The 72,089-nt window shown below is 51.0% G+C and overlaps 1 protein-coding gene and 1 long non-coding RNA gene across 5 annotated transcripts; one reads left to right on the top strand and one right to left on the bottom strand.

Moving 5' to 3' along the window:
• Positions 1-10,431: 10,431 nt before the first annotated feature.
• LOC133353956 (uncharacterized) lies at positions 10,432-21,301 on the bottom strand. The gene is made up of 3 exons (XR_009756505.1): positions 21,213-21,301; positions 13,682-13,820; positions 10,432-10,489 (listed from the first exon to the last, which is right to left on the bottom strand). It is a non-coding gene; the product is annotated as an uncharacterized LOC133353956 (long non-coding RNA).
• Positions 21,302-22,267: 966 nt separating this feature from the next.
• Positions 22,268-62,435, top strand: LOC133353951 (short stature homeobox protein 2-like). Of its 4 annotated transcripts, none has more exons than XM_061570484.1 (5): positions 22,268-23,071; positions 53,609-53,808; positions 55,675-55,732; positions 59,891-59,979; positions 61,024-62,435. In XM_061570484.1, the coding sequence occupies exons 1-5, from the start codon at positions 22,747-22,749 to the stop codon at positions 61,267-61,269; spliced, it is 918 nt and encodes a 305-aa protein (XP_061426468.1). In that variant the 5' UTR covers positions 22,268-22,746; the 3' UTR covers positions 61,270-62,435. The 4 variants fall into 4 exon arrangements, with proteins under 4 accessions (XP_061426468.1, XP_061426465.1, XP_061426464.1 ...); XM_061570481.1 differs by having other exon boundaries at positions 59,870-59,979; XM_061570480.1 differs by having other exon boundaries at positions 59,870-59,979; positions 61,018-62,435.
• Positions 62,436-72,089: the final 9,654 nt, after the last annotated feature.

Here is a 72,089-nt window from a genome sequence, read left to right as displayed (position 1 = left end):
AGTGTTTGGAGTGTGTGGGCAGGGGTAAGGGGAGCGAGTGGTTAGGAGTGTTTGGAGAGTGTGGGGCAGGGGTAAGGGGAGCGAGTGTTTAGGAGTGTTTGGAGAGTGTGGGCAGGGGTAAGGGAGCGAGTGGTTAGGAGTGTTTGGAGAGTGTGGGCAGGGGTAAGGGAGCGAGTGGTTAGGAGTGTTTGGAGAGTGTGGGGCAGGGGTCAGGGGAGCGAGTGGTTAGGAGTGTTTGGAGAGTGTGGGGCAGGGGTCAGGGGAGCGAGTGGTTAGGAGTGTTTGGAGAGTGTGGGCAGGGGTCAGGGGAGCGAGTGGTTAGGAGTGTTTGGAGAGTGTGGGCAGGGGTAAGGGAGCGAGTGGTTAGGAGTGTTTGGAGAGTGTTGGGCAACGGTAAGGGGAGCGAGTGGTTAGGAGTGTTTGGAGAGTGTGGGGCAACGGTAAGGGGCGCGAGTGGTTAGGAGTGTTTGGAGAGTGTGGGGCAACGGTAAGGGGAGCGAGTGGTTAGGAGTGTTTGGATCGTGTGGGCAGGGGTAAGGGGAGCGAGTGGTTAGGAGTGTTTGGATCGTGTGGGCAGGGGTAAGGGGAGCGAGTGGTTAGGAGTGTTTGGAGATTGTGGGCAGGGGGAAGGGAGCGAGTGGTTAGGAGTGTTTGGAGATTGTGGGCAGGGGGAAGGGAGCGAGTGGTTAGGAGTGTTTGGAGATTGTGGGCAGGGGGAAGGGAGCGAGTGGTTAGGAGTGTTTGGAGATTGTGGGCAGGGGGAAGGGAGCGAGTGGTTAGGAGTGTTTGGAGATTGTGGGCAGGGGGAAGGGAGCGAGTGGTTAGGAGTGTTTGGAGAGTGTGGGGCAGGGGTAAGGGGAGCGAGTGGTTAGGAGTGTTTGGAGAGTGTGGGGCAGGGGTCAAGGGAGCGAGTGATTAGGAGTGTTTTGATAGTGTGGGGCAGAGGTAAGGAGAGCGAGTGGTTAGGAGTGTTTGGATCGTGTGGGCAGGGGTAAGGGGAGCGAGTGGTTAGGAGTGTTTGGAGATTGTGGGCAGGGGTAAGGAAGCGAGTGGTTAGGAGTATTTGGCTTGTCTTCTTCTTCCGTATGGATTCATAACAGCAGATTAAAGATGCAATTTTAGATTTTGTGATCCACTCAAACGGTCTGTTCAGCCGCAGAGCGGATTTCGTCCGTTCCTCCTTTAAACGAGCGCAGACGGCAGCTGTTCACCAAGCGGTCGGGTCGTTTAGAATTGGTTTGCCGCACTCGATGGCCGCCGATTCTTTGACGCGCCGTTCGTGGATCATCAGGTGGCCGCATCGGCCGTGCCCGGTCCCGATTTGGTTGACGGTCGACCATTGGCGACGTGGAATTTTCAATCCAGGAGTGTCGCTGTACGAGATGATTATTGTTTAACGTCGACCGCGGTCCAGATTTGCTTCCATCTCTCGCCTTCATTTTAGTTTTATTTGCGGCGTGGAGTGAGGCCGCTGCTGCTGTGATCCAGGAAGGGGCTCTGGCCATCTCTTGGGTCGCCGCGTCTTTGATGTTCCCGTAAGAAGGTGTTCGCTTTCCGCAGTCCAGCCGAGGGTGTAGGACCTCCGATAGAGCCCGCGCGGGATCGCACAAAATGGACACCCGCATGCCCCTGGCCGCTTTCTTCACGAGCGCGATGAACAGCTCGAACTTTTCAGGGGTTCGTGGAGCAGTGCTGGATGTTTTTTTTCCACTGCCGCTGTATAAACCGAGGCGAGCAGGCGGCGATGGGTTTATGTCCCCCCTCATGTGTCGGAAGGTGCGGGGGGTGAGCGAGAATGTTTTTGTACTCCCGGAAGGTCGCTGTTTCACGACGGAGCGATGTGTGGTGAGCCAAGGCTGTAATTATAATATATATTGGGGGGGGGGGGGTGACACATCCCCCCTCAATATTTAAATATGCTCAAAATGTCCCCCCCCCAATATATTGCTATAAAAAAATTTCTATGCTATGTAAATAAAAACAACACTTTGCTAAGCCTTGGCCACAATATCTGGACATGTCTTCATATAAATCAATGTGTAGAGTTCTGTTTATATGATTGTGGTTATGGTTGTACTGTATTAATCCCTAATCTCTGCCATTACATACAATGATGCAAGAAATGATAAAAAAAGTAAAAACAGAGCAATGTAATACAATAAACTATTAGACATTATTGTAAAAAAATCAATGAAAAGTCCATCCCACGTGTTAGTGAACTTTCATCTATTTTAGGCAGGAAATTCGTTTTCAAATTTAGATATTTTTCTGGGTTGGGACCCCCAGACACCCTGGAAGATTCCCCCCCCCCCAATGTTGACTCCATGGCTACGGCCTTGGGTTGAGCACTCGGGCAAGCCACTGGGTCGGCGTCGACTTTGAGCGTGCCTGAGATGGCCGCACATTGCGATGTTTTGTGCCGACAACGCGAGAGTGATCGCCGAGTCCCCGACGAGGTGCGAGCGTGGCAATCCGTAGCGGTCGCCCATCACAGCACCAACTGGTTCCCGGATGTTGTTCGTGCGGGTGTCCATTTTGTTTGCTCCACTGCTCAACGTGTTGGGCTGAACGTGAGACTTCGATAGAGCCACCACTGCAATGCATTTCGGGAGTGTGTCGTGGGTGACGGTTTAACCACGGAACTCTATCTTCAAGGCGCTTTTTGTCTCCACGTTGTTGAGATGAAATGCTGAGGACACTCTCCCTCGCTTGCATTTGGCTTAAGTCGACGGGAGTTGAAATAATCTTCAAACTTTTTTAGGTCGGTGCTCCAAGATTTCTTGAGCTGCGCTGAGTGTCATCGCAAGGCTGCGTAAATTAACTTTCGGCTTAATGTGGCCCGCATGTCGCTGGTGTGTAGATTAAACCCGGGCTGGGGGCTAATACCGACCCCCGCAGTAGGCGATTTTGTCGGATTCGCGAGCGGCTCATCTGGTTTCCGAGATGGACGCGAATTTGTCGGTGACTGAGCGTGCTGGCGGCGAGGCAAACCGTTGTTGCGAGTTTAAAGAGGCGTCCTATCGCATGCAGAGGACTCGTCGACGAAAGCAGCCGCTGTTTTGTGTTTCCGCTGAAAGCCGTCTTCGATGTGTGATGTCAAGGGGAGGACCTGGTCACAGACGCTTCGTTGTGGCTGGAAAGCTGCCTGCCCAGGTGGCTTCCAAGAGAGGAGAGAGTCGAGCAAGCAGTCCTCGCTCCAGTAGCCTGTCGGCTGTACAAAGAACAGAGATTGGCCTGTAGCTGTGTGGTTCGTCAGCAGGTTTTGTTCGCTTGAGGAGAGCAATGACTTTTGCTTTTCTCCAAAGTCTTGGTAGCTTGCTGGTGGCGATGATTTTTTTTCTATAAAAAGTTTCGCCAGCCAGATTCTTCTTTTGCTGCCAAGGTGTTTTATGAATTCCTGGCAAATCCCATCTATTCTTGCGGCTTTCCCTGCCTTTGTTACCGCCAGTGCGGCATCTATACATTCTGGAAGTACAGCTGCAGACAGAGGAGAGTTTTTGACGCTGGTGGAGAGTGTATCTGTTGCGGATCGTTTGACGGTGCGTTCTTGTTGTTGACCTGCGATTGTTTTTCTTGCATTGCCGAGAAGCTGAGCCGCTAAACCATTAGCAGTCGCCTTAGGAGTCCGGTGTTCAGAAGGTGTCACTCCACCGAGCTTCCACGGTAACCCCCATGCCCTGCGGCTGGAGTACGTGAAGTCAAAAGACTCCGCCAATGCTGCCCACTTTGCCAGTCTGTCAGAATCTAGTGACCGCAGAAGGGGCTCTGACGATCTCTTGGGTCGCCGCTCCTTTGATGTCCCCGTAGAAGGTTTTCACTTTCCGCAGTCCAGCCGGGGGGTGTAGGACCTCCGATAACCCCCGTGGGATCGCATGCCCCCGGCCGCTTTCTTCACGAGCGCGATGAACTGCTCGAACTTTTCCGGGGTTGGTGGAGATGTGCTGGGTGTTCTTTTCCTCCGCCGTTGCATAAACCGAGGCCAATTTGCCCATCCGAAGTTCCAGCGGGGCCTCGGTGTGCCAGTGATGACCACGTGGATGACCACGTGGATGACCACGGGGCTTGTGCTGGCTGTGCGGGAAGCGAGGAAGCACTTTTCGCATGGCGGGCAAAGGCTGAGACATTTCTTATCTGTAGTTACAAGGCACAGCTCGGGATGTATTCCCTATTACACCTTGCAGAGTGGAACGCGCCGTTGTTGAGTGGCGTAAAAAACGAGAAAGTGCTCTTGTTTGGATGCTCGATCAAGAATTTGTTCGCCTGCCGGGTCGTTAACTGGGTAACCCGGTTAGTGACCTGGCCTGTTGAAGTCTCCGATGTAGATCGCAAGATGTGGCACCGCTGGCAATGCTGGGTGGTGCCAGGTGTGTTATTGGCAGTTTGTAGACATTGTCCCAATTGTGAAGTCGTTGTCTTGTCTGAATGACTTCCATTGCGTCTTTGATGTGATGAGCGACGTGAGTGGCCAGAACGTGTTGAGCGTTGCCCTCGGAAGCAGCGAGGATGGGCCCTGAAATGTTCAATCATAGAGAGCTGCATTCCTCCACGCGTCTCTTGAATAGTAAGGGTTGTCGATGTTTTCTCGCTGAAGGATGTTTGCGAGGACATCTGTCACCGCTCGGGATAGGCCCTGGCATCGACGAGCCGAGGGGCCGATGGAACAGCTCGTCTGGCCCTCGGGAGGACCTTCATTGATGGCTTGTTCTTTCTGCTGTGACCCAGAAGGTCGACTGGAGACAAACAGTGAGCGATGTGATTCATTAGGAACTTCACTGTAGACTTCGTTCACGTAACAGAGTGGGCCCCGAGAAGGCTGACATCACCCGCCCCGGTTGGCTAGTGTGGGTAGGGTTAGAGGGAGTGTTGTTAGGAGTGTTTGGCTAGTGTGGGTGGGGCTAGAGGGAGTGTGGTAGGAGTGTTTGGCAAGTGTGGGTGGGGCTAGAGGGAGTGTGGTTAGGAGTGTTTGGCGAGTGTGGGCGGGGCTAGAGGGAGTGTGGTTAGGAGTGTTTGGCTAGTGTGGGTGGGGCTAGAGGGAGTGTGGTTAGGAGTGTTTGGCTAGTGTGGGTGGGGCTAGAGGGAGTGTGTTAGGAGTGTTTGGCTAGTGTGGGTGGGGTTAGAGGGAGTGTGGTTAGGAGTGTTTGGCTAGTGTGGGTGGGGTTAGAAGGAGTGTGGTTAGGAGTGTTTGGCTAGTGTGGGTGGGGCTAGAGGGAGTGTGGTTAGGAGTGTTTGGCTAGTGTGGGTGGGGCTCGAGGGAGTGTGGTTAGGAGTGTTTGGCTAGTGTGGGTGGGGTTAGAGCGAGTGTGGTTAGGAGTGTTTGGCTTGTGTGAGTGGGGCTATAGGGAGTGTGTTAGGAGTGTTTGGCGAGTGTGGGTAGAGTTAGAGGGAGTGTGGTTAGGAGTGTTTGGCTAGTGTGGGTGGGGCTAGAGGGAGTGTGGTTAGGAGTGTTTGGCTAGTGTGGGTGGGGCTAGAGGGAGTGTTGTTAGGAGTGTTTGGCAAGTGTGGGTGGGGCTAGAGGGAGTGTGGTTAGGAGTGTTTGGCTAGTGTGAGTGGGGCTAGAGGGAGTGTGGTTAGGAGTGTTTGGCTAGTGTGAGTGGGGCTAGAGGGAGTGTGTTAGGAGTGTTTGGCTAGTGTGAGTGGGGCTAGAGGGAGTGTGTTAGGAGTGTTTGGCAAGTGTGGGTGGGGCTAGAGGGAGTGTGGTTAGGAGTGTTTGGCTAGTGTGGGTGGGGCTAGAGGGAGTGTGGTTAGGAGTGTTTGGCTAGTGTGGGTGGGGCTAGAGGGAGTGTGTTAGGAGTGTTTGGCTAGTGTGGGTGGGGTTAGAGGGAGTGTGGTTAGGAGTGTTTGGCTAGTGTGGGTGGGGTTAGAAGGAGTGTGGTTAGGAGTGTTTGGCTAGTGTGGGTGGGGCTAGAGGGAGTGTGGTTAGGAGTGTTTGGCTAGTGTGGGTGGGGCTAGAGGGAGTGTGGTTAGGAGTGTTTGGCTAGTGTGGGTGGGGCTAGAGGGAGTGTGTTAGGAGTGTTTGGCTAGTGTGGGTGGGGTTAGAGGGAGTGTGGTTAGGAGTGTTTGGCTAGTGTGGGTGGGGTTAGAAGGAGTGTGGTTAGGAGTGTTTGGCTAGTGTGGGTGGGGCTAGAGGGAGTGTGGTTAGGAGTGTTTGGCTAGTGTGGGTGGGGCTAGAGGGAGTGTGGTTAGGAGTGTTTGGCTAGTGTGGGTGGGGCTAGAGGGAGTGTGGTTAGGAGTGTTTGGCTAGTGTGGGTGGGGTTAGAGGGAGTTTGGTTAGGAGTGTTTGGCTAGTGTGGGTGGGGCTAGAGGGAGTGTGGTTAGGAGTGTTTGACTAGTGTGGGTGGGGCTAGAGGGAGTGTGTTAGGAGTGTTTGGCTAGTGTGGGTGGGGCTAGAGGGAGTGTGGTTAGGAGTGTTTGGCTAGTGTGGGTGGGGCTAGAGGGAGTGTGTTAGGAGTGTTTGGCTAGTGTGGGTGGGGCTAGAGGGAGTGTGGTTAGGAGTGTTTGGCTAGTGTGGGTGGGGCTAGAGGGAGTGTGGTTAGGAGTGTTTGGCTAGTGTGGGTGGGGCTAGAGGGAGTGTGTTAGGAGTGTTTGGCTAGTGTGGGTGGGGTTAGAGGGAGTGTGGTTAGGAGTGTTTGGCTAGTGTGGGTGGGGTTAGAAGGAGTGTGGTTAGGAGTGTTTGGCTAGTGTGGGTGGGGCTAGAGGGAGTGTGGTTAGGAGTGTTTGGCTAGTGTGGGTGGGGCTAGAGGGAGTGTGGTTAGGAGTGTTTGGCTAGTGTGGGTGGGGCTAGAGGGAGTGTGTTAGGAGTGTTTGGCTAGTGTGGGTGGGGTTAGAGGGAGTGTGGTTAGGAGTGTTTGGCTAGTGTGGGTGGTGTTAGAAGGAGTGTGGTTAGGAGTGTTTGGCTAGTGTGGGTGGGGCTAGAGGGAGTGTGGTTAGGAGTGTTTGGCTAGTGTGGGTGGGGCTAGAGGGAGTGTGGTTAGGAGTGTTTGGCTAGTGTGGGTGGGGCTAGAGGGAGTGTGGTTAGGAGTGTTTGGCTAGTGTGGGTGGGGTTAGAGGGAGTGTGGTTAGGAGTGTTTGGCTAGTGTGGGTGGGGCTAGAGGGAGTGTGGTTAGGAGTGTTTGACTAGTGTGGGTGGGGCTAGAGGGAGTGTGGTTAGGAGTGTTTGGCTAGTGTGAGTGGGGCTAGAGGGAGTGTGGTTAGGAGTGTTTGGCAAGTGTGGGTAGATAATGTTTCTTATTATTGTAAGAACTTGGAAATAGAGACGACGACGATGATGATGTGAGAGGCAATTCCTAAGTGAAGCTGAATGAGAAGCGTTGTGACCTGCAGTTTGGTGAGTAGGAGAATGTGTGGGTGAGTGAGTGGTTGAGTGGGTGTGTCTATGAGTGTGTGAGTGAGTAGGTGTATGGGTGTGTGGATGAGTGTGTGGGCGAGTGTGTGAGTGTGTGAGTGAGTGGTGTATGAGTGTGTGGATGAGTGTGTGGATGAGTGTGTGGATGAGTGTGTGAGTGTGTGAGTGAGTGGTGTATGAGTGTGTGGATGAGTGTGTGGATGAGTGTGTGGGTGAGTGTGTTGGTGAGTGTTCGGGTAAGTGTGTGAGTGAGTGGGTGTATTAGTGTGTGTGTGAGTGAGCAGGTGTATGAGTGTGTAAGTGAGTGGGTGTATTAGTGTGTGTGTGTGTGAGTGAATAGGTGTATGAGTGTGTGGGTGAGTGAGTGGGTGTATGAGTGAGTGTTTGAGTGAGTAGGTGTATGAGTGTGTGGGTGAGTGTGTGGGTGAGTGTGTGAGTGAGTGTGTGAGTGAGTGGTGTATGAGTGTGTGGGTGAGTGTGTGGGTGAGTGTGTGGGTGAGTGAGTCGGTGAGTGTGTGAGTGAATAGGTGTATGAGTGCGTGTGTGTGTATCAGTTGTGAGTGTATTGACGAGTGTGTAATTGTATTCGTGGATGAGTGTGTGGGTGAGGGGGTGGGTGGATGAGTGTGTGGGTGAGTGTGTGGGTGAGTGTGTGAGTGAGTAGGTGTATGAGTGTGTGTGTATATACGTGGTGAGTGGGTTAACAAGTGTGTGATTGTTTTCGTGGGATGAGTGTCTGTTTGGGCCCTGGGCCTCTCTTAGTTTGACTCAGCCTCAAATGAGTGCCTGGCGCGGCGTGTAAACATCGTCACTAGGGAGACAAAGGCGGCCGGGCGTGGTACTGACCACGCACCCCCTTGTGTGCCGTGCCGGCCTTCATAGGTGCTCGCTTACAGACCCTGCCCCAACAGTCTGTTAAGGCTACACGGTGGATCGTTGTAGTAGGGTGGGTGAGTGGGTGCGTGGATAGGTGTGTGTACGAGTGGGTGGATGAGATAGTGGGTGAGTGTGAGTAAGTGGGTGGATTAGTGCGTGTGCGTGTGTCCGTATGCACGAGCGGTGGCGCAGTGGTTAGCGCGCAACTGCGCTACGAACCCGTGCAAACGAATCAAAATTAATGCAACTAAAACAATCCTCGTCATCAATCACAGGAGCGTTTATTTGCGTCGCGTTAAACCCAACGGTGATGCATCACGCATCAGTTTTACGCGCAGTCGGCTTTCGCGACCAATATCATCCATAATGAGAGGTTTTTTTCCCGAGCGTGAAATCGCGTAAATATAAATGTGTCGTTAAACCCTCCACCACCCGACACGGTACTCGAATTGTAAATGTTGTGGGGGGTTTACTCTCTAGCGCACCGGTGTGCTGAACTAGTAACGAATTGGCCACGTTTTGTTTACGCGACAAACCTTACCAATTAGCGAGTTTATCGACACGTTTATACTCTTTGGTTCTTTCGGTAAAGTTATTTCGGCCAAGCCACGTAGGCATAAAATAAAATAAAGAACCAAAAAGTATGGATTCCCGCAATCACGAAAGCCTCAAATCAAGATCGACACGTTCATATTTACGCGACCAAACCTACCTCTATTATGGACATCCCACCTCGCGTTTAAGAGACGCGTTTCGCGAACCGCAAAAGTCGACGTCAAACAAGCAAATGTTGTTGAGTGACGGTGCGTGCCTTCTTACAGGGGGTCGAGAGGAGGGGGGGGACGGGGAGCGGTGGCGCTTTGGTTAGCGCACCCCAACGTTCTGAAGCCAGCTATCCGAACTCGATTCATGGCCACGGTGAATGACCGCGAATGCCGAGTGTGATGTCTGAAACAGGTCTTGGGGCTACACGTTCAACAATCCGCACTGAACGGCGTGTGGTTAAACACCAACCACTCCTCTCTCTCCACCACTCTCCCCCGCCTCCCCACGAGCGGACTAACTCATCCCGCAGTGGAATGACAAAGGGCTGCATGTTATTTTTAACACGAATATACCGTATACGATTATACCGTGTAAGTTGTACAGGGCATTATTCGAACGTGTATTCAATGCGCACGATATATAATGATAACATTCAAAGTTGCAATCCACGTGTCACAAATATATATATTGTCATCCACGATTTAGCACAACGCATATACGAGTAGGTACATGGATTACACACGCGTCAATCAGTGGCTTCCACGGCGACTGTCCACTTCAAACTACTGTCACTATTATACGGCTGAAAATGACCGGAGTCTCCAGATAAATGAGAACGCTTCAGAAATTAGGACGAATATCGTATCTCTGTAGCTGTGAACCCCTTATCAGTGCCCTATATTATTACAGACAAATTCAAACCTTATTGGTCACTCCGTGCTCAACGTTCATCTACAAAGTCCCGTCACAAAGGAGAGAAACACAAACATATCGACAAAACTTTCTATGGTTTTTTTGTGCGCCCGTATTGAAACGTCCGTACCGCCGTGTGGACCTCAGAACTCAATTTTCCTGTACAAGAGCACGGGGTAAACCGGCTCAAACCCGGAGAATTACGGTAACCGGTTACGGTAACCGGTTACGGTAACCGGTTACGGTAACCGGTTACGGTAACCGGTTACGGTAACCGGTTACGGTAACCGGTTATGCGCGTGAGCGATTTGGCGCGAGACGGAAAGTAGCGATGATTCGTGGTGGTGACGTCGCGGCGTATCGTGGAAGCCCAAGGCGACGTTTCGGGCACTACCACTCTTCTTCAAATCTATGAGCATCGATAATCTACAAAGGGTGATTGCCCGAAACGTCGCGTGTAATATATATATATATATAGTATGATGCCATTTAAATTCCACGTGCAACACGCATGCATCCACGGAGATGCATACAGCTAGCTGTAGTATTTACACAAAGACAAAGGTCCCCCGTGTAGCCTTTCACTGATAAATTGGGGTAAGTGCTGATCGCGAGCGCCTACTGAGGGCGGCACGAGAGCGTGGTTTGGTCAACACTGCGCAAACTCCGCCACCTTTGTCTCCCCAGTGCTAGCATTTAACACAGCGCATCGCTTGAGGCTGGATCGACCTGAACATCGTTTCGATAAATATCACTCCTGGCCACAGATCGAGTTCGTAAGGCAGCGCGCTCACCACTTGGCCCCACGCACGGCTAGCGACACGCAGGGACAGAAACACACAAAAACACGAAGATCAACACCCACGTGGCGCAGGAACGCAAACACGCATACAAACACAAAGACACAGAATCCCCCCCGTATAGCTTCAACAGACTGTTGGAGCAGGTGCCGTCAGCGAGCACTTATGAAGGCCGGAACGGTACACGAGGGGGTGGGTGGCCAGCACCACGCCCGACCGCCTTTGTCTCCCGAGTGGCGACGTTTACACACCGCGCCAGGTACTCATTTGAGGCTGAGTCGACCTAGGGGAGGCACAGAGCCGGTTAAGATAATCGCTATCACTGGTGTTGGCCGTGAGCGGGAATCAAACCCGGGTCACCGGCTTCGTAGCGCAGCGCGCTCACCACTACACTACCGCTCCCCACACACACGCGCACACACGACACGCACACACGCACACCACACGCACACACACACACCACACACACACACGCGACACACACACAAGCGACACGCACACACACATCCCACACGCACACACGCAACACACACACGCACACACACACACGCGACACACACATACGCGACACGCACACACACACACCACACGCACACACACGCATGCGACACGCACACACGCGACACACGCACACACACACACACGCGACACACACACGCACACACACACGCACACACACGACGCGCACACACACACACGACAAGCACACACGGACGCCACACGCACACACACACACGACACGCACACACACCACATTCCATCGCGCGAGACAGAGAAGCGTGGTCCGTGCGTGATGACGTCTGTAAGGGACGCGGAAAATCGATAGAATAACAACATCAGCCCAGAGCGCATTGCACTCTGTCAACGCGTGCTGGCTGGCGCTGGGGGGGGCGGGTGTGGGGGGGGGGTGGCAGTGGGGTGTAGACTTGTCATGAATTATCAGTCTTATGCTGCACATCAAAGGATCATTGATTCGCGGGCATTAAATATTAAACGCGGGAGAAAGACCGTCAACATATGAAATAGCCCAACACCATCGTTATTTTATTAATGTTTGTTTGATATGGGGGGGGGGTGGTGTGCGTGCTTGCACGTGTGCGCGTGTGCGCGTGTGCGCGTGGGGGAACGGGAGCGTAGTGGTTAGCGCGCCGCGCAACGAACCACAACGATCCGAGTTCGAATCTGTGACGAACTTCTGAAGCGGTCTGGGCGTTCCCTGGGTGCGATGTGTAAATATCGCCACGAGGGAGACAAAGGCGGCCGGGCGTGGTGCTGGACACCCGTGTGTACCGTGCCGGCCTTCATAGGTGCTCGCTTACAGCACTTGCCCCGAGAGTCTATGAAGGCTATACGGGGAGGGGGGGGGGTCTTTGTCTTTGTGTCTATGTGTGCGTGAGCGTCGAACGCACACGGAATTGTCTCGACTTTGCACTCCCATCGTTGTTGTTTTTTAAATTGTCATCGTTGTTGTAACTTTGTTGACCCGCCCACACTGGGCAGCTGTGAAAAAAAGAGCTTCATAGCTCATCGGATTCTTCCCCAAAGTCTCAATAAAGATTCTGCTCCTGATACCCCTGCACGCTCAAATAAATATTTACAACGAAGACATAATACGGTCCTCGCCTCCCCGTGAAGCCTTCAACAAACTTACTCTTAGTTCTTTCGGTAAAGTCACGTAGGTAAAAAATGAAATAAAAATTAATAAAAATAAAACAATAAAATCACGACGTTTCGGAGGCAACACAAGCCTCAGTCATCAGGTGGGACCGTCACAGCTAGATTAGCTGCACGGTCCCACCTGATGACGGAGACTTGTGTTGCCTCCGAAACGTCGTGATTTTATTGTTTTATTTTTATTAATTTCATTTTTTTACCTACGTGACTTTACCGAAAGAACTAAGAGTATGAATCCTTGCAGTCACGAAAGCTTCAAATATAGAATTCAACAAACTTGTGGGGCAAGTGGTCTTAGCGGGCGCCTATTAAGACAAGCGAGGAGATGGGTGGCCAGCACCACACGAGGATAGATATTTTTTTTTAAGTCGGAGTCTACCTAGGGGAGGCCCACGGCCGCTTCCGATATTCGCCACTCTTATTGGTCGCGCGCGGGAATCTGCGAATCGAACTCGGGTCGTCGGGGATCGTAGCGGCCGGTGCGCTAACCACTCTGCCACCGCTCCCCGTTCACCATTAACGTACCCATGCACAGATATGCACACGTGAATATACACACATACATACATACCACAAATAAACATTCCCCGTGTAGCTTACACAGACTGTTATCGAGCAGCTATGAAGGCGGGAACGGAGTAAGAGAACCCACGCTCGACCGCCTTTGTCTCCCCAGCGCTACCTGTTCATGGAACGTCTTAGCACACGCGTGCAGGCACACACACACCGACACATACTACACATAAAGACAGGCAGACGCACATATATACACGATACACGCGTGTGCGCACACGCTGATAATGACAAAGATCCCCCATATAGCCTTCAGCATATTGCTAGGGCAAGTGCTGTTCGCGATCACCGATCTTGGAATGCAACGGCACACGAGGGGGTGGGTGGCCGAAGCTTAAACACCGCTCGAAATACTTAGTTGAGGCTGAGCCTACCTAGGGGAGGCCCAGGTCCGGTCTCAGATATTCTTCAACAAATGTTGGACGTGAGCGGTAACCGAACTTGGGTTGCCGCTAGTTCATAGCGCCGTGCGCTGACCGCTAGAACACTCTACCGCTCCCCACGCGTACAAAGCCAAAGATCCCCCGAATAGCCTTTAACAGACTGTTGAGGAAAGTGCTGTTAGCGAGCACCTATGAAGGCCGGAGTAGCACCACGAGGGGGTGTGTGGCTAGCACTACGCCCCGCCGCCTTTGTCTCCCTAGTGGGAGTGTTTACACATCGCACCAAGTATTCATTTAAGGCTGAGTAGACCTAGGGGACGCCCAGGACCGGTTTAAAAATCGTCACTGGTGTTGGCCGTGAGCGGAAATCGAACCCGGGACGCCGGGTTCGTAGCGCAGCGCGCTAACCACTACACCACCGCTCCCCGCATGTACACACTCACACACGCGCAAGCAGACGCACATATATACAACGACGTATTCACGTACATTTGCAAGCATACAAAACAATACAAAGACAAAGATTCCCCGTGTAGACTTGAGAGGCTGTTGGGACAAGTGCTGTGTGCGAGCACCTATTAAGGCCGGGACGCGGTGCACGAGGCTGAGTCGACCTAGGGGAGGCCCACGACCGGCTCACATTTAACGCGCCACTGATGTTAGCCGGGAATGGAACTCGGGGTGGCCTCGGTTCGTCGTGCAGCTCGCGAACCACTGCACAACCGCACACACACAAAGGCAAAGGCGACGGTGTAGGCGTCACAGTGTGTCGGGGCAAGTGTTGTTACTGAACACGTTTGTCAGTCGGGCATGGCGCATGAAGGGTTGTTGCGGCTAGAGCCACCACGCCCTGCCGCCTTTGTCTTCCCACCCCCCCCCCCCCCCGTGCCGATGTTGACACAGCGCTCCGTGCGTGATCGGGAAGAGCGCAGCGCGCTAACCGCTACAACACGAACGCTCCCCCACACACACACCGACTCACACACAAAGACAAAGATCCCCCGTATAGCCTTAACGGACTGTAGGAGCAAGTGCTGTTAGCGAGCACCTATAAAGGCCGGCACGGCACACGAGGGGGTGGGTGATGAACACCACACCCGGCCGCCTTTGTCTCTCCAGTGGCGATGTTTGCACACCGCACTAGGTACCCATTTCAGGCTCAGTCGACCTAGGGGAGGCCCATGACCGGTTCAGATAATAGTCACTGGTGTTGGTGGCCGTGAGCGGGAATCGAACCCGGGTCGCCACGTTCGTAGCGCAGCGTAGCGCTAACCTCCTACACCACCGCTCCCCACACAAACACACACACCGACTCCCACACACACAACAACAACCGCCATTCGCTTGTGCCAGGCTACGTGCACGTTGAGGCCACGTGAAGTGTCGAACGCCCGCTGGCAGGAGGTCACGGGGGGGCAGACCCAGCAGGTGCCACGGGTCGACTGACTGAGATGAATACACACACAAAGACTCTCACACGATCGCAGAGTACACATTTGCCAAATGTAAAAGTGACCCCGCTAATTTACTATTGTTGGACCATGAACAGAGCGGCAATCATCGCCCCCTCGTGGTGGAATAAAGTCCCCGGGTCGCCCTCGCAAATGAGACTAACTAACGAACTTAAAAATAACTTTTACAAGGTTAGGCCCACTGAGCTATACAGCTCATTTTCAGGAACGACCTGGTCACACATGATAGCCCATTGAAGTGTTCTTGTGTGGAAATTTATAACAACTAAATGCTCTAAACGCGTGTGATGTCGATTCTAAATGCGGATGGGAAAAACCGGAGGACCCCGCAGAAAACTCCAAATATACAGCAGCAGGCGTCAGGGTCGGGATCGAACCCACGATCTCCTGTACACCAGGCAAGGTAGTTAACATCTCACAGCCACCGTGATGATGATGAGAGAGAGAGACACGCAAACTCCAAATATACAGCAGCAGGCGTCAGGGTCGGGATCACCCCACGACCTCCTGCACACCAGGCGAGGTAGTTAACATCTCGCTATCCTGTTCTACTTGACGTCTCACCGGGGGGCGGGCGGGGGGGTTAAACAAAATCAACTGAGAAAACTTTTCAATTTGAGTGGTGAAATTGAGCGACGTTCTTGGACCGCACGACGTCAGAAACGAGGTTCCGCTTCACTGAATAGCCACGAGCAGTCCCGAGGTCCACGTTGCTCCGAGTCTCGCACTGCTCCTAAACACCATCTCCGTCGTCGTCGTCGCCGTCAGTGAACCGAGTAAATTGCCCTCCCGTGGAGTGTGACGTTAAAGCCGACGGAAAGCTGAGATGTGATTTCAAATCGCGGCGTTATTCACTCGCCTCGCCTACCACACCGTCGAAATGAACACGCACACAAATATGAAGGCATATATATACATACTCTGTGTGTATATATGTATATACATACTCTGTATATTCAATTGCAGTTACTGAGCACAGGTCCAAATATCCAAAATGTCAAACGGCCAACGACAGATAGCACTCTTAACATTGTAAAACGAACTGTCCACAGTGAGCGAGCGAGTTAGGTAGGGTGGGTGAGCAGGTGGGTGGGTGGGTGAGCGGGTGGGCGGGTGAGTGGGTGGATGGGTGAGCGGGTGGGTGGGTGAGTGGGTGGGTGAGTGAGCGGGTGGGGTGGGTGAGTGGGTGGGTGAGCAGATGGGTGGGTGAGCGAGTAGGTGAGCAGATGGGTGAGTTAGTGAGCGAGTGGGTGGGTGAGCGGGTGGGTGGGTGAGTGGTGGGGGAGTTAGTGAGCGGGTGAGCAGGTGGGTGATCGGGTGGGTGGGTGAGTTAGTGAGCGGGTGGGTGGGTGAGTGGGTGCGTGGGTGAGCAGGTGGGTGGGTGAGCAGGTGGGTGGGTGAGCGAGTGGGTGAGCGAGTGGGTGAGTTAGTGAGCGAGTGGGTGGGTGAGCGGGTGGGTGAGCGGGTGGGTGAGCGGGTGGGTGGGTGAGCAGGTGGGTGAGCGAGTGGGTGAGTTGGGTGGGTGTTGTGACCTGCAATGTGGCGTTGGTTGAACACGGCGCGGCTGACGCAGCGTGCTCGACCGAGTCCTCAACATTGGGTGGAGGAATCAGCGAGCGAAAGGTCGTGGGGTCAGTGGCCAGGGTGGTCGTGACAGAAGAGTGATAAGGAGACGATTGGCTGCGAGTGAGAGAGTTACTGGGGTGACTCGGCGAGCGTTAGGTCATAATAATTATAATATAATAATTATTATTATTCAAGGTGAAGTGTTCACGTTTATTTCGTGTAACCAGGCTAACAAAAATACAACCTTGCTTAGCTTCCCAGAAGAGACAGGCTGGGGCGCGTTCTCCGTGACTTGGTGATTGTGCCGATGATCGAATTTAAATGAAACCAAAGAACACGGAACCAAGGGAGCGACAGAGATCATGGTCAACGTTTCAGGCAATGGGCCCTTTTTCATAACACAGACAATGAAGAAGACTTGTGGTCCGGTTTGCCTGTCCGAATGAGATGGCGGCGGTGCTCATCTCTCGTTAGCAGCCAGTGGTGGACATTCCACGTTCCTATGGCCGGGGCATGTCTTATCCACAGTAGAACCACTGTTGACCTCCTTAAAAGCGGTGCTTATTTTCCGGAGCCAGGAGGGACGATGGGCTGAGTCGATCCCGCGAAATCAGCGAACTCGCGACCTTGCGAACTTGCGACGCTCTCCCTTACCGAGCCACCCGGCACCGTCGATTGGCGTGAGCGTCGAGCACGTGCCTGTTGCGGCCAGCTCTGCCCAGCGCCGCCCACGGAGCGACACGCGCAATCTCCGTCCAAATCAAGGCCCCGCAGCTCCAAGTGCAACTTGGAGCGGTTGGTTGAGCAACGCAACCGCTCAGCGCGACTCAACTTCAACCGGCGAGCAACGTGGTCGCGCAACTTATTGCCGACAACAGCGCGACGGCCTTAAAGAAACATGAGAATAAGAAGAATAATTAGACGTTAAGACGACGTTTCTGGCAATGGCCCTTATCCAGAGCACATCCGTAGAGAGGCCAGCGGAGAGACCGAGCAAGTTGCCCCCCCCCCCCCTAATGAGATCATTACCGCCGGGCATATGCAGCAGATGAGACACGCGCATAAGGTGGGGGGGGGGGGGGGGTACAGGGCATGCGTCTGCCTCGCGTGGACCAGCAGGCTTCTACTGCCGCTCGCACTCTGCGCTCGACGGAAACGGATGCGCACACGAGAACAAAGGCACTGGCGCTCGCCAGTGCTGGAAATTCCCCGTTCCTATGACGGGGATTGGAGAGCGGGCGTCTGTCGAAATAGAACGGCGCACGTTTGACACTCCGCGCGCAATTTTTTTTTTAAGAAATTGGTAGCTTATTTTATCGACCCGAATCAACCTCGCGAAGATGGGTGTCAATTAAGTTGTAGTGATCCCCGGTACAGCCTTTAACGTACTGTTTGGTCAAGCGAGCACCTACGAATGGCGGCACGGCACGCGAGGGGGTGGGTGGCCAGCTCCACGCCCGGCCGCCTTTGTCTCCCTGGTGGCGATATTTACACACCTCACCAGGCACTCATTTCAGGCTGAGTCAACCTAAGGGGAGGCCCATTACCGGTTGTTAAGATAACCGCCGTGAGTGGGAATCGAACCCGGGTTGCCGGGTTCGTAGCGCGGCGCGCTAACCGCTGCACCACCCCTCTCCACGGTCACACACAAGATAATGATCCCCCGTATGGCCTTAACAGACTGTTGGGGCAAGTGCCATTAGCGAGTAGCACCTAGGAATCGGTCACAAAGATCCCCAGTATAGCCTTAACAGACTGTAGGGGCAAGTGCTGTTAGCGAGCACCTATGAAGGCCCGAACGGTACACGAGGGGGTGGGATGGTGGCCAGCACCACACCCGACCGCCTTTGTCTCCCTAGCGGCGATGTTTACACACCGCACCGCACGAGGTACTCATTTAAGGCTGAGTCGACCTAGGGGAGGCCCAGGACCGGTTCAGATAATCGTCACTGGTGTTTGCCGTGAGCGGGAATCGAACCTGGGTCGCCAGGTTCGTAATGCAGCGCGCTAACCACTACACTACCGCTCCCCTAGGAATCGGTCACACACACACAGAGACACACACGCACGCACATCCAACACCTGCCGATTCGTAAGCGTTCCAAACTTGCCAATACATTACAGGGAGTTAAATGCGTCTTAGAATCCGCACATTGCGTTCATGATGACAATAACGCGCAGCACTTTTTAAACCACCACTGGGTAAAGTTCTCCCCACGCTGTGTCTATCATGGTGGCTGCTGGACCATACTTCACCACGCTGGTCAATGCGGTTGGGAGCCGTGACCGGGAATTCAACTTCAGTGGCCGGGTTGATAGGGCACTGCGCTAACCAGAGCACCACCGCTCATTCCCTATCCGCACGTAGACAAAAGATAAAGATCCCCCGTATAGCCTTGAACAGACTGTTTAAGCTTTTGTAGACACACTCGCAAAACACACACACACGTATATATATTCATTTACAAGTGCACATTGTAATTGTACACAAAAATACCCCAAGTATTTACATATATACACACGTATGTATATGTGCATATACACATGCATGTATACATGCATACACAGATATACAAAGACCACAATTATTCAAGTGTATGCATCCAAGTGCACACAGAGAAACACGCAACGGTATATAGAGTGTGCCTGTGAACATATAAATACATAAACACAGGCGCACACGCATACACAGATTCGCACGCGTGGCACATGGGTGTAGCGTGGTAGCCGTGTCAATGACACGTGTCATTTAGTGTGGCGTGTACACACGCGAAAATATCGACACACGGACGCAGCGTACAAACACTCGCTCGCACACACACACACACACGCGGGCACGCAATTCACATTGTATATACTCAACATACACTGGGCCACGCGTACACGCGTACACGATACACGCGCGTGTTAAAAACAAAAAGGTAACACACACGTACGACAACAACAACAACAACAACAACAAAAAGCACGCGTGGGCACAGACGCGTGGAGATACGCACAATTACAAAGATCCCCCGTGTAGCCTTAACAGACTATTGGGGCAAGTGCCGTTAGCGAGAGCGTTGAGAAGGCTGGAACGTCCATAAGATAGGTGTTTTGGGTTATATCGCGTTAATTTACGGGAATTTACGCGTAAATTTACGGGGAAAGATCGCGCAAATTTACGGGAATTTACGCGAAATATCCCCGTAAATTTACGCGATCTAACCAAAAAAAACCCCTCTCTCATGGATGATATTGGTCGCGAAAGCCGACTGCGTGTTAAAAAGGCCGGAACGGTCCACGAGGGGGTTTAGATGGCCAGCACCACGCCCGACCGCTTTTGTCTCCCCAATGGCGATGTCTACCCGCAGCACCAGCTACTCACTTGAGGCTGTCTAAATAAAGTGTGGGGGGTGGGGGGGAGCCCAGGGCGTTGTGCGTGAGCGAGAATCGAACTCAGTTGTCCGGATTCGTAGCCGCGCCACCGCTCCCCACGAACACAGAGAATTAAAAAAATCCCGCGTCCAGCCTCCGACAGACGGTTTTGGACAAGTGCCATTCGCGAGCACCTATGACGGCCGCTAAGGCACACGAGGGGGTGGTGGGTGGCCAACACCACACACACAAAGACAAATATGCATACACCAACACTCAACAACAACAACAATAAAAACATCTGCCACCCGCCAAACAAAGCCACGCAAAGACAAATACACACACACCAACACTCAGACACAAAAGACAAAGATCACCCGTATAGCCTTAACAGACTGTAGGAGCAAGTGCTGTGTGGGTGGACAGCACCAGTGACGATGTTTACGCACAGCACCAGGTACTCATTTGAGGCTGAGTCGACCTAGGAGAGGCTCAGGATCGGCTCAGATGATCGTCACCGATGTTGGCCGTGAGCGGGAATCGAACTTGGGTCGCCGGTTTCACAGCGCAGGGTGCTAACCGCTACACTACCTCTCCCCACACACACACTCTCATACACAAAGATAAAGATCCCCCGTATAGCCTTAACAGACTGTAGGGGCAAGTGCTGTTAGCAGACACCTATGAAGGCCGGAACGGTACACGAGGGGGTGGGTGGCCAGCAACCACGCCCGACCGCCTTTGTCTCCCCAGTGGCGATGTTTACACACTGCACCAGGTACTCATTTCAGGCTGAGTCGACCTAGGGGAGGCCCAGGACCGGTTCAGATAATCGTCACTGGGTCTTGGCCGTGAGCGGGAATCGAACCCGGGTCGCCAGGTTCATAGCGCAGCGCGCTAACCGCTACACTACCGCTCCCCACACTCTCATACACACACACACACTCTCAGACACAAAAACAAAGACACGCACACTCACACACTCTCTCAGACACACACACTCTCATACACACACTCAGACACAAAAAACAAAGACACGCACACTGAGACATACACACACACACTCTCCGACACACACACTCCGACACACACTCTCAGACACACACTCAGACACAAAAAACAAAGATACGCACACTGAGACACACACACACACACACTCCGACACACACACTCTGCGACACACACACACTCTCTCCGACACATACACACACACTGAGACACACACACACACACTCTCTCCGACACACACACACACACTCTGCGACACACACGCACTCCGACACACACACTCTCCGACACACACACACACTCTCTCCGACACACACACACACACTGAGACACACACACACTCAGACACACACACTCTGCGACACACACACACTCTCTCCGACACACACACACACACTGAGACACACACACACTCCGACACACACACTCTGCGACACACACACACTCTCTCCGACACACACACACACACTCTGCGACACACACGCACTCCGACACACACACTCTCCGACACACACACACTCTCTCCGACACACACACACACACTCTGCGACACACACGCACTCCGACACACACACTCTCCGACACACACACACTCTCTCCGACACACACACTGAGACACACACACTCAGACACACACGCACGCGCCCACGTGCGCGCCGCTTCGCAAACAGAGCAGCAGCAGGGACTTGTCCCGGAATCGAACCCGGCCGGCAGGAGTTCCGTGTGCTGCGCGCCCGACGTGAGGCCCTTGTCCATCTCGAGAATCATCGCTACTGCTGCTGCTGCTGCTCCTCCTCCTCCGCGTGGCGCTCCGTAGCTCGTTCCCTCGACAGGGATACAATGTAATTGAATTAATTAGAAGCTCTTGTCAAATGGGGCGATGGATTGCCGGAGCGGCCAATGGGTAGCCGCCTTGTGCGAGAGAGTGTGTGTGTGCTGTCCTCCCCCCCCCCATCCTCCTTCCTCCGCTCTCTCTCCCACGACGACGTCCCCCCATCATCACCACCACCATCAACCCACCTCCTCCCACACAAGGCAGCCACTAGCCCATCCCACACACCCCCAGACCCCATCCACAGGCAACCCGGCACCATTCTCACTCTTGCCTCTCCCTCCATCATCATCATCATCATATCCCTCCCTCCGTCTCTCCCTCATTCCCTCCCTCCCTCCTTCCCTCTCTCCATCTCTCTCTCTCACGCAGCCTCCTCCCCATAACAGCATCAGTCGTCCCTCCCATCTTCACCAACCCACTCCCTTCCCCCCCTCCCCACTAAACTCCTCTCCCATCCCACCCCCTCCGTTCCTCCCTCCTGCCCGTCCCCACCCAACCCACCCACCCACACACACCCCGCCAAGCCACCCCTTCGCGCCGATGACACGGCGATAAGGGTGTAATGCACAACGCGGCCAGCGATTAGCTGCTCGGTAATTGCGGTACGGGCGCGCACGGACAGACACGCGCACGCGCGCGCACGCACGCGGACACGGACACGTAGAGTCGGCAAACCCACACGGGGCGCCGTGAGTCTCTTCGTCTCGGCGCCCTATATAAGCAGCCGCGACTTGCGGGGAACGGGCTCATTTTTTGGAGCAGCATTTTCTGTTGCCGCCGCCGCTGTTGCCGCTGTTGCCGCTGCTGCTACTCCCCCCCCCACTTAGCACCTCTCCTCCTCCTTCTCCCCCCCCCACCTCTTCCCCCACCCCCCCCCCCCCGCGAAATTTTGTAACAGATTTTCCCTATTGCCTGAAACCACCACCTCCCCCTCCTCCCTTCTGAAAGATCACCGACAAAAAGCCAGACTCTCTCTCTGCCGTCCATCCCTCCCCTGCCGCCGCCGCCGTCGCCGCGTTAATTTCCGGGAGAAGGCTGCGGAGCAAACTCCACGTTGCTGTGCCGAGGGCGCGAAGAAATTTCAACTCGCGCCGCGCGTAGCGCAGTTTTTTGTTTGTTTGTACTTATTAGAAAAAAAAATAAAGAGCCGCCAAGTTCATTGCGGCTTATTTTTGTAAAATTATTTTACGAGCATTATTTTTATTAAAAAAAAAAGAAAACATGTCTCACTTTATTTTGTAGTTTTGTAGCAAAAAAAAAAGAAATCTTACGGACAATATTTGCTCTCATCGGTGTGATTCACACAATCATCATCATCAGCAGCAGCAGCAGCTGCATCTTCCTCCGTCATCGCTCTGCCCCGTCCGAGCTCGCCGCTTCCCTGCCGTCGAAATTCCCGAGCATGGAGGAGCTCACCGCCTTCGTCTCAAAGTCATTCGAGGGCAAAGTGAAGGACCGCAAGGACGGAATTACTTACCGCGAAGTCCTCGAGAGCGGCTCGCTTCGCGCTCGGAGCGGCATGGCCACGGACGAAATTGTAGCGACCGCTGCCGCCGCCGCTGCTGCCGCTGCTGCGGCGAGGGAAGATGCGATGGCGGGGTCCCTGTCGGCAGGCTTGGCTCCGCGGCTGCCAATGCTGCCCCGCCCGCCCAGCAGCAAGGAGTTAGGGCTGGACGGAGACAGCGAGAGGGAGGACAGCGACTTCGGTGTCTCCAAGGGCCGAGACGGTAAGAGAGGCGAGTCGGGCGAGGCGTGCGTGGAGTTGAACCCGCGCGCGTTGCGACTCCGAGGCGATGCCGACGGGAATGTCGCTCCACTCGCGAAGTTTCCGTCCGGTTCGAGGGTTTCTGCGTGGTTCCGCGACTTCTCTCGTGGTCCCTGCTTCGCCCGTGCTGTGCACATCGACTCCGCCGTCCGTTGTCTCACTCGTGTCCGTCGCGTGCATCGCACTCGCACGGCGATGTCGAATGAGGATGGGAGAGGGGGTGGTGGTGGTGGTGAGTGAGTGTATTCGTGGGTGAGTGTGAGCGAGGGGAAATCTAGCGGTGCTCCGGGGTGGTGAGCGAGATACTTTAGTTGTAGTTTCAAGAGAGAGAGTGTGTGTGTGTTTGTGTGTGTGTGTATTTGTGTGTGTGTGTGTCTTTGTGTGGGAGTGGTGGTGAGGTCGGTGGTGCAGTGGTTAGCGCGCTGCGCTGCGAACCCGGCTAACTAAGTTCGATTCCGTGCCGTAGTTGCAGCATCATCAGTGGCGAACCTATATTGCGCGTCCTGTAGGTTAGCTCAGCCTCAAAACGAGTTACCCGATGCAGTGAGTATAAAGGATCAGTGCTGGAGAGACAAAGGCGGCCGGGAGTAGTAATGCCCACATCACTCCGTTCGTGCCGGTCCTTGACAGCTGTTCTCTGAAACGAATTTCCCCAACAATCCGTACGGTTGAACACGACCTATTTGATTGTGTGTGTACGTGCATGAATACATGCTGCATCTTTAATAGATCAACACAGCGTATACGCCGCGTGTAGATTGATTATTGATAGCATATACTCGGCGCCGTGGTTTAACATCAATATTAACGCATTGGCACATTCACAGACCAACTCGGTACGATTACGCAGAGCAAACACCACATTACCGAGTCTAAGTTCAAGCTCGCGACGTCCTCGTCCTCCCCTGCCCCGTGACTGCCGCAAATAAAACATCTCACTCGGCATTCAACATCGTCGTTAATTGTAAGCCGCGGTCCATCCACTGCTGGATGATACGCCTCGCCCAGGCACGGCCCAACACGTGAACACGAGCTGATGTACATCGCTCCGTGCAACCTCCACATCCCCCCCCCACCCCCCAATATCTCTCTCGCTCTCTGTGTGACCCCCAAGATGGTCCAGACTCCAACTGAGACTTGCCCTCTGTTTGAACAACAACAACAATAATGATACGAAAACATATTAACACGTGATGTCGATATGTACCCGTACCTCCGATTTGCACGGTTGGCTACGTACGGTGCGAAAGAAGTTCAACACGCGTACATACATACTAGATACACAAGGGACTTGGAACGTGTGCGTCTGTGTCTCCTCGCTCGTATGTCACGATCTGTTGTGCACATAAAGTGAATGTAGCGTCAGTCTGCATGACTGCGTATTTGGCGGTCTGTATATATAAATTAACGTCTATTTCTGTCTGTCTGTACGACTGTCTGTATGACTGTCTGTCTGTCTCTATGGCTGTGTGTTTGTCTGTCTCTACTGCTGTGTGTATGTACGACTGTCTGTACGACTGTCTGTATGACTGTCTGCATGACTGTCTGTATGACTGTCTGTCTGTCTCTATGGCTGTGTGTTTGTCTGTCTCTACTGCTGTGTGTATGTACGACTGTCTGTACGACTGTCTGTATGACTGTCTGCATGACTGTCTGTCTGTCTCTATGGCTGTGTGTCTATCTCTACTGATGTGTGTCTGTGCGACTGTCTGTATGACTGTCTGTATGACTGTCTGTCTGTCTCTATGGCTGTGTGTCTGTCTCTACTGATGTGTGTCTGTGCGACTGTCTGTATGACTGTCTGTATGACTGACCGTCTGTCTCTATTGCTGTCAATATTCCTGCACGTATGCCTTATCTGCCTGCATGGCTGTCAGCCTATATAACCGCCTGATTGTCTGTCTGCTTCTCTGTCACAGACGATGCCGGCTTAACATGCGTCTGGCGATCTTAATATTATAAACACAAGCGCACGCGCGTGTGTGTCTTTGTGCATGTACGTGCCGCTGTGTGTGTGTATCGATTCCCGCTCACGGCCACCAACGACTATCATCTGAAACGTTCCTGAGCTTCCCCTAGATCGACTCAGCCTCAAATGAGTACCTGGTGCGCTGTGTAAGCATCGCCACTGGGGAGACAAAGATGACCGGGCGTGGTGCTGTCCACCGACACAGCAGTTGCTCCTACAGTCTGTTAAGGCTATACGGGTGATCTTTGTCTTTTGTGTCTGAGTGTTGGTGTGTGTGTATTTGTCTTTGCAATGAGTACCTGGTGCGCTGTGTAAACATCGCCACTGGGGAGGCAAAGGCGGTCGGGCGTCGTGTTGGCCACCCCATCCCCTCGTGTGCCATTCGGGCCTTCGTAGGTGCTCGCTAAAAGCACTTGCCCCACCAGCCTGAATAGGCTGTACGGGCGATCTTTGTCTTTGCATGCATGTATGTCTGTAATTGTGTGCATATATAGGCGTGTAAGTGTGTGTATATATATATTTTTGCGCTGTGTTTTTGTGTGTGTGTGTATTTATTTGCGCTACGTGAATATATATGTCTGTGTATCTATATGTATAGAGGTGCGTGTGTGCGTACGTATTATGTACGTGTCTCTAAATATACATGTGTGTATAAGAAAGTATGTGTGTGTATTAGTTGGGGCGGTGGTGTCTTGGTTAGTGCGCTCCACTTCTATTCGGATGGTGACCCAAGTTCGATTCCGCCGCTCACGACCAAACATCAGTGACGAATATCTGAACTGGCCCTGATCTTTCTCAGATGAGCACGCTCGGCTACGTACGGCGCGAAAGAAGTTCAACATGCATGAAAAAAAATGAGCACCCGATGCGGTGTGTAAACATCAGCACTGGTGAGACAAAGGCGGCCGGGAGCGTGGTGTTGGCCACCCACCACCTCGTGTGCCGTGCCGGTCTTCATAGGTGCTCGCTAACAGCACTTGCCCCAACAGTCTGCTCTTTGAATTTGTTTGGTAATGCACCGATAATTATCTGCGTATTCACGTGTGTGCATATGTGATATATGTACATACGGATATGATCGCATTATGTGTGCATAGACTGGTGGGAGTGGTGGCGCAATGGTTAGCACACTGCGCTACGAACACGACCCTCAAAGTTCGATTCCTGGCTCCCGTTAATATCATCGGCAATCAATATCTTAACCAGTCGTTAGCCTCACCTAGGTAGACTCAGCCTTTAAAACAATGTGTGCCTCGTGCGGTATGTAAACCAAGCACAGGAGAGACAAAGGCGGCCGGGTGTGGTTCTGGCTACACCACTACCACCACCTCGCGCGGGATTTAAACCAAAACAGGTGTTAGCTAACAGCACTTGTCCCCGCGGTTCATATGCCTATACGGGGCACCTTTGTCTGTGTGTGTGTGTGTACGTAGTGGGGAACGGTAGCGTAGCGGTGAGCGCACTGCGCTACGAACCTGCCGACACGAGTTCGATTCCCGCTCACGGCCTGAACCGTTCCTGGGGTCTTCCCTATGTGGACTGGTGCGGTGTGCAAATATCAGCATTGGGGAGACAAAGGCGGCCTGGGCGTTGTGCTGCTACTCGATCACAACACCTTGCCCCAACATTCGGTGTAAGGCTACGCGGGTGATCTTTGTCTTTGTATCGACTGCGGTGGCCTGTGACGGGCATCTTTGAAGGCTCTGTAAGTGCCCGGGTCGAAGGGAAACAGAATATCGGCCGATCTTATCGTGACGAACACCGAGGTCGTCCTGTACGTACAAAGATCCCCCGTGTAGCCTTAACTGACCGTTGGGGCAAGGTGCTATTATCAAAGATGGTGTGGTTATCACCACGCCTGGCCGCCTTTGTCTCCCCACCCCCCCCCCTCTCCAAAGTGTTGATGTTTTACGCACGACACGAGGTACTCGTTTCAGGCTGAGTCGACCTAGGGAAGGCCCAGGACCGGTTCAGATATCCGTGAGCGGGAATGGTACTCGGATCGTCGGGTTCTTAGCGTAGTGCGCTAACCACTACACTACCGCTCCCCGCGCGCATGCACAGAACACCTTAAACTCAACCACCGACTCTCAACATTGCAATGATTTTATTAGAATCGTTATAGCATTTGAGATGTAGGGACCTGGGCGTCTGTACACACGCGCACACACAATACACACACCACGCACACACGCACACACACACACAATACACACAATACACACACCACGCACACACACACAATACACACACCACGCACACACGCACACACACAATACACACAATACACACACCACGCACACACACACAATACACACACCACGCACACACACACACAATACACACAATACACACACCACGCACACACACACAATACACACACCACGCACACACGCACACACACACACAATACACACAATACACACACCACGCACACACACACAATACACACACACAATACACACACAATACACACAACACACACCACACACACACAACACACAGCGGTGTTGCCTGGAGCGCTAAGCAAAGGAATAGAGACATTTGATTACACGGCCACAATGCTGATGATTGGCAACAAAAGGCAAACCCGACTGGAGATGTTCTGCTTATGAACAAATGTTCCTAGCGAACGTCATTGGAACTTTTTTTTAGGGGGGGGTGGGCTAACGATCGTAAACACATTTAAATGTTACGCTATATTACAGTATGTGTGCACTCTATATATGTTTACTTTTGCTGATTAAATATATATACACGTCCAGAGGTCAGTCTGTGTGTGCGTGTGTATATGCGTGTGTGTGTGCGTATGTGTGTGTGTGCGTGTGTGCGCGGAGTGGTGGCGCAGTGGTTAGCGCGCTGCGCTAACGATCCCGGCTACCCGAGTTAGATTCCCGGCCACGGCTAAAATCAGTGGCGAGCGAAATCACGAACCTGGAAAAATCCCTGCTCGCCTTCGAGACGGCGTGGAGAAGCCAGCAGTGGATTTCCGAAGGACTGTCAATATATTTACATTGGAATCGTACGTTAGTCGACGGGTTTTGGCCGACGTACATATGCGAATGTACAATCTTGGCGGTGTATGTCCACACAACGTACTGACTTACAGCGATTAACACAACCAACGCACTACATGTGCACGAATACATGGAAACAATACTGCATATTTAGCGACATTTCACGTACATCACTGCAGCATGATGTGTAGCTTTGCAAAGTTTTTTTTTTAATTATATATATATAAACGCGCTACGCTGATATGTAGTGTGCAGAGTGTGTATATATATCGTACGCACTGTGGGGGAGCGGTGGTGGAGTGGTTAGCTCTACGCTGCGCTACGACACCCGGCCACCCGAGTTCGATTCCCGCTCACGGCCAACACCGGGTGACGATTATCTGAACCAGTCCCGGACCTCCCCTAGGTCGACTCAGTCTCAAATGAGTAACTAGTGCGGTGTGTAAACATCGCCACTGGGGAGACAAAGGCGACCGGGCGTTGTGGTAGCCACCCACCCCCTCGTGTGCTGTGCCGGCCTTCAATAGATGCTCGCTAACAGCACTTGCCCCAACAGTCTATTAAGGCTATACTGGGGGCTCTTTGTCCTTGTCTTTATAGTACGTACACCGTGTGAATATCACCACAAAGACACACCGAATAGCAGTACACATGTCTAGACTGTAATGGCCCGTGTTGTCCAGGCTAACGCGACGCACGCGACGTTTTTCCATCCCAGCGGCTCCCGTTGCAGGGAGCCACTCGATTTAAGGCTGAGTCGATCTAAGGGGGCCACGGTGGGAATGAACAAACAACAAAAAATCCGCTTCGAAAATATTTCCTCGCCGCTGATGTTGTCAACCGCGACCCGCGAATCGAACTCGGGTGGGCCGGGTTCGGAGCGCGACAACGCGGAGACGCCAACCAAAGCTCCCCCGTGTAGCCTCTCACGGACAATTGGGGCAAGAGGTGTTCGCAAGCACCTATTAAGGCCGAACGGGGTACCTACCGCTGCGTTGTACAGAGTCGTCTGGCCATGACATTCGTTCGTCCGTTCATTCAACCGCACAAAGCGAATGGTAATGCTGCGCTAATCTCATCATCTTCATCATCGTAATTATCAATCGTCATTATCATCGGGCACCGCGTTTGGTCTATCCACTGCTGCATGAACGTCTCCCCACGCCGTCGCCCCCCCCTCCCCCGCGGGCAACGTGGGACCGAGCTCATTGCTCGACGGCTTTAATTTAGCAGCGGCGAATCGAGGCACAGAAGACGCGAGCTCGCACGGGCGTACATGTGCTGACACGCGTCCATACGAGACTCCCGATGTCACCCAACCCCCACCGCTCCAACCCCAACTTCGTGTATAACCCCCCGCGTGACGTACAGTGCCAGAGATTACTGCAATAGCCTCCCGTTCCATATCGCCACTGATTATGGATAGTGCTCAGTTCAATCATACATCCACTGCTGGATGGAGGCCTCACCAAGCTGTGTGGGTAGGGCGGGGGTGAGCGGGCTGGGGTGACCATACTTCACCACTCTGGCCGCTGGCACGTCGTGCAGAACCCCATTCATCCCGCAGTAGATGAACACAATGTTGTGTCTGTACGCACAATGTTATTATAATTCTGCTGGATGGTGGCGGCGGTCGTGATGGCTCTGCTCGCTAACAGCTCTTGCCCCAAGCGGCTGTTGAGGCTATACGGGGGGGGGGTGGGCGGGGGTGGTCTTTGTCTTTGTATTGGTTAATGCTCAGACACAAAGACCTTGATATGAATATCCACCGTCTCCACTTTACACATCTTATTTCACCCATATTGCAGTCGTGGTGTTCGTGAGCTGGAATCGAGATGTTAACTGCCTCGTCTGGTATGTAGGAGGGGTCGTAGGTTCGATCCCGACCCTGGCGCCTGCTGTTGTAGATTTGGTGTTTGCGGTGTCTCTCTCTTTCTCTCCCCGTGGTCGCGTGGATTTTTCTCCGGGTCCTCCCGGTTTTCCCCTCCATATTCCGAATCAACGTCGCCCGTTTAGAGCGTTTGACCGCCCTTATAAGCGTCCACACAATGACAAGCCACTTTGCTGAGCTATCATTTGTGGGCAGGTCGCTTCTAAATAAAGAGTTACACAGTTCAGTGGGCCTTACCTGGTGAAATCAAAATAACAGTCGAGTTTGTTTTACGGCATCATCTTCTTAAATCCGATCTCAATAGGGCGCGGCAGCTTCACTGCTGCTGCTGCTGATTTCATTTTGCTCCAACGAGCAGTGCCCATCTCCTCTTCAAAGCCATGTTGTCAGTGGTGGAAATTCCACATTCCTATGACGTGGAGCGAGTTTCTCCGAAACAAAGGACAATCCACGCGTTGACCTCCGCACACAAAGCGGCACTCGTTTAAATCGACCGGTTGCCACTAGGATTTGAACGCGACTGTGTGTGAACCACAGTCGCGTTTGACCCAGAGCACGGGTCGGCAATCAAAACAACAACAACAAGAATCGACGATTTTGTTGTTGTTATTGTTGTTTCGAATTCGGTAAACAAAAAAAACTGCTCCAAATTTCAAAAAGCCGCAATGCGCCTCGTGGTGAACACTTGGGCCCTTAAATCGACAGCGTCAGGAAGCAGCCCTCGAAGTTCCGCACGCGGCTCCATTGAGCCCGCGGGCTCAGCGAGAGGAGCCCTCCGCTGCTACCTCGAGCCACGAGCCTCGAGGGTCGTGGGCACAGGCGATGTGGGGGGGGGGGGGGGGTTGGGCGTGCGTGGGTTGTGACGCCGCTCAAGAGACGAATGCGTCCGTGTGCTTGCTGGACTGTGCGCGTGCGTGAGTGTCCACGTGCGTGTCTTGTGTACATTTAAAGACAAAGCTCCCCCGTGTAGCCTTAATAGACGGTTGAGGCGAGTGCTGTTTGCGAGCACCTATGAAGGCCGGCACGGCACACGAGGGGGTGGGTGGCCGACACCACGCCCAGCCGCCTTTGTCTCCCCACTGGCGATGTTTACACATCGCACCGGGTACTCATTTGAGGCTGAGTCGACCTAGGGGAGGCCCAGGACCGGTCCAGATAATCGTCACTGGGTGTTGACCGTGAGCGGGAATCGAACTCGGGACGACGGGTTCGTAGCGCAGCGTAGCGCTAACCGCTGCACCACCGCTCCCCACAATATCACACACACACGCACGCGAGCCGTAGGGTAGTGGTTAGCGCCCTATGCTGCGCTACGAACCCGGCCTAACCGAGTTCGATTCCCGAACACGGCCACCAACACCAGCCGGCCCTGGGCTCAACATCTTTCGTGGGCTATACGGGGGATCTTTGCTCTGTATGTGCATCGCCTGCGCAAATGTCGATTGTTATTGAATGGAACGCGTCGTGATATTCGCCCGTGTTAGCGAGTGTCGGTGTTAGTGCAAGTTACGCTAGTTAGACTAGTTAGACTAGTGAGACATGATCCTGTCTGTACACGGTCGCGACAGTGGGCAGGGTTGATGTGTGTATGTGTTTTCATGTGTGTGTGTGTGTGTGTTCACGTCTTTGTGTCTATGTTAAGGCGTGTGTGTGTGTGTTCACGTCTGTGTGTACGTGTGTTCGTGTGTGTGTTCACGTCTTTGTGTCTATGTTCAGGTGTGTGTGTGTGTTCACGTCTGTGTGTATGTGTGTATGTATGTGTGTTCATGTGTGTGTGTGTGTTCACGTTTTTGTGTCTATGTTAAGGCGTGTGTGTGTGTTCACGTCTGTGTGTGTGTTTAATTCCGGCTCACGACCAATATCAGTTGTGGATATTTATCGTGTGGTGTGTAAAACATCACTACTGTGGAGACAAAGGCGGCCGGGCGTGGTGTTTTCCACACCACTCGCTGGTGTCCCGTATTCGCTAAGAGCACTTGCCCCAGCAGTCCGTCAAAGGCTATCCGGGGGATCTGTGTGTCAACATCTGTACAGGAAACGATTACAGCATTCACATCAAACGTGTTTGTAAAAAAAAAACCTAACGGATAATATAATTCCAGTAGCCACAATAATAATGTTACCGAAAAAAAAACGAAGTAATTAATCTAACTCCGTTCTGTATATGTCTACGTATAGGTTCCCATTAATAAATGTGAATTCTACAAAACGTAGGTCTGTGCATTTGCGTTTGCACACGGGCTCCGGTAACCAGTTTCGACTTTCTGTGTCTCATCAGCAGCGAAGCTTGCAGACTCGCTCACCAACAATAACGCCTCCTCACCAGTTGCTGGTGAGGAGGCGTTGTTAGTGGTGAGCGATGTCCGTCCACAGCTCTCTCCCTTCCTCGCGGTGCGATGACTAACGCGTATCGCGTGACATTTTTTAAACTCACACGCTCAAGATGAATTGTTTGAATATTATTAGTTTAACACGTAGCAGGCTTTCGCGACCAATATTATTTATAATCAACGTTTTTGGGTTTAGATCGCGTTATTTATAAATGTGTCGTAACCCTCCACCACCCGACACGGCCAATCAGTAAAAAAGTGTCACGTTGACAAAAGACAATTAGTTCACTGCTTTAGCCCACCGGTGTGTTGAAGCGTGAAACCACAACAATTTACAATTTGAGTACGACGTTTCGCTGGTAATTGCTATTATTCTTCTAATCATCATCATCGTTAGCGTTTATTATTCGCAACGCAGATTCGCAGTGTTCACAAAAGCTTACCTTAATGCCTTTAATCCAGTTTTTTTGCGGAAAGTGAGGATTACAACAAATGGCATCTTATTTGATGTTTTTTTTTCTCCCACACGGCTCCTCGTATGTTATGTTAATGGCAAATAAAAATCAACGCATTCTTCAATCACACTGTGCGGTCTTAAATTATAAATTAATCACATGCGACGTTTCGGGCAATTCCCCTTTTTAACAGCACATACACCGCTTACGTATTATGTAGAAGGCTTAGGGCTGTGGCTAAACAAATCGTGTATGTACTATTTAAGAAGGGATATCGCTCGGAACGTCGCGTATTATACATTTGTTTATTTTTTTTCATTTGAAGGCCACGCGCGGTGTTCTTTGCGAATGTATTGAGGATCTGTTGTTGTTGTTGGCTTTGTTTGTGCATCATCGATTAGGCAGCAGCAGCAGCCACGCCAATAAGTTCGTAAAAATTGCCGATAATTTTTCATCACGAAAGCACACAGGCGTCGCTCTTGGCTGCGATTGTCTCAGCTGTTTGCGATTGTACTCGCTATTATGATTGTGGCAGCTGTTGTTATTGTATCCGCTGTTGTGATTGTATTTGCTATTGTGGATTGTATCAGCTGTTGTGATGCTGTAAGCTGTAATGATTGTATCCGCTATTATGATTGCAATTTTATTAATTGAACTGTTATGAGTGTGTCACGTGTCGTACTCGTGTCGTATCATGACTGCACAGTCAAAACAAAGATCCCCCGTATAGCCTTAACAAACGGCTGGGGCAAGTGTTGTAAGCAGTGTGTCACTTGCGACACAGTCCACGTGACCGGTCCACTATAGATAATGCAACCGCGTGCTCTCAGTGTGTAATGATTGTTGATAATTTAGCTGCATGCGATGTCACGCCTGTGTGTGTGTGTCATTCCAATCGATTGTCCGGGTGTGTTTCTATCTGACTATCCTATGGACTGTGTGTGTGTCTGTGTGTGTGTGCCGCGTGTCTGTGTGTGTTGTCAGTGTGTACGGGGGAATGGAAGTGTGGTGGTTGACCCGCTGCGCTACGAACCCGCGACACGAGTTCGAGTGCAACTCACGACGGCCGCCAACAACGCGTGACGATTATATGAACCTGGTGCTGGGACTCCCCATAGATCGACTCAGTCTCAATTCGTGTACCTAGGGTGATGCGTCAATATCGTCACTTGGGAGACAAAGGCGGTCTGGACGTGGCGCTGGCTACCCACACCCACAAACATCTGTTAAGGCTATATGGGGGATCTTTGGCTTTGTTTGTGTGTGTCTGTGTGTGTTTGTCTGTGTGTGTGTTTGTCTGTGTGTGTGTCTGTGTGTGTGTTTGTCTGTTTGGCTGTGTGTGTGTTTGGCTGTGTGTGTGTGTCTGCGTGTGTGTGTCTGTGTGTGTGTTTGGCTGTGTGTTTGTCTGTTTGGTTGTGTGTGTGTGTTTGTGTGTGCGTCTGTGTGGCTGTGTGTGTTTGTGTGTGTCTGTGTGTGTGTTTGTCTGTGTGTGTGTGTGTGTGTTTGGCTGTGTGTGTGTGTTTGTCTGTGTGTGTGTTTGTCTGTGTGTGTGTTTGTCTGTGTGTGTGTGTTTGGCTGTGTGTGTGTGTGTTTGTCTGTTTGGCTGTGTAGTAGGGCTTGTGCCCCGATTCTCTGGCCAACGTCCCGTCGCAATGCGCGTCTCATTCCACGAGTAAACCCGCCGCGCCAGTTGAAAGCTATTGACAGGGCGACAAGAGGGTTACCGATGGGGATTACATTGTCGGTTCAGTGTGTGTGTGTCTAACCACATCACGCACGCACCCATGCCTCGTATAGTCATTAACAGGCTATTGGCCCAAGTGCTGTCAGCGAGCAAATATTATAGCTGGAACGGCGCACGAATAGCCGATGTAGCTGTCAACACATCTCTGCCGCATTTATCTTCCCGGTTGCTGATGTTTAAACAACGCGCACGAATCTCGTTTGAGGCTGAGTCGACCTAGTAGAGAGCCGGAATCAGGGGACGGATAACGGTCGCCATTAATGGTATCAGCGCATTCGTGAATCGAACTCAGGTTGCCGGGGTCGTGGCGAGGTGCGCTAACTACTGCGCCACCGCTCCCCGTACACACGCGCGCACAAGTATGACAAACGCGGCCGGGCGTGGTGCTAGTCACCAACCCCCCTCCCCCCCCTCGTGTGCCGTGCCGGCCTTCATAGGTGCTGCTCGCTAACAACACTTGCCCCAACAGTCCGTTAAGGCTATACGGGGGAGCTTTGTCTTTGACAAAGGGGGTGGGTAGCAAGCGCCGCGCCCGACCGCCTTTGTCTCCCTTGTGGCGATGCTTACTTACACACCGCACCAGCTGCTCATTTGAGGCTGAGTCGACCTAGGGGGGGGGGGCCCAGGACCGGTTGAGATCATCGTCACGTGGTGTTGGCCGTGAGCGAGAATCAAACTCTGGTCTCCAGGTTCGTAGCGCAGCGCGCTTGACACACACTCAGGTACACACACACACAGTCAATTATATACAGAGATAATTCTGGGCTACGAACGCGCATCCACGGCACGGTGAACGCCATGCATGCATGCACTCACAGGACACAGCAATTATTACATTTCCACCACCAACTGACTTCAGATCTCACCTAACCCCCCCCCCCCCCCCGCGTCACCACTCTCCTTGAGACATCACCATTGACTCCTCCTATACCAACTCCCTTTAAAATCCGCTGGTCGTGTGTTTAAATAAAAAAAATAAACACATTTGTGTGAAGACACGGAGCCGTTGCCAGCTGAGATCACAGTGAATGGATTTCTCTGTCAATGAATCTGAGGCTGATATTTCAGCATGCGACCTGTGCGTGCGATCGCGCGCGTGCGTGTGTGTGCGTGCGTGCGCGTGTGTGTCTGTGCGCGTGTGTGCGCGTGTGTGTGTGTGCGCATGTGTGTGCGCGCGTGTGTGTGCGCGTGTGTGTGTGCGCGCGTGTGTGTGCGCGTGTGTGTGTGCACGTGTGTGTGTGTGCGCGCGTGTGTGCGCGCGTGTGTGTGTGTGCACGTGTGTGTGTGTGCGCGTGTGCGTGTGTGTGCATGTGTGTGCACGTGTGTGTGCACGCGTGTGTGTGTGTGTGCGCGTGTGTGTGTGTGCGCGTGTGTGTGTGTGCGCGTGTGTGTGTGCGTGTTTGTGCTTGTGTGTGCGTGTGTGTGCGCGTGTGTGCACGTGTGTGTGTGCGCGTGCACGTGTGTGTGTGCGCGCGCGTCTTTACACAGTGAGGGGCGGTGGCGTAGCGGTTAGGGCGCTTCCGCTACGAAACCCGGCGACCCGGGTTCGACTCGTGCTCAAGACCACCACCGGTGACGATTATTTCAGCCGGTCCTGGGCCTCCCCTTGGTCGGCTCAGCCTCAAATGAGTAGCTAGTGCGATGTGCAAACATCGCCACTAGGGAGACAAAGGCGGCCGGCGCGTGGTGTTGGCCACCCACCCCCTCGTGAGCCGTGCCGGCCTTCATAGGTGCTCGCTGACAGCACTTGCCCCAACAGTCTGTTAAGGCTACACGGGGGGTCTTTGTCTATCCACACAGGCGGGCAGCGTGGAGCGGTGGTGGAGCGGTAGTCTCCCTGCCGCTTCGAAAACTGGCGGCCCCGAGTTCGATTCCCGCTCACGTCCACCAACACCGGTGACGATTATCTGAACCGGTCCTGGACCTCCCCTAGGTCGACTCAACCTTAAAAGCGTGATGATGGCCACTCACCCCCTCGTGCGCCGTGCAGGTCTTCATAGGAGCTCGCTAACAGCACTTGCTCAAGAAGTCCGTCAGGGCTATACGGGGGATCTTTGTCTTAATATATATTCTGCTCGTCAGGTGTAAGGGTTTGTGTTTCGTTTCTCACCTCCCGTTACCGAGCCCCTGCCACAGGCAGTGTTGGAAATTCCACATTCCTATGTTGGGGGCGCTGTTGACGTCCGCCCAAAAAGGTATCAATGATTTCAGTATCGATCCCGGGAGGGGATTATGGCCCTCGTGGCGGCTTTGATGGAGCCTTCACCCACAGCAGTGGGTCTCACATGGCTGATGGTGGTGGTGGTGATGTTGGTCATAGTCGTCGCCAGGTGACGGTTTTCGTGAATAACGTACCCAAAGACAAAGATCACCCGTATAGCCTGTAACAGTCTGTTGGGGCAAGTGCTGTTAGCGAGCACCTATGAAAGCCGAAACGGCGCACGAGAGGGTGGCTGGGCCAACACCATGCCCGGCCGCCTTTGTCTCCCCCAGTGGCGATGTTTCCTACACACACCGCACCAGGGATCCATTTGAGGCCGAGTCGACCCTAGGGGAGGCCCAGGACTGGTTCAGATAATCGCCACGTGGTGTTTGCCGCGAGGGGGACTCGATCCCGAGTCTCGCCGAGTTCGTAGCGCTAACCCCAATAAACACACACACACGCAGATGTATACGCAGAGCGCGCGCGCACACACAACATACGGACACGATATATAATCATTAACAACGTACAATATAAGTGTCCGGCTATATTTATTGTATTTTTGATTGCACTATATTATGTATATTATGTCGCCGTGCGCGTGTGCTCGTTGTGTGTGAATGTGTCTGTCTGTTGTGTGTATGTGTACTGGCTTTTCTCCTTGCAATGCCTGTGCGTTGCGTGTGTTTATACAAAGTACGTATGCGTGTACTGTGCACAATTTGCGGTGTCACTTATACATGCGTGGTACTCGTGAATTTTTACGCTCGTGTTTTGTGCGTGTTTATATGGTTGTTGTTCAAGACGTGTGCGTGTGTACACATTATTTTGTGTGTAGTTTACTTTTGCGTGCGCGTGTGTGTATTGTGTTTTGATGTGTGTGTGAGTGTTTCGTTTATGCGTGCTACGTGCAAATTATGAATATTCTGGATTTCACGCGCATTGTGTATGTTTATGTCGTCGCTTTGTGTACATTCGATGTTTTTGTTGGTTCAGTATTTTATGCTTGTGTGTGTGTGAATGCATGTATTTGTGTTATTTGCCTGTATGTGTGTGTTTGTTATATGGTTGTGTGTCTTCCGTCTGTATGGTATATTTAGTGCGCGCATGTCGATGGTATATTTATGTGTATATTTTCTGTGTGTTTCGACTGAATTTTATGTATGTACGTTACGCACGTGTGTGTGTATGATTATTTAAATCGGTGTGTATATTTTGTCAGAATTTATCGATTTAATATCATCATATTATGTATATGCCTATCTGTGCATGTATGTTATATTGTGTGGGCCTGTGTGTATATATTTTATATTGTGTAGATTATGTACGCCCGATTAGCGCGGTTGGCTACGTACGGTGCGAAAGAAGTTCAACATACAGACATACACACGTAATTTTTTTTGTACACGTTTCGTGAATATTCTACTCACATATTTTACGTACGTATTTCTTTCTTTATAATGTATTCGACATGAGCAAACGCTTGCATTGTGTATCCGTGAGCATGTATTCACCAAATATTTACGCATAAAATGTATATATACTAAATCTATATTTCTACCACTAAGCAATAAAAGATCCACGCCCAGCCGCCTTTGTCTCCCCACGGCGTTCACATTTACACACCGCACCGGGGATGCTCATTATAGGCCGAGCAGACCTCGGCAAAGCCCAGAACCGGTTCAATTAATCGCCACTGATGCCGCCACCGTCAGCGGGAATCGAACTCCGAGGGCCGGTCACGGGTTTCGTAGGCGCAGTACGCTCACCACTTGCGCCACCGCCCCCCCCCCCCCCCTCGCGTAGCACAACCACGGCACGCAATGGACACCTGCATCCGCGCGTGGAACTCAGGTGGGGGGGCGGGTGGTGGTAGGGCGTCTTCGTTGCGTCCACCACACGGCGTGATTTAGCATGTAAGTTTTTTTACGCGCGAATTTACGAGCATCGCACGTCCAATATATTTCATCCGAGGGCCGTTTTCAATTAATCCCTTTATGGCCGCGTGTTAGGCCAGGGCCAGGCGTAACGCAATTAGGAGGCGATGCAAATTAAGCGAGCATAATGACTCACGTCCCATCGGTGCTCGGATAACGAGGTTCCTGCTCGAGCCATTATGCCTGCGTTTATACACGGGAGGTACATTGAGAGCGTTGCTGATGATGCTGCTGCTGATGCTGCTGCTGATGCTACTGCTAGCCGATGCTGTGTGAGATATTGTCCAAGTGGTTTTGTTTTATTTTATAAATCGGCTAAATTTGTAAAGGACAAAGTGCGTGGCTATTGTGCCTTTTGTTTCGCTTCCTTTGTCATCTGTTGATGATTATGTTGATGATGGTGATGATGATTATCACGCGATTTCATTACGTAGGCTCGGGCCCATTTAAGCATCGTACCATCATCATTATCTTCATCAGCACAGTCATAAGATGCTTTGTAGTTAGCATCATCATCATCACTAACCATTATTATTTTCATCATCCACAGTTATTTTCTATCCCCTGTTGGATGTAGGCCGCCCGGGTAACACTTTATTTTTTATATTGATGTGTTATGGAGAAGGGACATTGCCCGAAACGTCGCCTATTATATATATTTTTCTAGTTCGAGGCGATACACACACACACACAGTTTGTTATTATTAACGAATGTGTTCAATTGTGTCGTGTTAATTCTGCTCGCGCAGCGCAGCGAACGCTGCAGCTTGGAATTAACCCCACGCGTGGAGCTGTGCCCGTGACCGAGATTTAAATTATTATTTTTTTAATGTAATAATCCGCAATGTCACGAAACGTCGAGATATCGGTTCACGTTTCAGCAAACTTCATTTTGAACAAAGGGGTCGCAATATCTTTACCGGCGCGTCGCTCCGAGCGAGCGGATTTTCCGATGTCGAATGAAAGTATCGGAGCGGCGAATTTTTGTTTTTATTTCCCATTTTAAAAAATGTGTTCAATACAAATCGTCCGAAAATAAATTAATCAACGCGCTCCAAACCTGGAGCCCATCAACAGACAAAACAAAGCAACTCCGCTAAAACATTTTGCACTTCGGCTGTCACCTCTGACGCACGGTGACACCGTTGAGCAGATCGGGCCGACACGTGCTACGCCTGTGACGCAACGCAACGTGATCACGTGCGGTGGCCATGTCTGCAACAGCGCTGCCCGTTCGCATCGGAGGAGCGCACCGACGGCCCCACCGAGGTGACACTGAACCACAGACGGTGGGAGACGGCCGCCGCTGCTCCCATCTCGCCTCGCATTCGCGTGCCGTGGGACCGCCGAGTTTTGCGTGCGACAAATGCTCTCGGCGTTGCCTCGACCGCCAGCGCAAAACGAACTGAACGCGTGGGGCACGATGTTGTTGAGGCTGCCGGACTCATAAAAGGGTCGAGCACGTGGACGTCCCAAAGCAGTGCGAGGCGTGTGCGTGAGAGTCGAGTTTTCCACATGTCCTCAGCCTTGTCGAGACCACCGGCTCAAACGAACTGAACACGTGGCCGTGTTGTTCTTTAGGCTAGCAACTGCGGCTGCTGCGTTGGCCGTGGTACACAAGCGCAATGAACAAAAACTTAACACACTCGTCAATAACAGCACCGTTTGGCCTTGAAATATTACAATAACAAAAAGCATACGTGACGTTCCGGGCAATGGGCCTTCTTCATGGCGCTATGGACCTTTCTTCACATCACATCTTTTACGTGCCACGAAGAAGGTCCGTTGCTCGAAACGTCGCCTATCATATATCTTTTTTTTACTTAATGACGCGCGCAGTCTCTACTGTCGAATACCGCCCTATGGGTGTCTGTGTTGAACCAGGCTGTGGCTGCGGGGGTTTTGGATTCTTCGCCGCCGATCATTGCAGCAATCGGCGGGAGGGGGGGGGGTGGTGGGGGGGGCCGTGCGATTCTCTCCGTCGTGCTGGAGGAGCTCTCGACGAACCGTGAGGGAGTGGAGGTGGTGGGGTGGGGGGGGGGGTGCACGCGGGGTGGTGGACAAAACTAGGTTAATGAAACATTACTATTCCCACTTCATTGCGATGTGGACGTTGCCTCCTGTGATGTACGGAGTTTTAAAAAATTCATCACAGGCGCCGTTTGAAGAGGGGGGCTGCGAATTAACATGCGCGTGCCACGGTGCGTGCCACGCGCATGTGGCATCACAAGAACGCGTGCCTCGTATTATTATTATTATTGTGACTACTACGATCATTATTAGCGTGATACAACCATTACTCGAAACACGATATAGGAAAGAGTTGTTTGGATAGCGAACGCTCATCAACCGCGTCACGCGCATGTGGCATCACAAGAACGTGTGCTTCGTATTATTATTATTGTGACTACTGCGATTATTATTAGCGTGATACAACCATTACTCGAAACACGATATAGGAAAGAGTTGTTTGGATAGCGAACGCTCATCAACCGCGCGAACAAACAACGCTCTTTGGGGGACCGGATTGGGAGCGCTTCTTCAAGTCGGGGACATTCTTTGGGCGCAAGCGAACCTCGAGGGCCGCGATGTTCATCGCGTTCATCGCGTGAACCAGTGCCGGGTGAACTGTCCCGATGAGCGTGTGGGTGGGGCGGTCTGTACCCCGCTGTGGTCAACACGCGGCCCTTGGAGGGCGACACGGAGCCGCGGGTTATTAATGCATGGCGCAAACTGAAATCGTGCCGTGGCGAGGAGATGTTAACTACCTCGGCTGGTATGCAGGAGGTCGTAGGTTCGATCCCGACCCTGACGCCTGCTGCTGTATATTTGGAGTTTGCGTGTCTCTCTCATCATCATCATCATCATCACGGTGGCTAGGAGATGTCAACTACCTCGCCTGGTATGCAGGAGGGCGTGGGTTCGATCCCGACCCTGACGCCAGCTGTATATTTGGAGTTTGCATCTCTCATCATCATCACGGTGGCTAGGAGATGTTAACTACCTCGCCTGGTATGCAGGAGAGCGTGGGTTCGATCCCGACCCTGACGCCTGCTGCTGTATATTTGGAGTTTGCGTGTCTCTCTCTCTCCCCGTGGTCGCGTGGATTTTTCTCCCGAGTCCTCCGGTTTTATTCCCTCCACATTTAGAAACAACGTGATGCTTTTAGAGAATTATTCTTTGGTTCTTTCGGTTATCCTGCAGTCACGAAAGCTCCAAATTAAGATTGCTTTTAGAGAAATTTGGCTGCTATACGTTTCCACGTGACAATCATAGGCGACTTCGTTGAGCTGTCACTTGTGGCCAGGTCGCTTCTGAATCAAGAGCTGTACAGGTCGGTGGGGGCCTTACCTGGTAAAATATAAATAGTTTATGGTTTACATTGTCGGTTGCGTCTCTTCACATACAGCCTAACCGGATCGCAAAGAGAGAGAGAGAGGGAGGGGTTGGGGGGATTTAATTAATCAGCGTGCAATAGAAATCTTCGTGGTTCTTTCGGTAAAGTCACGTAGAATGGAAATAATAAAGTAATAAAAATAAGACATAATAAAATAATTATCACGACGTTTCGGCCACAACGCAAGCAGCCGTCATCAGGTGGAGAACAGGTTTGTCGAGAAGACAATTAGTGAGAATGATTGTATTATGTTTAATTTATTTTATTTTATTATTTCCATTCTACGTGACTTTACCGAAAGAACCAAGGAGATGAATCCCTGCAGTCACGAAAGCTTTAAATCGAAATGCAACAGAAGTTGTCATTATCATGCTTGACAGTACTAACAAGCCTTACATGTGTGCTCGCTAACAGCACGGATTCCTGCAGCAGATTCTGAATTCGTTCGCACTACCCGCATATTAGTTTGTGTGCGTGTGTGTGTGTTAGAGAAAGAGAGAGTGCGTGTGCATGTCTATTAGAGTAGAGTTGTGTGTGTGCGGGTGTGCGTGCACGCAGGCGTAAGGAGTGTGTGTGTACTCTTTGGTTTTTTCGGTAAAGTCACGTAGGTCAAAAATCAAATCAAATAACTGAAAACAACTCAATTAAATCACGACGTTTTGGGAGCAACACAAGCGTCCTTCTTCAGGTGGGGGACAACGGAGCGAACGCACAACCACTTAAGTGTGTCTAAGAGATGGCTGCGACGAGGAATTATATAGTTGCGAGGGATGGAGGGAAGGGGGGCATGAGTGTGTGTGTGTTTGTGATAGGTGTTCGCTAACAGCACTTGCCCCAAGTCTACATGTCTCTACGGGCTATCTTTGTCTCTATATATAGACACACACATATAATATGATACAGTACATCTTTGCACACGTTAGCACTTATTTTCAATTACTTTAAAAGTACAACGTACTAAACGTCAATAGTAATATACATATAAAACATTTAAATATTATTACGGCTATGCACTAATCGTATATGCACCCATATTGATGTACGTGTGTACACAGATGTACACATTCACCTATGAATTTCACATGCATTATACGCTGCGTCGAGCATACGCACACACACACACGTGTTGTATGAACCACACACACGTGTTGTATAAATCACACATACACACGTGTTGTATAAACCACACACACACACGTGTTGTATAAACCACACACACACACGTGTTGTATAAACCACACACACACACGTGTTGTATAAACCACACACACACACGTGTTGTATAAACCACACACACACACGTGTTGTATAAACCACACACACACACGTGTTGTATAAATCACACACACACACGTGTTGTATGAACCACACACACACACGTGTTGTATGAACCACACACACGTGTTGTATGAACCACACACACGTGTTGTATAAACCACACACACACACGTGTTGTATAAACCACACACACACACGTGTTGTATAAATCACACACACACACGTGTTGTATAAACCACACACACACACGTGTTGTATAAACCACACACACGTGTTGTATAAACCACACACACACACGTGTTGTATAAACCACACACACACACGTGTTGTATAAACCACACACACACACGTGTTGTATGAACCACACACACACACGTGTTGTATAAACCACACACACACACGTGTTGTATGAACCACACACACACGTGTTGTATAAACCACACACACACAGTGGGTGGAGCGGTGGCGCAGTGGTTAGTTTAATTACCGGCTAAAATCAGTGGCGAGTGAATCAGAAGATTGATTCATACCGGAGGAATCCGATGAGCTATGAAGCTTTTTCTCACACATGTCCAGAGTGACGTCTGGAGCGCTCCTGAGCAAGCCCCGTCTCCTACTACCCGATTCGCCAACCTGCACTTACCAGAGTGGTGAAGTATGGTCAAAAAAGTACGATGGCCGAAACGGCGTGTCGGAGGCCTTCATACAGCAGTGGATGGGAAGTGCATGCATACTGTACATACAAAAAAACAAAGATCCCCCATGTAGCCTTAACAAACTGTTGGGGCAAGTGCTGTTAGAGCGTAGTACCAGTCAAGGCCGGAACGGCACACGAGGGGTATGAGGCCAGCACCACGCCCGGCCGCCTTTGTCTCCCCAGTGACGATGTTTACACATCGCACCAGGTACTCGAATTGAGGCTGAGTCGATCTAGGGGAGGCCCAGGACTGGTTCAGATATCCGCCACTGATTGTTGGTGGCCGTGAGCGGGAATCGAACTCGGGTGGCCGGGTCCGGATCGCGGTGCAGCGCTAATTGCTGCACCACCGCTCCCCATGTGTGTGCACTCATACATTGAGAATACAATCTTGATGGTAAGCTAGGATATCAACCATTATGTGATTTAGTTGTACATCCCAACCTACTCACCTGACACAGTTTAGGGGCAATGTGCTGTTAGCGAGCTCCTATTAAGGACGCACAGCACTCGAGGGGCTGGGTGGAGTGCCCAATTAAACGAACCGCACAGCGTAGTTTAAGATTTCGTGTCTACTCGCCCGCGTGAAGACAATTTGGTTACGTTTCACTGCGCACCATGAGTAGAGTATAATTTTCTTGGTTCTTTCGGTAAAGTCACGTAGATTGGAAATAATAAAATAATAAAAATAAAACATAATAAAATAATTCTCACGACGTTTCGGCCACAACGCAAGCATTATTATTATTTTATTATGTTTCATTTTTATAATTTTATTATTTCCCTTCTACGTGACTTTACCGAAAGAACCAAGAAGATGAATCCCTGCAGTCACGAAATTTAGAGTATCATTATCATTGTTGTTATAACATTGTCGTTGTTATAACATTGCATTACATGTTGCGATGTTTTCTCCGTCGCTTCTATACTTGCCTGATCGCGTCATTTATGTTTTCTAGAAATCATATTTGTTGTACACTTAAATTGTGTAAAGTCACCTTCCGGCCTTCCTTAGCCTTGTTCATTTTTACGTATTTTTAAATATCGCTACATTCAGTGTAGATTTGTAACATTATTTAGTTGTTTTTAAATATTCAGTTTATTTGCCCTGACCTCCCTCGTGCCAATAATTACACAGCGCACCACGGTCGAGCTAGGGGGGAGGCACAGGACCCGTTCGGATATTCGTCACTGGTGTTGGTGAGTTAGTTGGACGTGATCAGTAATGGAACTCGGATTCTCATATTCGTAGCGCAGTTGGCGAACCACTAGACGACAGCTCCCCGCACACGACTACTACACACACAGAGAATAAACAACGGCACTCAAGACAAAGATCGCCCGTGTAGCCGCGTACACTTTTGGGGCAAGTGCTGTTCACGAACAAATACACAAGTCGCAATCTCAGTTGCACACACATCGCACACAATCTCAGTTGCACACACACATCGCACACAATCTCAGTTGCACACACACATCGCACACAATCTCAGTTGCACACACATCGCACACAATCTCAGTTGCACACACATCGCACACAATCTCAGTTGCACACACATCGCACACAATCTCAGTTGCACACACATCGCACACAATCTCAGTTGCACACACATCGCACACAATCTCAGTTGCACACACATCGCACACAATCTCAGTTGCACACACATCGCACACAATCTCAGTTGCACACACACATCGCACGCAATCTCAGTTGCACACGCATCGCACACAATCTCAGTTGCACACACATCGCACACAATCTCAGTTGCACACACATCGCACACAATCTCAGTTGCACACAGAGCGCACACAATCACAGTTGCACACAGAGCGCACGCAATCTCAGTTGCACACACATCGCACACAATCTCAGTTGCACACACATCGCACACAATCTCAGTTGCACACACAGAGCGCACGCGCGTGAAAATAATCGCACAATTATACCCACAATCACAACATTCACAATGCATACACGCATAGTACGCACGCGTAGTACACACACGATTACAAAGACAAAGATCCCCCGTATAGCCTGAGCAGACTGTTGGGGCAAGTGCTGTTAGCGAGCACCTATGAAGCCCGGCACGGGACACGAGTTCGTAGCGCAGCGCGCTAACCGCTACACTACCGCTCCCCACACACAGACACGATTACACACATAATGACACACAGACACACAGCACCTGCAGCCATAAAGACGCACACTGACACGCGTACACACAGCAGCGTGATAGTAGTCACGCGATAACAAATAAAAGTAATCGTTTTTTTCTGGACACATACCACCAGCCACTCAGCTGTTCAGTCCAAGCACAACTCTGAAACAGGCTTCAACATTCAGTTTCCCATCATCATCAGCAGCAGAGGCGGGCTTCGCGTTGGGAACAATTCTGCCGGTGGCTTGCCCGTCAATGCATTGTCCAGTGCAGTAACGCGACGAATATCACAGGAATGCGATGAGAGTCGCAATGATAGAATATTAGGGGGGGGAGGGGGTGGGTTAGAGGGGGTCCATCCTTCTACACACCCTTGTTACCAGGATACCTCACTCCCCTAGGGACCACCCCCCCGCCCCCACCGCGGACACTAAACGGGGTGGGGGGGGGGTAAGGATCTGATGTCGAAAATAACCCCGCGTCTGTAGACACACACGCGCGTGTGTGTGTTCACCCTGCCCCTCCAGTCTCTGCAAAGACAACTGACAGTCCCCCTAACCCCCGTGACAGTATATATCACGACAGTCTGTAGTAGAGAGCACTTTCCCCGTGCAGTTGATCGTCAAATAGTAGAGACTGCAGGGGCAAGTGCTGTTAGTGGGGGGTCTTTGTCTTGGCGTGTAGAACAAAGGACCCTTCCACCATCCCTCCAAAGCCCCCTTGTCAGTGTCTGGGGCAAGTGCTGTGTGCGTAGCAGCTGTGAAGGCCGCTACAACAGGTTCGTCGCCACGTGCGCTGAACCACTTCGCCACCGCTCCGCGTGTTAATACTGCAGATATATAATGTATACACATCGTACACACACAAAGACCAATGACAGCAGTTGTCCTTACACAGCCTACACACAATACTAAAGTCCCCCCCCGTGTAGACTCATGGACTTGCCGATAGAGCCATCGACTTACGTAGAAACTCATAGACTCGCATAGCTACTGTTAGACTTAGAGACTCATAGGCGTACATATAAACTGATAGATTTGCATGTGGAGACTCATAGACTTACGGATAATCGTGGTTACTGGCGTACATTTCGAGGTGCAGGAACAAAGTTTTGAGGTGGTTGGGGCGCCGCGCTGGCTAGGAGATGTTAACTACCTCGCCTGGTATACAGGAGGTCGTGGGTTCGATCCCGACCCTGACGTCTGCTGCTGAATATTTGGAGTTTGCGTTTTCGCCCCTTGGTCGCGTGGATTTTTCTCCGGGTCTTCCGATTTCCCCTGCACATTTAGAACCAACATGCGTTGCGAGTAATTGTTTGCTGTAGATTTTCACGTGATGATAAGAGCTACATAGCTCGGTAGGACCTTACCTGGTGAAATAAAAAAAAAAGTTGATAGATCTTGACTTCAAGCTTTTGTGACTGCAGGAATTAATATTCTTAGGGTCTTCCGGTAAAGTCCCGTAGATAGGTTCTGTTATGTTATTTGTAGGTATTTGTTGTTTTCTGAGAACCTATCTACGTGATTTTACCGAAAGACCCAAAAAATAGTTTATAGCTTTAAAATTAAAATATTATACTTTCTTGTGAGTTAGGAATCGTGCACCACGTCAAACCCAGGCCCTCAGTTTGGTGTTGATGACATGTCTATACCGCCACCATCATCATCACCACGTATGTTGAACTAAACTTCTTTCGCGGCCGTACGTAGCCAACCGTGCAACGTACGGTGCGAAAGAAGTCCATACGTCATGTCGCCGTCGATGGGCAGCACGCTGGACTCGCAGCCGCGAGTGTCGCCGGTCAGGTTCGATCTCACGGCGCTCCAGTGGAAAAACAAATGGTCGTTGCAGAGTTTCCAAATACCCATAGCAAGCCGGTGCGTGCGGTGGGGTAAGGTGTGGGTATCTGACAACTCTTCTTCTTCACGCTCGGGGTACCAAGAACAGAAAACCGCTGAAAAGTTTGCGAAACTCCTAACTCCTGTAGACCCCCTCTTCGTCGTGGGTGAGCAGCAGACCCCTAGACATTCGCATCAATATCCAGAACAGCACCGCTGCTGACACGGGCAAGAATAGATCATCATGACCGTCGTCTTCCCCCGAGACGTCTATAGCAGAGGTCGCAACCGGGTACCCGATACCCGTACCCTACCCGATACCCGGCTACCCGTACCCGGCCGGGTACGGGTACGGGTACCCGTTTGCGACCCTGGTGCGGCCGGGTTCGGGTACGGGTAGACCGTGAGTCACTGGTGAGTCACCGTTTGTCACTCATTTCCCAACGTCTTGTCTCTTCTCTAAATTCAAGTTCCTAGAATCAACCCACCCGCGCCTGCAACATGGCTTCATCCCAGAGGTCGCAATCGGGTACCCGTACCCTACCCGTACTCGGCCGGGTACGGGTAGCCGGGTATCGGGTAGGGTACTGGTACGGGTACCCGTTTGCGACCCTGGTGTGGCCGGATACGGGTACGGGTATGGAATCAAAACCCGTTTGCGACCTCTGGTCTATAGCCGGTGCGGGAAGAGCGGGCCGAGAACACAATCTTGGCGAAGCTCTGTGGGAGCTACCTCGAGGTGGGAGACCCTTTCCGACAGCATTGGCGTGGGCGAGGCGATTGCAGGGCTGCGCCTGTGTCTTTGTCGCGTCGTCGAAGTTGCTAACGAAACGCGTTGAGTGTGTAGGTGACGGCGTGAAGTCGGTAGGCGACGTTATTCGGGGTGGGGGGAGGGGATAGATGAAAGAGGAAATGCCACGAAGGGTTAGCAATAGATTAATGTTATCAGTCAGGGTCAATCCACTGCTGGATGAACGCGTATCCCAGCCGTAGCCATCTCCCGTGGACACGTGACGTCACGCAAAGTCAAAGTGAGATTGATTCTAGATTTGAAGTTTTCGTAACTGCAAGGATCCATACTTTTAGTTTTTTTCGGTACAGTCACGTAGGTAAAAAATAAAATAAATTAAAATGAAAACAACTAAATGAAATAAAAATTTCATTTAAATTAAATAATTATTATTTATTATTTACATTTATTATTTACATTTAAATCAAAACTACTATATTAAATAAATATTTTACGTAAAAACTTTTTGAATTTTTATTTACTTTTTATTTCAATGCGAACAGCAAACTTAAATAATTATTTAATCTAGTTTTTTTATTTAAATGTAAAATTATTACTTATTTATTTCCGTTGTTTCATCTTAATTTATTTTCTTTTTTACCTACGTGACTTTACCGAAAAAAACAAAAAGTACAAAGTGAGATTGCTTTGTCGTCATCATCATCATCTTCAACATCATCATGCACCATGATCACTCCACCGCTGGATGACGCCTCTCCGAATAGAGCGAGTCAGTGGATTTACGATTTAGAACAACGCTGGGCGGATGAGCACGGAACGTGTGCAGGTTGCAAGTTGTCGCATACCAAGTTCGCGAAGGAGAATCACGCGTGCGAATTAAGATGCATTGGAATGTTTCAAATCTACAATTTAATTGATCTCGGTCATAATTGTTAACAACATCAACAACAACAACAACAAAACATCACATCCGTCAATAACCATGGCCTTAAGAAGGGAGGGGGGTGGAAATATATTGGCGACGTTTCAGGCAATGGTCCTTCATGGCACGTAATTAAACGCAATCGTGACAATGTATCGAATAATCCCGAAGGGTTGGGTGGGTGGATCATTACCGCTCCCACATTTCTACATCAGGGATTTGTTTCAGTAGGAGCTCTTGAGGACTGAGCTCCGGAAAATGTCTTCACCCGGCACACCACATCGAGTATATCATCTGAAAACTCCCTGCGTGTGTCGTACACACACACACACACACGTACGTATGTTGAACGTCTTTCGCACCGTACGTAGCCATGGGAAGGAAAACAAACTAACCACCAAAAGCAGTTCTCAAGAAATTCGTTTTTAATCCACATTTAAAAGAAATACGGACAGAGGCCCGAACCGCCAGAGCGGCCTGCAACAAACGGCACCGTTATCAAAGTTGTAATCGATAACGAGTGTAGCGCGACTCTGAGCAAGGTGACGGTGAGAGCTGGTGGGGAGGAGAGGAATGATGATGACGATGGTAGAGGGCATCCCGCAGTGGAGCAGTGAGGGAAGGATTAGAATGAGAAGTGAGGTGAGTGGGTGAGTAGGTGGGTGAGTAAGTGGGTGAGTAGGTGGGTGAGTGGATGGGTGAGTGGATGGGTGAGTGGATGGGTGAGTGGATGGGTGAGTAGGTGGGTGAGTGGATGGGTGAGTGGGTGAGTGGATGGGTGAGTAGGTGGGTGAGTAAGTGGGTGAACGGGTGAATGAGTGAGTCTGTTGTTGTGACCTGCAGTGCGGTGAGTGAGTGAGATGTCGTACACATTTGATACCATGCACAGCAAGTGTGTTGTATCAAGTGTGTGGACACGCGCACACATACACGCTAACCGGAGGGTATAACTGTTCATGAAAGACAAATATCCCCCGTGTAGCCTTGAACGAGTGTTGAGGCAAGTGCTATTAGCGAGTATCTATGAAAGCCGGCACGGCACACGAGGGGGTAGGTGGCCAGCACCACGCCCGCCGCCTTTGTCCCCTAGTGCTGATGTTAACGCAGCGCATTCGGTGCTCGTTTAGGGCTGAGTCGACCTAGCAGAGTCCCAGCTACCGCTTCAGAAAATCGTCACCTATGTTGGTCGTGAGCGGGAATCGAACTCGGGTCGCAAGGTTCGTAGCGCAACGCGCTCACCGCTGCACTACCGCACCCCAGACACAACAACAACTTCCATTCGCCACGAAGTGGAGGTGGTGCCAGGCTACGTGCACGTTGAGGGCACGTGAAGTGTCGAAAGCCCGCTGGCAGGAGGTCAAGGGACAGACCCAGGTGCCATGGGTTGCGATCGAAACGTCGTAGTTTTTTGCCTATTTTATTTTTTATTAAATTTAACCTATCCACGTGACTTTACCGAAAGACCCAAAGAATATGAATGCCTGCAGTCACGAAAGCTTTAAGTCAAGATTTATCGAGAAATGATAACAGTCTATTAATTAGTGGGCTATAAATTACACGCGTTTAGTTCTAATTCAATAACTTAATTGGAGCGATATCACGTGGCTCTTCCATTGATGTTAATTGACGCCCCGTGGCTGGGGATAGTTTCTGATTAATTATCAATAGACGATTGCATTTCAATTAAAGATTGACAGCAGACGCAATGCAGTACACGCACGCAGAGGCGGAAGCAATGTCCTGCTCAAATGATCATCCGTTGATTCCAGCCTTGCAGAGCTCAGTGGTGGAAATTCCACATTCCTCTGGTGAGGAGCGAGTCTATCGACTGGAGATGCACCGTTGTTAACAAAACTTACAAAAGGGTAGTTTTATTTTATCGGTCCCGGAAGGATAATGGGCTGAGTTAATCCACAAAACGAGGGCGCGAACTCGCAACCTTCAGATTGTGATTCCGCTTGCTCGACCCGCTGAGCCAGCTGCTCGGTTAAATCACCATTTGAGGCTGAGTCGACCTAGGGGAGGCCCAGGACCGGTTCAGATAATCATCACCGGTGTTGGCCGTGAGTGGGAATCGAACTCGGGTCGCCAGGGTCGTAGCGCGGCGCGCGAACCACGACAACTACCGCTCCCCAACAAAGACGCACACACACAAAGACAAAGATCCCCCATATAGCTTTAACATGCTGTTGGGGCAAGTGCTGTTAGCGAGCACCTATGAAGGCCGGCATGGCACACGAGGGGGTAGGTGGCCAGCACCACGCCCGACCGCCTTTGTATCCCCAGTGGCGATGTTCACATACTGCACCAGGTACTCATTTGAGGCCGAGTCCACCTAGGGGAGACCCAGGACCGGCTCAGATCATCGTCACCGGTGTTGGGCCGTGAGCGGGAATCGAACTCGAGTCGCCGGGTTCGTAGCGCAGCGTAGCGTTAACCGCTACCCTACCGTTCACCTGATAGCATCACAGTTAGAATGCACGGGGCAGATTGTATCGTACAATCGCTGTTCGTAGTGTCCGTCGACATCATGGGGTCCGGCACATCTGCGTCTCTTTCAGTGCCGCTTCATGGCCAGTTATTTATTAAGGGGCCACCGTGTCTCGTTTTCACCACGCGGTGCATTTGTGGCTCTTGAAATATCGAGGTCAATAGCTCGTTGGTACATAATACGCGCGGCTTCTCTTGTTTATTTATTCAGAAGAAGAGGTAAAAAAAAATTAACCTCCCCGGATGAGTCTCAAATGTTTACGAGGGTGTCCTGCTCCCACATTGGGGATATTTGTCCAATTCCATCAAATAATAATTGGGAGTTTGCTTTCTTACGGGAGGGATAAGGGAAATTGCGGGAACAAACCCCAGAGAGAGAGACGCACACACACTTAAAGATCCGCGCGGATAGATTCACGAATCCGCTGCTGTACTGCCCTGTCCTGGCCACCTCTCAGCCCGAGCCGATGGTACCTGGTATTCTGGATAAGGGGTTCAACTACCCAGCAGGCTCAACTCTGCTTAGCTTCCGTTGAGGTTTAGGCAAAATCTCCCTTGACTTGGCCGCGCATTTTCACGGTGCCTTGTCGCTGGACTCCATCGCCACTGAGCTCACAGGCAACGTGGTTCGAGTCCCGCCACGGGACATTGCTAAACACATTTCGGCGCAGCGCGGCTCACAACTTGCACGCGAAAGTCACCCCGACGTCGTCACTCGTAGGCAGAGAAGTGGGGGGGGGGGGGTGCCACTGCACTCATCCCTCACGGCTACAATCTCCCCGCTTCACGCCCTGATTTCTCTCTCTCACACTCTCCCATCTCTCCCGTCTCTCCCACTCTCCCGTCTCTCCCACACTCTCCCGTCTCTCCCACTCCCCCGTCTCTCCCATCTCTCCCACACTCTCCCACTCCCCCGTCTCTCTCACACTCTCCCACTCTCCCATCTCTCCCACTCTCACATCTCTCCTACTCCCCCGTCTCTCTCACACGCTCCCACTCTCCCACTCCCCCGTCTCTCTCACACTCTCCCACTCTCCCACTCCCCCATCTCTCCTACACTCTCCCATCTCTCCCACTCCCCCATCTCTCCCATCTCTCCCACTCTCCCACTTTCCCATCTCTCCCACTCCCCCGTCTCTCCCACTCTCCCACTCTCCCACTCCCCCGTCTCTCACACTCTCCCACTCTCCCATCTCTCACACTCTCCCACTCTCCCACTCTCCCATCTCTCACACTCTCCCACTCTCCCACTCTCCCACTCCCACACTCTCCCACTCTCTCCCATCTCTCCCACTCCCCCGTCTCTCCCACTCTCCCACTCTCCCATCTCTCACACTCTCCCACTCCCCCGTCTCTCCCACTCTCCCATCTCTCCCACTCTCCCACTCTCCTACACTCTCCCACTCTCCCGCCTCTCTCAGACTCGAAGGAGCGGCGGGAAGAGTCGAGAGCCGAGGAGGAGGAGGGCCAAGCGAAGCTCAAGCAGCGCCGCAGTCGCACCAACTTCACCCTGGAGCAGCTCAATGAGCTGGAACGTCTATTCGACGAGACGCACTACCCCGACGCGTTCATGCGGGAGGAGCTGAGCCAGAGGCTCGGACTGTCCGAGGCTCGAGTGCAGGTACAGTCAGCATCATCAGCATCATCATCAGCATCATTATCATCATCAGCAGCATCATTATCATCATCAACAGCATCAATCAGCATCATCATCAGCAACAGCATCATTATCATCATCACCAGCATTATCAGCATCATCACCATCAATCAGCATCATCAGCAGCAACTATAATTAGCATCATCATCAGCATCATCATCAGCATCATCAGCAGCAATTATCATTAGCAGTATCATCATTGGCAGTGTAAGGTCATTAGCAGCGACAGCATTATCATCAGCAGCTTCAAAGTCATCATCATCAGTAGCAAAAGCATGGAACCATCACCACCATCATCATCATCATAACCGTCGACGTTGCGTGCAATGCTACGCGAAGCGCGTGTTCACGATCACGCAACATCATCGGCATCTTCGCCTAAATCATGATCATCATCATCATCACCATGATCATGGCGAGTTTTTCCCATCATACATCGCGAACGAATATGTCCCATCGGAGCGAGCCGCTATTCAAAATAACAACAACCAAGCAGCAACAACAACAACAACCAAATAACAACAATTATTCGGATATCTGCTGTGCCACGGCGACAATCATCATCAGCAGCAGCAGCAACCGTCGACTCTTACATTTTTAATCAACTTTTAGCGGGTGGGGGTGGAGGGGGGGTGGAGGAGGGGGGGTGCGTGAGGGGTGGGAGGATGAGAGGGGGATGGGAGCGAGTGAGTGATCACGTTTCACGAAGGTCATGCCCTGTGCCGTGGAGGAGCTGTCGAGTGTGCAGGCAGTGCAACTGCGCCGGGGCCCAGAGTGTCGAGGAGGGATGGGGGGGGGGGGTAAGGAGGCGGTGAGGAATTGTAGAGGGGCCCCATTTAATTCCCGACAGCAGGGCCCATGACAGTCACTCGCGAAGGCCCGCTAGCACCACCACTCACACCCGACTACCAACCTTGCATGATAACACCATCACTAGCACCACCATGACTACTACCAGCCATACCTACCACCAATAACACCACCACCACCACTAACAACACCGCCTCTCGCCATCACGCCCACCCCCTCGCCACGGTGGAGAGATGTTAACTACCTCGCCTGGTATGCAGGAGGTCGTGGGTTCGATCCCGACCCTGACACCTGCTGCTGTATATTTTGGAGTCTGGATGTTTCGCTCTCCCCGTAGTGGCGTGAATTTTTCTCCGGGTCCTCCTGGGGTCTCCCCCCCCCCCCCCACTCCACATTTAGAACGAACACCACGCGTTGCGATAAATGTTCCCTCATAAATGATAAGCCACTTCGTTGAACCCCCATTTGTGTTCAACCAGTTCGCTTCTGAAGAAAAAAAAAGCTACGCCTAGCTCCGAGCGGGCCTTACACCTGGCAAACAAACAAACAAAAATACAAAACGAAAAATTGTTCGAGAAAAAAAAATTACCAAAAAAATTCAAGAGCCATCACCGGCCCCTAACCCCCCTTCAATCGGAAACATTGCCCGCTCGTGTCGGCTCCGGAACGCCTCAACAATGGGAACACCGCGGCCGCTCTTCTGCGTAAATGTCAGGCGCTTTCAAATTGCATCGCTCAATGTACGCGGCATGAGGCGGTCGGTCGGCATCAATAAAGCCAGCAGCGGCATGCATTATTGATTAAAGTATCTCGTGTGATTAACACAAGCCCGCATGCCGCGCCAGCATTGATATATGCCCAACCCGAGCGCGCATGATAATGTCTGATTTATTTATTCGGGGATACTTAGGGGCGCGCGTTTGATTCGATCTGATTTAAGGCGGGCGAGGAGTTGGAGGGGGGTGGGTGGATGGGTGATCGAGGCGGGTTCATTGTCTACTCTTGTGGCGCGTGTCCCAGGTCTGGTTCCAGAACAGGCGCGCCAAGTGCAGGAAACAGGAGAATCAAATGCATAAAGGTAATTGTCTGTGTGTGTGCGCGCGCGTGTGTGTCTATGTGTGTGTGTCTATGTGTGTGTGTATATGTGCTTGTGTATATGTGCGTGTGTCTATATATGTGTGTCTATATATAGGTGCTCGCTAACAGCACTTGCCCCTACAGTATGTTACGCCTATACGGGGGATCTTTATCTTTATCTGTGTGTGTCTGCGCGTGTCTGTGTGCGTGTCTGTGTAACCGGTCCTCGCCTAGGTCGACTCAAACTCAAATGAGTACCTAGTGCGGTGTGTGTGCCGTGTTGGCCTTCATAGGTGCCCGCGAGCAGCACTTGCCCCAACAGTGTGTTAAGGCTATACTGGTGATCTTTGTATGTAGTGTCGGGTATTTACATGGCAGTCAGTTTTACTTTTGTGTATCTGTGTGAATGTGTGTCTGTTTGTCTGTGTCTGTCTGTGTTGTCTGTGTCTGTTTGGGTGTGTGTCTGTTTGTGTGTGTTCGTGCCTGTGCTGTGTGTCTGTGTTGTCTGTGTCTGTTTGGGTGTGTGTCTGTTTGTTTGTGTTGTCTGTGTCTGTCTGTTTGTCTGTGTGTGTGTGTTCGTGCCTGTGCTGTGTATATCTGTGTGTCTGTGTGTGTGTTCGTGCCTGTGCTGTGTATATCTGTGTGTCTGTGTGTGTGTTCGTGCCTGTACTGTGTATATCTGTGTGTCTGCGTTTGTGTCTGTTTGTGTGTTTGTCTGTTTGTGTGTGTTCGTGCCTGTGATGTGTGTCTGTGTTGTCTGTGTCTGTCTGTTTGTCTGTTTGTCTGTGTGTCTGTGTGTGTGTTCGTGCCTGTGCTGTGTATATCTGTGTGTGTGTGTTCGTGCCTGTGCTGTGTATATCTGTGTGTGTGTGTTCGTGCCTGTGCTGTGTATATCTGTGTGTCTGTGTGTGTGTGTTCGTGCCTGTGCTGTGTATATCTGTGTGTCTGTGTGTGTGTGTTCGTGCCTGTACTGTGTATATCTGTGTGTCTGTGTGTGTGTTCGTGCCTGTGCTGTGTGTATCTGTGTATATCTGTTTGTCTGTGTGTGTGTGTTCGTGCCAGAGGTGGGACAAAGTCATTGTTATGCAAGTCCAAGTCGAGTCTGAAGTCATCAAATTCATGACTCGAGTCTGACTCGAGTCCAAGTCACATGACTCGAGTCCACACCTCAGAGGTGGGACAAAGTCATTGTTTTGCAAGTCCAAGTCGAGTCTGAAGTCATCAAATTCATGACTCGAGTCTGACTCGAGTCCAAGTCACATGACTCGAGTCCACACCTCTGGTTCGTGCCTGTACTGTGTATAGCTGTGTGTCTGTTTGTGTATTCGTGTCTGTGCTGTGTATATCTGTGTGTTTGTGTGTGTGTTCGTGCCTGTACTGTGTGTATCTGTGTGTCTGTCTGTTTGTGTATTCGTGTCTGTGCTGTGTGTGTCTGCCTGTTTGTTCGTGCCTGCGGGCACGTCTCTACTGAGAACGGTGGTGCAGTTTGTGTGTTTTTGCTTCTCGACGTCCAGGACGTGGCGGGTTTATTCGTGTAAGGCTACTGGAAGGGCGCACTTTTACACCAGGTGGTTTAACTACCGCATCGAGCTCACGGCTAAGAGAGATAGAGAGAGGGAGAAAACAGACATCTTCATCCTTTGCTCTGGGTTAGATCGCGCAAATATATAAATGCGTCGTTAAGCCCGCCCAACACGGGTGTGCTGAAGCACTTATAACTTAATTGTCAAGATTCGCTGCCAAACTTGACTCATTCGCTTCACTCATCCTTTATTCTGGATATTGGTCGCGAAAGCCTCCGACTTTGTGCGAGACGTCGTCACCGACACGGAAGTCGTCTTCCGCCCTGCGCCCCTGCATGCTTTTCGCCACCAAACGGTGATTGATGAATAAATAAATAATTGCGTCACCAATCTATCGCTACGACGTCAACCGGATGCGTTCCATCACCACGGGGCCCCCTGAGCGCCCCCTCCAGAGCCCCTCCCCCCCGAGCCCCTCCCCCTCTAGCCCCGCCCCTCGAGCCCCGTCCCCGCTTAATCTCCCAATGGGACGCCTCGGTGACGAGATCAGTATTTTAGAATAATTATTGAAACTGGAGGAATCCGATGAGCTATTAAGCTCTTGACTTTAAAGCTGTCCGGTAGGGGCGAATGAGAACGTTACAATAAACAAACAATAAAGACACGATAGGAGTGCAAAGTTTAGGAAAGGTAAGAAAATGACTTAAATATACAGATAACAACTAAACAGTTTTTTTTTATATAACCAGGTAAAAGGCCACGGATCTGGCTACAAATGATAGCTCAACAAAGCGGCTTGTCACATGGAAATTTATATCAGCAAAATTCTCTAAATATTCTCGATGTTAACTCCCTCGCCTGGTACGCAGGAGGTCGTGGGTTCGAGTCTAAACCCGACGCCTGCTGTATATGCGGAGTTTGCATGCTCTCTCCGCGGATTTTTCTCCGGGTCCTCCGGTTTTTCCCTCCACGTCTTTACACACGCGCTTAGAGTATTTGGCTGATATACATTTCCACGTGATGATGATGAGCCACTTCGTTGAGCTATCATTTGTGGCCAGGTCGCTTCTGAAAAAAGAGCTGTATAGGTCGGTCGGCTTTACCTGATAAAATAAAAAAAGAGTTTTCGTTTTTAATTGTGATCGCTGATAATTCATTTGGCGCGCAGGTCGCCTGTCAAGTTTTTTTTCACGGCTGCCACGATATCGCTTTCGCTCGGACACGATCCGTACCAGTGCTTGCCAGGTGTTGTAGGTTCGTGACTGTGAGGTGTGGCCAGGAGGTGACGGCGCTGATTAGCGTCTATCCCACCCCACCCCACCCCAAAACTTTGCTGTTTTTCCCTGAAATTTTCTGTTGCTCGTAGTCACTTTAAGATGTTCATGTTTTTGTTTGTTGCGGTTGCACCCGAGTCAAGAGCCGCATGGCTCACAGGGCTATACCGAATAAATGAAACTGAAAACTGAAACAACCCTCCCACATGCCGCAGCAAGGTGCTGGGTTGTCTCTGGGCTTCTCCCGGCTTCTCCCACGCAGACACCACCAAACTCTCATTGGTGATGGAATGAATGGGGTCTGTTATATGACATCGCAATGTAGCAATGACCCCCCCCCCCTCCTTCCTGAAAACGAGTCCTCGGACTCAGCGAGGCTTTCCTGGGTACCTAAAGAGCATTGTCAGTATCACCGCCACGCAAAAAGTTACCACGTAATAACTGCTACCAATAGGCAGCTATTAATATGCCAATTAAAAAATTGGGAGAGAAAAATACATTAATATGTTATTCCTATCAGATCTTCGTGCGATGTAGAATGCAGTCTCTACCACTCATCCATGTCGTCTCTCTGGCCTTTGTCTATGCCATGAAGGACCATTGCCCGAAACGTTGCCTGTTATATATTTTTTTAATTTTCAGGCCACAGTATTGTTGTTGTTATTGACGAAAGTGTATTTTACCAGGTAATGCCCACCGAGCAATATGGCTCTTTTCAGAAGCGATCACGCCACAAATGATAACCCAACGAAGTGGCTTGTCATTATATGGAAATTTATAGCAGCGAAATACGCTAAACGTGGAGGAAAAAAATCCGAGAACCCACGACCTCCTCTATACCAGGAGATGGAGTTAACATCTCCTGCCTACCGTGATGATGATGATGATGACGAGAGAGAGACACGCAAACTCCCAATATATAGCAGGCGTCAGGATCAGGATCGAACCCACGACTTCCTGTATACCAGGAGAGGTCGTTAACATCTCCTACCTACCGTGGTGATGTTGATGACAAGAGAGAGAGACACGCAAACTCCCAATATATAGCAGGCGTCACGATCGGGCCGAACCCACGACCCTCCTGTATACCAGGAGAAGTAGTTAACATCCCCTACCTACCGTGATGATGATGATGATGACGAGAGAGAGAAAGACACGCAAACTTCTAATATATAGCAGGCGTCGGGATCGAACCCACGTTCTCGTGCATGAACAAACGGGAGTGTGTGAGTGTGTGTGATATATTTGTTTATTATTATTATTGGTGTTTACTTCCCGAACCCACGTTCTCGTGCATGAACAAACGGGAGTGTGTGTGATATATTTGTTTATTATTATTAGTGTTTACCGCCTGTCGCCCAGGAGTCCTGATCGGCACCACGAGTCACCTGGAGGCGTGCCGCGTGGCCCCCTACGTTAACATGGGCGCTCTGAGAATGCCCTTCCAACAGGTAACCCTACACACACGGAACACGTGTACACACACACACACACAACACGTGTACACACACACGGAACACGTGTACACACACACACAACACGTGTACACACACACAACACGTGTACACACACACACAGAACACGTGTACACACACACACACGTGTACACACACACAACACGTGTACACACACACAGAGAACACGTGTACACACACACACGGAACACGAATCACACACACACACAGAACACGTGTACACACATACAGAACACGGATCACAGACACACACAGAACACGTGTACACACATACAGAACACGGATCACAGACACACACGGAACACATGTACACACACACAGAACACGTGTACACACACACACAACACGTGTACACACACACACGGAACACGTGTACACACACACACGGAACACGTGTACACACACACACAGAACACGTGTACACACACACAAAGATAAAGATCCCCCGTGTGGCCTTGACAGGCTGTAGGGGCAAGTGCTGTTAGCGAGCGCCTGTGAAGGCCGGCACGGCACACGAGGGGGTGGGTGGCCAGCACCGCGCCCGACCGCCTTTGTCTCCCTATTGGCGATATTTACACAACCACACCGGGTACTCATTTGAGGCTGAGTCGACCTTGAGGAAAGCCCAGTACCGGTTCAAATAATCATCACCGGTGTTCGCCGTGAGCGGGAATCGAACTCGGGACGCCGGTTTCGTAGCGCAGCGTGGCGCTAACCACTACACCCACCGCTCCCCACACTCACACACATCGACACGCATCAAGGTGAGGGCGCAGCCCTGCAATAGCTCGCTCACGCCCCTGCTGGCGGAAGCTATCGCCCTCGTTCTTACAATTGAAATTAAAAGTCGTTGCACCGCGCAATTGTTCCGCAACGGGTTGCGGAGGCGACCGCGTGCGAGCGATCCAGTCGCGTGCAACCCTGCCCTTCGGCTGTGGCGGAAGCCGCCTCCAGCCTGCCAACAACAACAACGTTGCCACCGCTTCTCTCCCTCCTCCCCCCCCCCTGATGAAGGTACAGGCGCAATTGCAATTGGAGGGAGTGGCTGCCCATGCACACCACCACCTCCACTCGCACCTGGCCGCACACGCTCCCTACATGATGTTCCCGCCGCCTCCATTCGGGCTGCCCTCCCTCGCCAGCATCGCCGACTCCGCCTCGGCAGTGGCCGCCGCCGCCGCGGCCGCTAAAACGAGTACCAAGAACTCGAGCATCGCCGACCTGCGACTCAAAGCTCGCAAGCACGCGGCCGCCCTGGGTCTCTAAGAGGCCGCCGGCACGACAGACCTCGGCCACCAACGATTCAGCGGCCATCCACCAATCAGCCGTCACCAATCAGCCGTCACCCACCAATCAAGGGCCACCAATCAGCCGTCGCCAATCAAGGGCCACCGATCAACCGCACACCGAGTTCTGCCACCGAACGCCAGGAGTAGTCGCGCTGGAGTTCGTTTGTAGCGATGGAGATGAGGTGGTGGTGGTGGTGGTGATGATGGAAGAGGTAGAATGAGGTGGTCAGGAACATTTCCGCTCCGGCTGAACTCGGCACAAATGTGATTTTGTCGCTGACCCCCACGGCCCCCCCTGCCCCCCCCAACCTCCCCGTTGACTGCGCACAAGGTTGAACGCGTAGCGAACGGCACAAATCAAAGGACAAACGTTGGACTCCATTCACGATATTCGTAGCGATATCCCTACGATGCATTGCACGCAGACAAGTCGTGCGGAACACGTGCCGCGTGTCGTTCTACTCAAGAGCGTTATCGCGTTTCCACTTTGAGCCAGACTCTGATCCACGGGATGATGATGGTGGTGGTGGTGATGGTGGTCTCGAACTTTCTTGCCCAAGAGTGACTGCATGGGGAGGAGGAAGTGGAGGGGAGGGAGGTGGAGGGGAGGGTGACGATGGGGGGGGGGGTGATCGTGACGCGCGCGAAGCAGTTCAGACTTTATCCAAGCCTCGACGCACTTTTATCTGTACTATTACTCTAATGACTACAATTAATGTCACTTCGCTGTCTCATTGTTATCTTTCTTAGTTCAATTAAATTGAAGTGAGACGGATCGTCGATTAATTAAGCGCTGTATAAATGACTTTAAGTTATTGAATTCGTTGTACGTGTTCGGCGTCGATTAATAATTTAAAGAACACTTTTTTCTAAGCGGCAACATCGGCAGCAGTAGGCCGTGACGCATGTCATCCACACAGTCTGACCAGCAGCGCCTCTCAAACTCCGTTAATATATCTCGGTCTAAATTTATTTTTTATTTTGTTTTAAAAATATATCTATTTATCGTGGCTTTCACGTCAAACTGTGCTCTCTCTCTCTCTCTTTAGAAACACAGAAAGTTTACTGAGCGAGGATTTTTTTCTGATTTTGGCGAAATATTGCGGCTCTTGCGCAATAATGGCGCGTGCCGCATTCCTGGGGGCGGGGCTCGGGGGGAGCAGGGGGGGGGGTCAAGGGGGGGTCAAGGGGGGGGGGGTCATGGGGGGGGGAGGTGGGAAATTTCGCCACAAATCGGAATGAAACTGAACGTCAGATAGGACCATAATATATATTTTTTTCTATATATAGACACAAAAAAGTTCATCACAGTGTTGCTGGTTTATTACCGTAACCGTTTCGAGATATTCCTCTTTTTTTAAACGTGTTTAATTGTCGTTCCATTTTTTTTATAAGAATATTATTGGTTTTTTTTGGGCCTTTCGGTAAAGTCACGTAAATAGGTTCAAATGAATCAAAGTAAAATAAACAAAAAACTACGACGTTTCGATCACAACACAAGCGATAATCATCGGGAGGAAAACATTAGGGAGGTAGCTGCTAAAAGCAGACCGCTTTTTGTTAATTTTATTTTTAATTAATTTGAACCTATCTACGTGACTTTACCGAAAGACCCAAAGAATATGAATCCCCGCAATCACGAAAGCTTTAAGTCAAAATATCATTGTTGTTTCATAAGCCACGTATTTATTTGAGATGTGAGAATCAAAACACATGTCACGGCTTATTGCAGATGTTGTGTTCCGTCGGGTTTCTCTGCTGGCAACAGGCAGAGGGAGATTGCCGCGCTCAGCACAGACAACTACCCTCTGCACCACGACAGTGTACAGATCGTTTGCCAATCCACTGCTGGATGTCGAGACCCCCTGCCCACCCCATTGGGTGGTCGTGATACGAACCTAAAAACGCATTTACATCATACATCATGTGCGGGTATAGATAAAAAAAAATATATCTCTCAAAAGCGCCTGTTAACTGTACTGTAACTTGCTCAATTATATATTTCACGGACGTAACAATACAACGACTTGTTCATGAATTACGAACAATGGTGATTAACGTTTGTCCTGGCACGAGGCTGTAGAGAGATGATTTCGGGGTTAAGAATGTGTCTACAAAATTCAGATGCCCACCCACCCCACTCTGATCCATCTCCACTATCTCTCTCTCTCTCTAAATGCCCTCTGTGATCGGGGTGGGGGTTGTGGAAAGCCACGCATTGTGGGTTGGACACGGCCCACGACTTCCATTCACACGGCCCGACCACTTCGAGACGGCACCGCTAAACGCTATTTGTCCGCGGTCACTGCGAGCATCCTCTAGCCTAGGGGTTGGCAACCGAAATAACAACAAGAAGAGCCCGTTTTTATTTATTTATTTTAACATCCGGTAAAAAAACATGTCAAGAGCCGCAATGTACGTGAATACGAGACGGCGCGTGGTCCTTAATAAATGACCTTGACACGATGCCGGTCCTCAAAGAGCCGCGTGCGTCTGCGGAGACGCCAGTTGTCGACCCCTGCTGCAGCCGCGTTGATCGGGAACTAGAGGGGGTTGGTTTGTAACCTTACCGACAACACCAACAACGCCGCGCTCCAAACATTTTGTGCCCGCGGAAATATTCTAATCCCTGAAGCAGCAGCCCGCTGTGTGCGGTCCTTGCGCGGATGTCCGCCACCACCCAAAAACAATCGGATGGAGATATGTATTCGGACCTCGGTAAGGACACCGTTCATCGCGCCTCTGATGTTATTGTCACCCTCTCCACTCTCGCATCGAGTTCGTGGCCTGCGCGGAGGAGGAGGGAGGGAGGGGGTGTTGAGAGACACGTGGGAAATGGACATCGTTAATGCGGTTCACACGAGCGTTCTGAACGCGTGTGCGGTTGTACGAATCTACTGTGGAATTAGCGCACACGGCAGTGGCACTTAACGCGTACAGAGCGGACGGTAAGGACAGTCGAGATGATAATCATCGTGGTGATGATGATGATCCTTATAATGATCGTGATGATGATGATGTGCATCATGCATTGTGGGGATGAAGCCCACAATACTCTTTATGATGGTCATGAAAATAATAATGATGATGATATTGAAAAAGTAATGATGCGTCATAGGAAATTCAGTACTGCCAGTAATTTAGTTTTGTTCTTGTTTGATATATAAAAAGCTTAAAGCACTACACGTCAACATGTGCGATTTCATTGATGATGTCAAAGTGATCTCCTTGCATTGCGGAATTTGGTGCTCATCTCCTGTTTACACAGCCCCCAGGCAGTGGTTTAAATTCCACGTTTCTATGGCGGGGTGAGTCCATCCCACAGGACAACCACTGTTGACTTCCCCACAAAGCGGTACCGTTTTATCGACCCCCGGAGTGATTATGGGCCTAGTCAACCCCCCACCACTATCCACACCCAACCCACCCCACCCACCCAGCCAGGATGTGAACTCGCCACTTTCCACTTTGCGAGCCACTCGCACGACCGCTGAGCCACGTGGCCTGGCTGTGACGATGATGAGTCGTGGTATGATGATGACAACGACGACCATGATGATGATGATGACACAAGCGATGTAGCAAATTCATTATCCCAAGCTGTTCGCGCACCGTCGTGATGTGTAACCGACAAGTCGCTGCCATCACGAGGACTTATGTACGTAACACAAAGACACCAAAACGTACGTACACACAGCATAGTCACGTACACAAACACACACATATACACAAAAATGCACGCACACAAACAGATATACGCACGCATAGACATACGCAAACACACAAAGATACACAATGATTCCCCCATAGCCTCTAACAGAATGTTGGGGTAAGTGCTGTTAGCGAGCACCTATGAAGGCCGGAACGACACACGAGGGGGTGGGTGGCCAACACCACGCCCGGCCGCCTTTGTCTCTCCAGTGGCGATCTTTACACATGGCACCGAGTGCTAATTTGAGGCTGAGTCGACCTAGGGGAGGTCCAGGACCGGGTGAGATAATCGTCACCGGCGTTGGCCGTGAGCGGGAATCAAACCCGGATTCATGGGTTCGTAGCGCAGCGCGCTAAACCACTACACTACCGCTCCCAACAAAGATCCCCCGTATAGCCTTAACAGACTGTAGGGGCAAGTGCTGTTAGCGAGCACACACATACACATACATACACACACAAACATACACACATACACACCAACATTCACACATACACATACACACAAACATACACACACGTATTTACACACAGACATACACACAAACATACACAAACACACACACATACACACACAGTAACACACACACGTGCATACACACAAACATACACACACACATACGCACAAACATTCACACACATACACGTACATGCAGGCATACACACAAACATACACTCACACACATACACACAATCATACACACACATACACACAAACATACATACACGTACATACACACAGGCGTACACATTAACATTCACGCACATACAAGTACATACACACAGACATGCACACGCATACACACACATACACACAAACATACACACACACATACACACACAAACATACACACACAGAAACATTCACAAACATATACACACATACACACACACGTACACACACAAACATACACACACACAAACATTCACAAACATACACACACATACACACACACACACATACACACACACAAACATTCACAAACATACACACACACGTACACACACAAACACACACACACACAAACATGCACACACATACACACACACGTACACACACAAACATACACACACACAAACATTCACAAACATACACACACATACACACACACGTACACACACAAACATACACACACACAAACATACACACACATACACACACACGTACACACACACACACACATTCACAAACATACACACACACACACGTACACACACAAACATACACACACACAAACATACACACACATACACACACACATACACACACAAACATACACACACACAAACATTCACAAACATACACACACATACACACACACGTACACACACAAACATACACACACACAAACATTCACAAACATACACACACATACACACACACACACATACACACACACAAACATTCACAAACATACACACACACGTACACACACAAACATACACACACACACAAACATTCACAAACATTCACACACATACACACACACACATACACACACACGTACAGAGGCAACATCGATCGATGTCATAAACCAACAGCAGCTGTAGCAGAAGGACTGCGAGAGAGGAAAACCATTCTACAATAATGCCTAGCACTCTCAGGATAAGAGTACTGTATACTGATTTATATACTGTAGTGAGTCTGTAAATACGTGTTATCATTTGTGTTCATTATATACGAGTTGCGGAAAGATTCAACGCGCGTTGTAAATTATTGTCTTTGGAGGAAATAATAAAAGTAATACGTGACAAATGAAACAAGACTCACACCGCACAGAAGATATTCAACACGGGACCAGTTTCACGCATCAGGCACGGTGTCATTCATTCAAATCAGCATGAGTATTGAGGCATTGTTTACAGCGCTGAGGCAGTGGTGGACATTCCACGTTCATATGGCCGGGGGATCGAGTCTCGCCATTGGAACAACTCGCCGCTCACTCGCCCACAAAGTGGTACCATCGATTTTATCGACCCCGTAGGGGATGATGTGCTGAGTCAACCATCCACCCCCCCTCCTCCTCCACCACCAAACAAGGATGTGAGCCCGCATCCGTCCGATCGCGATCCGCTCGCTTTACCGTCGAGACACGTGGCCGGTTAAACATTAAATAAATAAATACATCAATTAATTAGTTAATCAATCAATCAATCAATGTTGGAGGGACGCCGCTGTGCCAATGACCGTGCGCGCTGAGCCCACGCAGTGCATCGCTCGAGAGGGGTTTTTCTACGTCCGTCATTATCGCGTTCTGTTTGCGTGACCCATGGAATTGGACTGCGTTTTCAATGTTTTACATGTACAATAAAGACGGTCTCTTTTCTCTCTCTCTCTCTCCTTTATTTTTTGTCATTTCCGCCGTCACCGCCTCCCCTCTATCCCCTCCTCTCCCCACTCCCCCCCCCCATCGGCGTCTCGAAGCGCCCGCCGTCGTGTTGTGTTACAGAACGGCCCGCGGAAGTGGACATCACAGAGCTACCGCTGAGATTCTGTGACACCCCCCCCCCCATCCACCACCACCACGTGTCTCGCCAGAGCACGGTGCCCCCAGCCACTCGCTGTGCCCGGCGAGATCAAAGTTGATGGGGCAATGTTCGCCGTAGGGTGCAGCCCGATGGACGTTTCGATTTCTCCGAGGCCGGAATTGTGATTCGGATCAGCAGTCGGTGCTCGGCGGGGTCGAGGCTAAGGGCGGAGTGACAGCGACGAGAGAAGGAAAGGCGACGCCCCAGGGGACGTGTACCGCGGAGATGGAGCGTCAGTGGCGAGCGATGTGTGATCCGGTCGTGCCGGAAGGGTCCACCTCTACGAGCCCCAGCGATGACCGCTGTGGTGAAGTGTGGTCGAGCAGCCTGCAACGGCCCACACGGTTGCAAGAGGCCTTCATCCAGCAGTGGGTAGATCACGGTTCACGGCGATGGAGAGCGAAATGCGGACGAGGCGTGGTCGTTGTTTTTTAATTGTAGTGAAATATTTTCATTTTATTTTAAATAACCGCACATTCTTCATGAATACTCTTAGGTTTTTTCGATAAAGTCACGTATGTAAAATAATAATAATAAAATAAAAATGTGTTATTTTCACTTATTATTATTTTATTTTATTATTATAATTTTTTCACCTACGTGACTTTACCGAAAAAACTTAAGACTATGAATCCTTGCAGTCACGAAAGCTTCAAATCTAGAATTCTTCATAGACGCATACATAAATAGAACGATACAAAATTGCACATTCATAGTCCACCGGCATGATACGTCAACCGACCGCTGGATGAAGGCCCGATGCAGTCGCCACTCGCCACTGGACGATGTTGGCCGTGATTGAGAATCGGGTGGCCGGGTTCGTAGCGCGGCGCGCGATCCACACTACACTGCACCATTGGTCACACACAACAACAAAGACAGATACCCCCCCCCCGCCGCCCCCCATAGCCTTTAACAGACTGTTGGGGCAAGTGCTGTTAAGGAGCACGAGGGAATAGATGATCAACAACCACGCCCGGCCGCCTTTGTCTCCCCCCGGGCTTGATGTTCACACTTTACACCCGGCAACAGGGTGCTCATTTGAGGCTGAGTCGACCTCTGGGAGGTCGTCATTGAGCAGGAATCGAACACAGATACGTGTACACACAATGGCAGACGACAAAGACGAACTCGTGGACAAGAGAAAGACTCACACACATAGACAACGACAAAGATCCCCCGTGTAGCCGTCAACAGACTGTTGGGGCAAGTGCTGTTCGCGAGCACCTATGAAGGCCGGCACGGCACACGAAGGGGTGGGTGGCCAACACTACGTCCGACCGTCTTTGTCTCCCCAGTGGCGATGTTTACACATCGCACCAGGTACTCACTTGAGGCTGAGTCGACCCAGGGGAGGCACAGGACCAGCTCGTCACTGGTGTTGACCGTAAGCGTGAATCGAACTCGGGTCGCCGGGTTTGTAGCGCAGCGTAACGCTAACCGCTCCACCACCGCTCCCCACACTCACACACAGATCCAACCACAAATAGACACAGCAACAGACAGACACACTCACCCAAACACTCACCCAAACACTCACCCAAACACTCACCCAGACACTCACCCAAACACTCACCCAAACACTCACCCAAACACTCACCCAAACACTCACACAAACACTCACACAAACACTCACCCAAACACTCACACAAACACTCAACCAAACACTCACCCAAACACTCACCCAAACACTCACACAAACACTCACCCAGACACTCACCCAAACACTCACACAAACACTCACACAAACACTCACACAAACACTCACCCAAACACTCACCCAAACACTCACCCAAACACTCACACAAACACTCACCCAAACACTCACCCAAACACTCACACAAACACTCACCCAGACACTCACCCAAACACTCACCCAAACACTCACCCAAACACTCACCCAAACACTCACCCAAACACTCACACAAACACTCACCAAGACACTCCCCCAAACCCTCACCAAACACTCACACAAACACTCACACAAACACTCACCCAAACACTCACACAAACACTCACCCAAACACTCACACAAACACTCACCCAGACACTCACACAAACACTCACCCAAAACAACTCACACAAACACTCACCCAAACACTCACCCAAACACTCACACAAACACTCACCCAGACACTCACCCAAACACTCACCCAAACACTCACCCAAACACTCACCCAACACTCACACAACACTCACACAAACACTCACACAAACACTCACCCAAACACTCACCCAAACACTCACCCAAACACTCACACAAACACTCACCCAAACACTCACCCAAACACTCACCCAACACTCACACAAACACTCACCCAAACACTCACCCAAACACTCACACAAAACACTCACACAAACACTCACACAAACACTCACCCAAACACTCACACAAACACTCACACAAACACTCACACAAACACTCACCCAAACACTCACCCAAACACTCACACAAACACTCACCCAGACACTCACCCAGACACTCACACAAACACTCACACAAACACTCACACAAACACTCACCCAAACACTCACACAAACACTCACACAAACACTCACCCAGACACTCACCCAAACACTCACACAAACACTCACACAAACACTCAACCAAACACTCACCCAAACACTCACCCAAACACTCACACAAACACTCACCCAGACACTCACACAAACACTCACCCAGACACTCACCCAAACACTCACCCAAACACTCACCCAAACACTCACCCAAACACTCACACAAACACTCACCCAAACACTCACACAAACACTCACCCAAACACTCACCCAAACACTCACCCAAACACTCACACAAACACTCACCCAGACACTCACACAAACACTCACCCAAACACTCACCCAAACACTCACCCAAACACTCACCCAAACACTCACACAAACACTCAACCAGACACTCACCCAAACACTCACACAAACACTCACACAAACACTCACACAAACACTCACCCAAACACTCACCCAAACACTCACACAAACACTCACCCAAACACTCACCCAAACACTCACCCAAACACTCACACAAACACTCACCCAGACACTCACACAAACACTCACCCAAACACTCACACAAACACTCACCCAAACACTCACACAAACACTCAACCAAACACTCACCCAAACACTCACACAAACACTCACACAAACACTCACACAAACACTCACACAAACACTCACCCAAACACTCACACAAACACTCACCCAAACACTCACACAAACACTCAACCAAACACTCACCCAAACACTCACCCAAACACTCACCCAAACACTCACCCAGACACTCACACAAACACTCACCCGCAGATGCACAATGACAAAGCTCCCCCGTATAGCCTTCACAGTCATTGGGGGCAAGTGCTGTTCGCGATCACCTACGAATGCCGGCACAGCTACACGGGTTCACACACACGCACGGCAGCAGCACCGCACACACACTCACACATCACAGGGGGGACTTGCAGTGGTATCACTTGTGTGTGATTATAAGAGAAGCCTTCAGAAGCTGAGCGATCAATGTGAATTCTCCATCGATCGCCCTCCGCCGTCAAATGCTGTGAGGTCTCTCTCTCTCTCTCTCTTACAGGAAGGACACACGCAACAATTTTGTTTGAATTAATACAAGAAGAGACCCCCCCCCCCACCACCCCCCTTGCTCTCGCCCCCACCCTCGCCACCCCTTGGCCCCCCCAAACCAGGACAACACCACCCCCCCCGCAACTCGTATCTTGTAGCGAGAGGGCTTAGCGCGATGTGGTGGCACAGTGCGATGGAAGGATGTAGCCTCCTGGATCAAAAGTCACGGCCGTCGTTGCGCAACATCGTGGTATCGTGGCGATGAGAAAAATCGTGGTATCGTGACCAAACGGAATATCAGAATATCGGCCAAACGGAATATCATCGCTGCACAAAATACCGAATATCGTGGCTTTTTACGAGGTAAAGTATTTTTTGAATACGTATAGAGAGTTCGACCACATACGTATATGAAATAAAAAATGATGAAAGTTGACTTAAAAGGGTTAGACTTCCGCGAAGCGCTAAAACAGCCACACGCTTTACGCGTTCCCTTCGTCAGCTAGTTTTAAACGTGGTCCGGATAAAGAGATGACGTCACAGGTGGTCCTGTGACGTCATGCTTCTCCCGACAGCACGCGCGTTGTTACTCAAACCTGTAGTTGGCGAGACAAACTCATAATCATCACGACGGAACACCGACGATCATCACCATCATCATTGGTGTCCTTCCCCCGCACCTCCAATTAGCACGGATGTCTAGGTACGGTTCGAAAGAAGTTCGACGTACGATCACACGGACATACGGAGCAGCGAATGCCGTGAAAACCAAAAATGTCGCACAACCGCGCACGGAAACACGCTGTAAACAAACACAACCACGCAGCTTCTGCCCATTACACAACGGCAAAAACAAGACTACACCATCACCAGATGCTGAAGCACTACGTTGCTGTTCCTCGCCCCCGCCATAGAAACGTGGAATTTCCACCGTCGGCTCAGGGTCGTGAATGGGGACAGGAGCGC

Source organism: Lethenteron reissneri, chromosome 45, assembly GCF_015708825.2.
Source record: "Lethenteron reissneri isolate LAM-NWPU_2019-01 chromosome 45, ASM1570882v1, whole genome shotgun sequence".
NCBI lineage: Eukaryota > Metazoa > Chordata > Hyperoartia > Petromyzontiformes > Petromyzontidae > Lethenteron > Lethenteron reissneri.
The sequence above is the reverse complement of the archived record's forward strand: the minus strand, read 5'-3'. Positions and strand labels throughout refer to the sequence as shown.

Excerpts from the sequence above, each read along its gene's own strand:
- LOC133353951 (XM_061570480.1), top strand. The coding sequence starts at position 22,747 with ATGGAGGAGCTCACCGCCTTCGTCTCAAAGTCATTCGAGGGCAAAGTG. Across the intron at positions 53,809-55,674 it reads TGTCCGAGGCTCGAGTGCAG|GTCTGGTTCCAGAACAGGCG; the intron begins GTACAGTCAGCA and ends CGCGTGTCCCAG. Across the intron at positions 55,733-59,869 it reads GGAGAATCAAATGCATAAAG|TGTTTACCGCCTGTCGCCCA; the intron begins GTAATTGTCTGT and ends TATTATTATTAG.